Below are 72,089 nucleotides of genomic sequence, written 5' to 3'. Positions count from 1 at the left end.
TGGGTTTGTTTTCCTTGGAGCAGAGGAGGCTGAGGGGGGACATGATTGAGGTGTACAAAATTATGAGGGGCACAGATAGGATGGATACTAAGGAGCTTTTTCCCTTCGTTGAGGGTTCTATAACAAGGGGACATAGATTCAAGGTAAAAGGCGGGAGGTTTAGAGGGGATTTGAGAAAGAACTTTTTCACCCAGAGGGTGGTTGGAGTCTGGAACTCACTGCCTGAAAGGGTTGTGGAGGCAGGAACCCTCACAACATTCAAGAAGCATTTGGATGAGCACTTGAAATGCCATAGCATACAAGGCTACGGACCAAATGCTGGAATATGGGATTAGAGTAGACAGGGCTGATGGCCGGCGCGGACACGATGGGCCGAAGGGCCTCTATCCGTGCTGTATGACTGTATGACTCTGTATGTATGTATGACTCTGTATGTATGAGATTAAGATGCCAATAATAAAAACCAAAAAAAGTTAGAAATACAAAGCAGGCCAGATAACATCTGAAAAGGTGGGTTAACATTTGAGTGGGAACCTTCAATGAAACTGTCATGGTTAGGGAGAAAATCCCTTTATAGGACATGATAGTTCTGATGCTGAGTCTCAATTCAAATGTTCACTTGTTTTTCCCTTTCAAACACTGACTGTCCTGCTGTATGTCCAGCATTTTCAATTTTATTTCAGATTTCCAGCATTTATGGGTTTTCCTTTAGCACTACTATGCTAATGACGATCTCAAGGTGCTTTAACATTTACAAGCTGCATTCGATGCCAAATGCGTGATTCTCTCGCAGGGCTGCTGCCATTATTAATACAGACTTGCTGACTCCTCTTGTTCTGGCGATAACGGAAGCTCTTTCTCTCCTGGGTTTCAGGAACTGCCAATGGATATGCCAGCTGTTTCTGCTTGGTGCGTAATGGAGAACAACATTGGTGGAAATGTAAAGAAGAAGTTGAAAGAAGTTGCATTTATATAGTGCCTTTCAGGACGTCCCAAAGTGCTTTGCAGCCAATGAAGCATTTTTGATGTGCAGTCACTGTTGTAATGTAGAAAACGTGGCAGCCAATTTGCACACAGCAAGGTCCCACAAACAGCAATGTGATAATTACCAGATCATTTGTTTTAGTGACGTTGGCCAAGACACCAGAGAGAACTCACCTGCTCTTCTTCGTACAGTGCCATGGCATCTCTTATGTCCACCTGAGAGGGCAGACAGGGCCTCAGATAAACATCACATCTGAAAGATGGCACCTCCAAGTGTCTGCCCAGATTTTGTGCTCACGTCTCTGGAATGAGACTTGAAACCACAACCTCCTGACTCAGAAACGAGGGAGAGTGCTACCACTGAGCTATGGCTGACTAGGGAATAATGGCACCAGGAGACTGCTATATTACCCCTCTCCTAAAACTGTATTCTCATCCTATTCTATATTTATACTACTTAGGAGAAACAACAATTAATGGTGTAGCAATATTTATAGCTTGAGCAAGGTATAGAATAGACTTCTTTGTTCATTATGAGAAAATGACTTAATGTGCGTTTGTTTCTGGATAATATTGTTCAATTAGTTTCATTGACTATAAATTTCCAGTGAAAATAAAAGTACTTTTCTTCACACAATGAGAATATTTTGTAAAGTAATTTCCTTCTATACCAAAGTATAACTAAAATATTAAAGTGTAACATATTAGCGCCTTTATAAAACTCATAGCAAGTTCCTTGTTAAGTCTGCCTCCAGAAAAGAACTGATATTGTTTTGGTTGGGACCCTTCCTCAGAACTTTGTGATGAAGGCTTCTACCTGAAATAATAACCAATTTTTTTTTCTTTCTGATGCATTCTGACCTGCTGTGCATTTCTAGCCTTTTCTGTTTTTATATCAGTACTTGACTTGGAGGTCAGCAGGGTGTCTTCGTCTATTTGTACGAAAATGGAAAGATTCTGAAGGTGCCTGAGGGGCTTGGAAAAACTAACTGACCTGGTTAATTGCTGCCTGCAAAACATATGATGAAAAAATATCCCTGGCAGAAAGACCGCAAAAATTATTTAAAATCTGATGGCATTACAAGTGTCATTGGGCGACAGAGAAATAAGTTTTTGAAGGTTGTAGTTATGTATAGAGCTGGCGAAGTAAGAAAGCAATATGAAGCAATAATGAGTATAAAATACTTAATTCATGCATTCCACACAATTGATGCTGCTGAAGCTACAATAAAAAGTTAAACTTTACTGAGACCACCATTTAAGAATTGTAAGGAATCTTACAACACCAGGTTATAGTCCAACAGTTGGACTATAACCTGGTGTTGTAAGATTCCTTACATTTGTTAACCCCAGTCCATCACCGGCATCTCCACATCATGACCATTTAAGAAGGTATTGGGATAATAGCACTCCCACGAGGCACATTTCACACTGAATCTCACATTCAATGTCTCACACTCAATCATACCTTCCATTCCACATCTCACACTGAATTCTATCACAGACTAGATCTTATCTAGCTTTTCTCATTTTGCCACAGATCCTGCCTATATTTTCTGTCTTATGCCAAATCCTCATCTACACCTCATATCTTCTACATAACTCACAAATTCATTCCAACTCTCTTACACCCCACAAAGATCTGGGTCCTTGAAAGGTCAGCATTGGACATTTAACCTGATTAAGCTGACGATATTTAGACATCTTTCACATTTAATCATTTTGATTTATGATATTGCATAGGTATTGCTTCCATTTGTGGTAAACTTTTCACATCCTGTATGTGCCGCAGATGATGCTGTACTTAACACTGGAAGATAAAAGAAAGGAAAGGTAACAGGAGGCTCCAATTTTATGTCGCTGGTGGATGTAAAATTAAGAAAATTGAAACAGGACAGCTTGGACTCTTTATTGAAAACAGAAAAATGGCTAAATTAACCATGCAATGATGTGCCCATGCAGGAAGTTGGCAGTGTGACAAGCGACCACCCACTGAGGATTTTTTAACCTTCTCTGCAAATAGTGAAATGACTTACAGTGACACAAGCAGTACAGCTGTCGACAGAGATTCCTGCTGCTTCAGACATCACAAAGTGCATCGTCTGGTAGGATTAGGAAAGTTTCTCTAAGGAGTAAAGTCTGCAACAGGCAATGTTAGACTGGGTTCAGGAAGGATGTGCATGGTGACACTAGCCTGTTTTATTCAACCCAGATGGAGGGAGGGCAAATGTTTGTTTAAACCATACTTTCACTAAAAGATTAGGTTTCATAATAAATTAATTCATTACAAATTGTTTTTACCTCTGTTGTTTTGATTAGATTATAACAGGAATCCAATCCATCTAACTCATTATGCATGATATATTTGCAGATTGTCATTTTTTATATTGTAAGGGGTTTTTACTGTTTCTCGGGCTTATTATAGGTCAGCCAGTTATGTTTTTCCTGAGCTGCCCTGCCCGCTGTGCAGTTGCGAATCGCTTTCCCCTTCCTGATTCTGAGCTGAGGACTTATCAGGCGGTAACAAGGACAGACGAACAGACCAGTGGATTGGTACAAGGAAAACCAATGTTTATTAATAAGAAAACTAAAACTACAAGGTAAACAGTATTATACAGAAGATAAAAGAAATTGCTATGGATGCAACACAGTCTTACACTTAACGGGGTGGAAGAAACGGACACATCGAGGGAAAATTCTAAAATCACAATTTTAGCAATACCCCTTTAACTCCCACCCTTACACCTAGCTAGGTTGTCTTGTGGTGGCCAGAAAATTAATGCTCACCGGTGAAACAGATGAAAAGGCCTGGCCCCTGTGCCCTGCTGCTGCCGTCGACATGTGGTTGCGAGGTTTACTAGATGGCCTTCCTTCTTAGTTGCTAGCAGGCAGACAGGACACCGGGCCAAGAGGTGAAGAGAAGAGAGAGAGAGATTCTGGGAAGCCCCAGTTATATCAGGTTTTTTTTCGTGCCTCATCAGCTTGCTCCATTGTTCGATTTGAGCACGAAAACGTAAGACAAAGGACCCCAATCTCTGGCCCATTTACATAATGGCTGGTATCTGTAATGATGAGTTCCATAACTGCTTTCCATTGTCCCTGAATGTTCCTTGATAGTTCACCTTAGATGGGATTACTTCTGATGGCTTGCCTCAGGGCATGAATGCAACTGCTTGTCTCCCTGCATTGTTCAAAAAAAATCCCTGTCTGCCCTTGTGGAAAGGTGTCCAGTTTCAAATGCTGCAGGCCTTTGGCCATGTGTCTGACTGCAGCCATTTTGAGAGGCCCTGGCTTGTTTAGAACACAGTCACACCAGGGTTATTTTTTTAATAACTCCAATAAATCTTCGGGGGTGGGGGGGGGAACATGTGAAATTTTGCGAATCCCTTCAATATATTATGAGAATTTGTTACACCATAGAAATGTTCTAAAGAGGAAGGCAGGTCTAGAGAACTATTTCCTGGACCAGTTAGTTTTGTAAGCTTTCAACTCATGCATTGTTACACTGAAACAAACAAAAGTATTTCAGCGATAGCACTAGTGAAATGCAAAAAATTATTTTATTACTATTGAACCTAAACTACAAAATAAACACATAATAATTCTAATGAAGAAATTTTAATTGACCTTGGGGTCAATGTTTACTGTTCCTCCGAGTCAGTCTCCTGTTCTACACCCCATCCGATGGAAGGGAAGATTAGGCAGGGTGTTTAACAGGCCCACCTGCTGCTGCCCGTTTCCCACCCAACAGGAACAGCTAAAATAGAGCCTTTTAATTCTGTTTGCTCAGTCATTCCTTCTCCCCTTCTTCTTTCCAATTCCCTGATTCTTCTGCTTTTCTGCTTTCACTTCTTTAACTTGAACTAGTTGATACCCTTTGGTGTTGCTCACAGATTCTAAATGAAAGTAACATGTGCATGTTTATTCCCCCATCTCTGTTTCTTTACTTTCCACCACATCTGACCCTTCATAGTCTGACGCAGTTTTTCCTTTCACCATTGATGACTTCTTTGTCTTTATCAAAGGTGAATTTTATTCCTTTTAAAAATTAAATGCTTCTGACAGTTTTGTCAATTTCCTTTTTTCTCAATAAATCACTTCATTATTTTATATCTCCCCACTATATTTTCTCGGTTCATCAATTACTAACGTTAATGAAAAAGTAGACATGAATATAAAGCAGCAGCATTGCTTCATACTCATGGCTACATTTTCATTAACATTAGTGAACAGAGTATACATCATTTGCCCTTTAAGCAAATAAAAAAGAAAAACCTGCTAATACTGGAAATCTGAAATAAAAATAGAAAATGCTGGAAATAGATCAGCCAGGATCTGTACTCAGAAAAAAACAGGTCATAACTTTTCATGTGTAACCTTCATCTCTTTATAGATGCTGATTGACCTGCAGTGTATTTCCAGCATTTTCTGTTTTTATACCCTTTAGCCATTTAGGACAATCCTTGACTAATTTGTGGTTGTCAGACATAAACTGTTTCTGTAAGTACTGTACTATAAGTATGTTCTATTCAAACAGGATGTAACACAAGGCTGTAATACAATTAAGGGGTCATCAGCACTCCTTGATTCTATGACAGCCATATAGCACATTCCAGTAGAGCTGTTATTCAATATTTTCTTCACAGTCATTCCTTCAGGTCAATAGTGCAGCTTGTCAGCGAGTCCTTCAGAATAAGTTTCATAGCTTCATAGAATGATACAGCACAGAAGGAGGCCATTCAGACCATTATGCATGTGCCGGCTTTTTGAAAGAGCTATCCAGTTAGTCCCATTCCCCTTCTCTTTCCCCACAGCCATGTATTTTTTTTTCCTTCAAATATTTATCCGATTCCCTTTTGAAAATTATTAAATCTGCTTCCACCATCCTTTCTCAAACAGACCATCGTTCGCAGCAAGTTACCCAGTTTTCAGGAGAACAGCGTCCACGACACCACACAACCCTGCCACGGCAACCTCTGCAAGACATGCCAGATCATCGACACGGATACCACCATCACACGAGAGGACACCACCCACCAGGTACATGGTTCATACTCCTGTGACTCGGCCAACGTTGTTTACCTCATACGTTGCAGGAAAGGATGCCCCGGAGCATGGTACATTGGCGAGACCATGCAGACGCTGCGACAACGGATGAACGGACACCGCGCAACAATCGCCAGACAGGAGGGTTCCCTCCCAGTCGGGGAACACTTTAGCAGTCAAGGACATTCAGCCACCGATCTTCGGGTAAGCGTTCTCCAAGGCGGCCTTCGAGACACACGACAACGCAAAATCGTCGAGCAGAAGTTGATAGCCAAGTTCCGCACCCATGAGGACGGCCTCAACCGGGATCTTGGGTTCATGTCACGCTACACGTAACCCCACCAGCAAAAAGGGGGAAAAAAATTATATGTTTTTTAAAATTCTCTCTCTCTCTCTCTGCCATTTTGAGTTTCTTTCTGCCTGCCTGTGTAATAGACACAATGTATATCTAGTGTACTGGGACGTGCTGTTCTCCGTGACTGGCCTGTTTGAATAACAACGACACCTTTTGATTGGTGTGATGCTGTCCCAACATAGTATAAGATATGCGATTTGAGAACCTTTTCATTCATTCATCTGACGAAGGAGATAATCTCCGAAAGCTTGTGATTTTAAAATAAATTTGTTGGACTATAACCTGGTGTTGTAAGATTCCTTACATTCATCCTTTCAGGCAGTGCATTCCAGATCATCATAACTTGCTGCGTAAAAAAATGTTTCCTCATGTCACCTCTGGTTCTTTTGCCAATCACTTTAAATCTGTGTCCTCTGGTTCCCGACCCTTCTGCCACTGAACACAGTTACTCCTTATTTACTCTATCAAAACTGTTTATGTTTTTGAACACCTCTATCAAATCTCCTCTTAACCTTTTCTGCTCTAAGGAGAACAACCCCAGCTTCTCCAGTCGCTCCAGATAACTGAAGTCTCTCACCCCTGGTCCCATTCTAGTAAATCTCTTCTGCACCCTCTCTAAGGCCTTGAAATCCTACCTAATGTATGTGGTGCCCAGAATTGAACACAATACTCCAGCTGGGGCCTAACCAATATTTTATAAAGGTTTAGCATAACTTCCTTGTATTTGTACTCTAAGCATCTATTAATAAAGCCCAGAATCCCATATGCTTTTATAACAGCCTTCTCAACTTGTCCTGCCACAAGTACACATACACCTCCAGGTCTCTCTGTTCCTGCACCCCCTTCAAAATTGTACCATTTAGTTTCCTCTCCTCATTCTTCCTACCAAAATATATCACTTCATAGTTCTCTGCATTAAATTTCATTTGCTATGTGTCTGCCTATTTCACCAGTCTGTCTAAGTCCTCCTGAAGTTTGTTACTATCCTCATCATTGTTTATTACATTTGAGTTTTGTGTCATTAACAACAAACTTTGAAATTATACCATGTATACCCAAGTCCAGGTCATGTTGTTCATGCTGGTTCACGTGACCTTCTACACTGGAAAGTTTTGCAGCAGAAGTTCTAAAACCATATCGACTCGTAATTAAACACCTCCCTCATAGTTCCACGCTCAATCTCTGAAAGTTACATGGAATTGCAATGGACCACCTCCCTCGGAGTTCCAGAGTTCCATTTCTGAAAGCCACTTGGAGAATAGTTTTTCCTTATAGAGATTACAGTTCAATTAACCTTTTCTTATTTTGCCCAGCTCATCCATGTTTAAAATATACACCTGTTTCTTCAGTCTTTAAAATATATGTTGGTGCCTGAGATGGTCAAAGATTCTGCAGGATACAATACTTCCTGTGCTACTGGGACTTGGTGGGGCAGCAACTTTAAACATGAGAATAGATCAATATTCCAGAAATTTGCTTGATCGCCTTTGGATTTAGGCAGCATTAATGCAAAACTTTTATCAGGAGATTAAAAGGGTGCAGGAAAATCCACGATTGAGTGAATCGCACATGGTCTCTGGAAGAAGTGGGTTTGACGGGCATTTCTTGTTCCAACCTTTCAGGTGTATATATATTAAAAATCTTGCATAAGGAATGGATTTACTGGCCACAAATTCTACTTCAATTTTCGGTCCTCCTTTTGTGTCAACATTTACCACTGTAAATTGCTATGTCAACATTTCCTATTCAATTTTGCTATGTCAATTGTCACACTGTAGTTGTAGATTCTGGCCACTAGGTTGCCCTACGGAGTAAGTATCTGAAGTTTCTCTCCCAACTCCATCTCCAGTAACTGAGCATAATCAATAACAGTTTAATAGGATATTTAAAGAATAATATTTATGGCTGTACAAAAAAGAAAAACTTTCATAAACAAATTTATATAGGTAAAATTTAGAATGATCATCGTAGCAGATTGATTAAATTAATTTATGGCAAGTGCTTCTTTTCATTTTTTTTTAATACAAAGTACAGCATAAAAGATTACTCAGTCCATCAGTCTGACCCCAAAGACGAATACCTCTCAATTGCCCACTCTTTCTTATGGCCCAAAATTTGCTGGAGTGGGGTATCTCGTGGCATGTCTGGTTATTTAGACTTTTTTCTGCACCCTTCAGTTCAAATTTTTTTTGCCTTGTAAGTTGCTGGAAGTGCGAGCTAGTAACAGGGACAACGGGGCATCTGCGACCTTGGTGAACGACGGGACCAACAGTCTATCTCCCTAATTAATGAGATTAAAGGATTGAGAAATAAACAGAGGAAGGACGGAGAAAGAGGGTGAATTAGAGTGGGTGAATTCAATGTCAAATCAGGTACAGAAAGAGAAATAAAGAGACGAAGAGAAAGATGGGATTAAGTGAGAGAGACAGAAAAAGAGACAGAAAGGAAAAGTAAGAAAAAAAATTAAATTTAAAATGACATTTTAAAATTTTTTCCAACAATTCACTTCCTGAAGGAATGAGACTCCAGATTTTTATTTCTTCACTTTCTGAGCTAGTGAGATTGATCGGCAGTCATTAACAATTATCACATTGTTAAAAGGGTACTTGCACTATTAATAACTCGACTCAACTTTGGTGATTTTAATGGGCAATTAATGTGCAAATGCGGCAACTTCATGAAATCACAGGGAGGTTAAGGGCTAGATGCCATTTTTGCAAAGTTAAACCAGACTTCAATGAGTCAGTCGGTGTGTATCACTGAGAAATTGTGTGTTAGCCTATTTTTTTCCTTTAGACCGTTTTCATCCACACTATTGTACCAAATAAATGGTTATTCAAAGGAATGAACCTATCATGTTCTTAGTATGCCGACTTAGGAGCTGTTGTGTAATTTAAACATGTAGTCACTGGCATGGGGCCTATCATTTTTTTTTAATATGTAATTTATTAAAAAGGTACTGATTTCAATACAAGCCTCTGTAATTTGAGATTTGTATCTCATTGTTAAATTACACCTTTGATCTATTAGGAGTAACCTGATTTATAATCTCTTATGATCCTAGGTATAATTTTGTCTGAGTCATCATAACAACATTGCATGTCTTTTGGTCTATTGCCAGGACTTTCTTCCTTGAGTGATAAATATTGGCCAGTACACAAAAGGGAGCTCCCCAGGTCTTCTTCAAAATAGTGCTGTGGGATCTTTTACGTCCACCTGAGGGGGCAGACGGGGCATCGGTTTAACGTCTCATCCAAAAGACGCCACCTCCGACAGTTCAGCACTCCCTTACTGCACTAAAATATTAGCCCAGATTATATGCTCAAGTCCCTGGAGTGGGATTTAAACCCACAATTTTCTGACTCAGAGGCAAGACTGGTACCCCTGAGTCACGGCTGACACCCAATAATTGCTCATGAAATATTTGCTGCAGCTGACCACACCATCTGACCCTGTATAACCTGACTTTAGCAGCAGACCAGACTTACTAAGTGATTCTGGATGCTTAATGCTGCACTTTATAACCTACATTTTTCCAAGACATCGTGGTTGAGTCATAAAGTTTTCCTCAGCTATTTTCTTGGACATCAATCTTACTGGTGGATTCAGGAATCCTCCCTACACCATAATGCTTTCTCTAGTATAAATATCTCAGTGTTCATAGAAGATACACAGAGATTGATACCATAGCAAAAATAAAATGGTAATGGCAACATGTCACATACAACACAAAAATGAACCGATTATAATCAATCATGACAATTGCCCTTTATTCTACAAAAACCATCGATCTCCTTCTTCCTTGTGTATTCTATTTATAAAATATAGATGGTTAAAAAATATATTTTTATTTTTCACCACTAACTACCAGTGCAGCCCGAGTGAGAGGCTGTAAAGTGACGCAGTGGAGATACAAACCACAGACATTACACATTGTTCAGTTACTTATAACTCTACCACTATGCTCAGCTGTCAGTTGCTGGCAGCTTAAGATACATCAAGTTGACGTAGAACTAAAAAGTTAGGCGCTCCAAACAAAACCAAATTTTATAGGGGTGAAATTCAACATGTCTGGGAGAATGAACAGAGGCTATGCAGAGCAAGACAAGCTGCTAGAAGAGGGAGGAGGAGGAGCAGGGCACTCAGCAGGAGGCCATATCCAAGGAGGGTCTTCAGTGAGCAATTCTCTAACCTCAACTTCAGCGATGACCAGTGCATGAGACATCTTCGGTTCACAAAAGAGGTCATGACTGAAATCTGTCAACTGCTGCAGCCACAAAGCAGGGCAAGGATTGCATTGCCTGTGGCTGTCAAGGTGACCGTGGCTCTTACTTTTATGCCTCAGATTCCTTTACAGGCTGCTGCTGGAGATATAAGCAACATCTTACTGTTTGCAGTGCACTGCTGTAAAAGGGAGGTCACTGAGGCTCTCTATACAATGAGAAACACATATATCTCATTCTTCTTACCAGAGACAAGCAGCAGGAGGCTTTGCACAGATTGCAGGCTTCGCCATGATGCAGGGTGCCATTGATGCACGCAATTGCCTTGCGTGCTCCTCATCTGAACTCGGGCATATACATCAACAGAAAGGGATTCCATTCCCTTCACTCTGCAGCTGGTGAGTGATCACAGGCAGCGCATCATGCAGGTGAATGTCCACTATCCTGGCAGAAATCATGATTCTTTCATTCTGCGGCAGTCCTCTGTTCCACCTGTATTTGAACCAACGCAGTAAGTCAAAGGCTGGCTACTGGGCGACAAGCGTTAAAACCTCCTGACATGGCTCATGATTCCGGTCAGGAACCGTGCACACCTGCACAGCAAGCCAACAATGTTACATTGAGTTACATCTAAACTATTGAACAGAAGCAGGCGATTCAGCCCAACTAGTCTATGCCGGCATTTATGCTGCACACGAGCCTCCTCCCTCCTTACTTCATCTAACCCTATCAGGGTACCCTTCTATTCCTTTCTCCCTCATGTACTTATCTAGCTTCCCCTTAAATGCATCTATGTTATTTGCCTCAACTACTCCTGGTCATAGTATGTTCCACATTCTTACCACTCTTTGGGTAAAGAAGTTTCTCCTGAATTCTCTATTGAATTTATCAGCAACTATTTTATATTTATGATCTCTACTTTTGGATTCTCCCACAGTAGAAACATTTTCTCTACGTCTACCCTATCATACCTTAAAGACCTCTATCAGGTCACCCCTCAGCCTTCTCTTTTGGCCTGCTTAGCCTTTCCTAATCAGGATATCCTCTCAGTTCTGATACCATCCTTGTGAATCTTTTTTGCACCCTCTCCTATACCTCTATATCCTTTCTATAATATGGAGACCAGAACTGTGCACAATACTCCATGTGTGGCCTAACCAAGGTTCTATACAAGTTTAACATAACTTCTTTGCTTTTCAATTCTATCCCTCTAGAAATGAACCCCTGTGCTTGATTTGCCTTTGTTATGGCCTTGTTAACCTGCGTTGCTACTTTTAGTGATTTGTGTATCTGTACCCCTAGATCCCTTTGCTCCTCTATCCCATTTAGATTCTTATTATCCAAGCAGTATGTGGCCTCCTTGTTCTTCCTACCAAAATGCACCACCTCACACTTATCTATATTGACATTCATTTGACAATTATCATAGAATGGCCTCCTTCTGTGCTGTAACCATTCGACCATCAAGCGCGTGCCGGCTCTTTGTAAGAGCAATCCAGTTAGTCCCATTCCCCTGCTCTTTCCTCATAGCTCCACTTGACCCACTTCATTCCCCAGTGTTAGATCCAGCAATGCCTCGTTCCTCGTTGGGCCGGAAACATACTGATCAAGAAAGTTCGCCTGAACGTACTTCAGAAATTCCTCCCACTCTTTGCTCTTCACACTGTTATTATCCTAGTCTATATTAGGATAGTTGAAGTCCCCCATTATCAACACTGTATAGTTCTTGCACCTCTCTGTAATTTCCCTGCAAATTTGCTCCTCTATATCCTTCGCACTAGTTGGTGGCCTATAGAATATATCCAGTAGTGTAATGGTGCACCTATTGTTTCTTAACTCTAACCAAATAGACTCTGGCCTTGACCCTTCAAGGACAGCCTCTCTCTCCAGCACTGTAATATTCTCCTTAATCAATGCTGCCACTCCCCTTTCAGAAGGGAAAGTCATGATTGACCAACTTTATTGAATTCTTTGAAGAAGTAACAGAGATAATGCAATAGATGTAATATATTTGATTTTCAAAAGGCCTTCGATAAGGTACCGCATTGTAGACTCACGGCCAAGGTCAGAGCATGTGGAGTCAGGGGACAGGGAGAATGGATAGCAAGCTGGCTACAAAACAGAAAACAAACAGAGAGTCGAGGTTAAAGGTAGCTACTCAGACTGGCAGAAGATGGGAAGTGGTGTTCCACAGGGATTGGTGCCGGGCTGTGGGGGGGGGGGGGTGACCTGAAACATTAACTCTGTTTCTTTCTCCACAGATGCTGCCTGACTTGCGTGGTAATTCCAGCATTTTCTGTTTTTATTTCAGGTTTCCAGCATCCACAGTATTTTGCTTTTGATATGGTTGAACATAATAGGAGCAGGAATAAGCCATATGGCTCCTCTAGCCTGCTCCACCATTCAATAAGATCATAGATGATCTTTGACCTCAACTTCACTTTCCTGCCAGATCCCCATATCCCATGATCCCCTTAGAGTCCAAAAATCTATTGATCTCAGCCTTGAATATACTCAAGGGCGCAGCATCCACAGCCCTTTGGGGTAGAGAATTCCAAAGGGTCACAACCCTCTTAGTGAAGAAATTTCTCCTCATCTCAGTCTTAAATGGCTGACCCCTTATCCTGAGATTGTGGCCCCTAGTTCTAGACTCTCCAGCCATGGAAAACAGCCTCTCAGCATCTACCCTGTCAAGCCCTCTCAGAGTCTTATGTTTCAATGAGATCACCTCTCATTCTTCTAAACTACAGAGAGTATAGGCCCATTATACTCAATCTCTCCTCATAGGACAACCCTCTCATCCCAGGAATCAATCTAGTGAACTTTTGTTGTACATCTCCAACGTAAGTATATCATTCCTTAGATAAGGAGACCAAAACTGCATACAGTACTCCAGGTGTGGTCTCACTAAAGCCCTGTACAATTACAGCAAGACTTCCTCATTCTTGTACTCCAACCCCCTTGCAATAAAGGCCAACATACCATTTGCTTTCCTTATTGCTTGCTATACCTGCTTGTTAACTTTGTTTTCAGTGTGCCAGGACACCCAAATCCCTCTGAACACCAGCATTCAATAGCTTTTCACCATTTAAAAAATATTCTATTTTTCTATTCTTCCTACCATAACCTCACATTTTCCCTACATTATACTGTCACCTTCTTGCCCACACACTTAAACCTTCTATATCCCTTTGCAGACTCTGTGTCCTCCTCACAGCTTACTTTTCCACCTAGCTTTGCATAGTCAGCAAACTTGGATACATTACACTTGGTCCCTTCATCTAAGTCATTAATATAGATTGTAAATAGCTAAGGCCCAAGCACTGATCCTTGTATTCTAGGAAACTGTCTTGAATGCATTCCATGAACTCGTCCTCCAAACTACCTTTGCTAATTTGATTTGCCCAGTTTATATGAAGATTAAAGTTGCCCACGATTATTGCATTACCTTTGTTACAAGCTCCTCTTATTTCTTGATTAATACTCTGTCCAACAATGCAACTACTGTTAGGGGGCCTATAAACTACTCCCAGCAGTGGGGAAAGTATCTGGACACTTTAATCGAGGAGGCAATCACACCCCTTTTTAGAAAAAGTGGAACAAAACTATGTGAACTAAAAATTTACCAATAATAAATACAGGTTACAAAAACTATATTGAAAGTTAGAACATGTGCCCTTCTGTCAAAAACCCTGGTTTCTGAGATGTATGTCCTACCACTCTGTGATGCAACATGCTGGAATGCAAAGTTGTGGATAATACTTTAGTAGGATAATTTCCTGTGACAAGTAAAACTCCAACAATCTTTGGCAAAAATTGATGAATAGGGCAATTACGAAGTCCATTCATGTGCCAAACAAGATAAAGAGGGTGCTGAGACAAGTGAAGCATCTATCTAGAATGAAAGGTCTTAAACTTGAAGAGCCTACAGCTTCACAAGCTTCTTAGATTGCTCAAACCCATGTAGGAACACAGCCTAATGAACATACCCACCTAGGCTTGTACTTCCACTTCAAAATTGGAGAACTTCACAGGAGCATCCTTTGATCCAATGTTAGCCAGTTTTGCTACCAATACAAACTGCTGGTATCTTTGTGTGCTTGTCATTAGTGGCAGCTTTTCTAGGTTAGCAGCTAATCATGTTATTTCCTCATGTCAGGGATGACTCAAGAAATGAGGCAGAGAAAATAATGGCTATTCTCAAAGCACATCAAAAATTTGATACACGCAACCCACAATTTTCTATCCACTGCAAAGCAGTCAAATTTCCTTACATTCATTTTAATGGGTGGAAAGTTGCTGGCAGCATACATCCAGTTTTCTGATCACGAAGCTCTGCACTTGAAATGCAGAAACAAAAATTTATCCCATTATCTGTGCCACCCAGCAATGTGACAGAAATCAGGCTCTGTTGGTGCTTTTTAAAACTATTCACTGTTATTGCCATCTCATTCTCAAAAGGGCAGCCTGCCAACTTTTCCTGCAAGTATGACAAGAAGCCCACGATTCTTAGCCATGTGGAGTGGTTCAGTACAATGCTCTGGCTAGCTATCCTGGCTCCTGTGTCCAAAAAAAAATCCATGATTAATTGTTTTAACAGCTTAGCAGTCTGGCCAATATTATTCATATTAGCATGCATTCAATGCCTGACTATAGCAGGAATTTGAGTAATAGTCAAGTGAACCTAGGTAGGCTATTTGTGCACAAACCTCATCCAGTGTTCCTGTTAAAAGGCTATATATATTTAGAGCATTTCCTACATATAAATCCTGTTTCTTTGTGTGTGTTTCCTAGGACTCCTATTTAGGAGGAATTGGGGCCTTTGTCTGAGCTTCACTATATTTCATCCCTATTTTTAAAAAAAAACAAAGGCAGATCAGCAGGTGGTTGCATGAATAGAAATACTTTGGAAGCCTAGGAGTCACAATGAAGCCTGAATACAGCCATCACTTCTTGGAACAAAGATTCCCTCAGTTTTCCCGCAACCCACGAGAAGGATGTAAAAATATGAATTGCAAGGACAGCGAAAATGTGATTGCGGCAGCCTTGTCACAGGACATGAATAAGGCTAGACAACCTACTGAGAAGGAATCCTTGCATTATATTAAACTAGCAAATTACCCATGGTGTTATTTGTGGTGAATCAGAGCATTGCTTTATAGGCCTACAAATCCTTGCCAAAAACCACACTTCTTTCCCCCAGGCCCAACAGGCTCTCTCTTGTATTGTCTTCCTTCATTCCATTCTCTTTGCTCAGCAGAGGACAATAGTGTAGTAGCAATTTTAGAATTAGGCATACTGTAAATCTGGGGACCATGCACCCTCAAAATTTTCATTTGACACTTAATTTAATACACTTAAATCAAATATTAAATTCTTTACCAGCACTTGTAGAAGTGGGTATAGTACAAAATGCATCAAATACTGCACTGCCTACCTGCCAGAGAGAAAACTTGCTTGTAACTAAGTGAACTGAGCACAAAGTCATTAAAGCACCACCAAATGAATGGGCCAAAGGCTGCCACATACTGGCACCAGGAGGAACAAGCCCTCCTTCCTTGCTCTTCCCAATTATGAACTTGGCAAGCCCAAGAAGCATACATGCCAACCTAGAAAACTAGTAAAAGTTGACATAGCCCTTAAAATGCTGACAAGTCGAGAACAACCCTGATTATAAGCCTCTGGCATGTGAAAACAAATAGCGGCATAGGTTTTGTAACTTAAGCTGTTGGTATACTCGGTATTCCTTCACTTGCATGGCAGGAAAAAAAAAAATACATGAAAGCTTGGAGGTGGAAATGCAAATCGTGAAGGTACAATCTTAGTGCTGCATGCTCAAATTTTGAAAATGAAAAATGTTGCACTTAGATTTTTAAATCTAAAAAAAGGAAAAACAGTGACATTTGGATTTTCAATAGATCAACCAGCACATCACTTTTCCAAAAGTTACCTCAACAGTCATTTGCTGAAATCCAACCACCTGCTCAGTTCACAAAGACACTGTATCCCATCCAATTTCCCATCCTTCCCCAGATACACACACTCCTCCAACCCTCCCAGTTCACACTGGTCCTCTACCTCCTCAATTCAACCTGGCACTCTTTACCCTTCCAATCTAGTACTTTTCCTGTTATGAGGACTGTAACCAAGCCGAACTAACAGCCAAATCACATGGTGCTTGTAGAATGCCAAAGCTTCTTCTATAAACCAGTGATTGGCACATCTTACAGGGATGATCTTTTAAACTCTCTACTGCACTTGATTCCAGAAATGTGGGGACTGAGGGACCATTTTAAATCAAATTTCCCCTCCTTCATTGCAAGTAGCAACCTAGTTGACTTTTTACTTACATCAGTCATTTTGGCTACCCAATAGAAAATCCATATGGATATAGGAAATCCCCATTCCTACATGAAGAGCTTTATACTATCTACTGTGAAACAAGTGTGTTTTAAAAGTATTAGCTTGTATATAGCACTCAAATTTGGGTCTGCTGTGGATACCTTTGCAGGTTCAGTGGTCTGACCAACTTACCTTTATGGGAGTTGACACACTGCCCTATATCTCTTTGTACAATGGTGGGACTTGCAGGGGGGGGGGGGGTTGTAAAAAAATGGAACCCCTTTGTGACCTAAGCTAGGGATGTGTGTCTTTTGCATGTGTATTTTTTCAATGTCTCCACAGCTGAGTTGTCACAAGGTGAAGTGCTTTATTCCATGGTCAATAAAACATACAGGCCAATAGTTATGATCAGATTCACTTGATTCAATTGACTTGTAATAATGAACACCTGGTACTAACCCAGGTCAGTAGGTCATCTTACCTCACTTAAACAGACCAACTCCTCTGTATTCTGACCTACAATCCAGGCCATAACCTCCTCTCCCTACAGACGCCCATCTTTTGCAGCCTGACCGATTGGAAATGGGATGCTGCACAAAAGCCGGATTGCCTTTTTGTTATGTGTCTCTCTCCTTCACCTCTACTGCTCAAACAGACTGACAGCAAAGGGATTACCAACACAATGGGAGAGGGGTAACTTTTTCCCAAATCCCCTCAGTGGAAAAAATGGTCAAAAAAAAATCCTGACCCATTAAAGTACCTTATCACATTTTCAGGATGGACTTCACCTTTACCAAATTACTGTTGAACTTCAGTCACTGTTATACAGATAAATGTGGCAGCCAATTGTATGCAGCATTGTCCTATAAACAGGAACCGAGATAACTGACTATTCAATCTATTTTGGTGGTGTTGGTTAAACAAAAACAGATAGGAAAAGACAAGCCTGCCACAACGTGGTGCAACCTACATGCACCATAAATCTCATGGCATTTCCCCCCATCTCCCACAGTCAAGCTTTTGTCTGGGAGAAGTCGGGGGGGAGGGAATGAAAAAAAACTTTAGGCCAATTTGGGAAGAAACCCTAGGAGATTCCTCTTCGACCCCAAAAAGCTGTCAGTCAAGTTCCAGGAGTCCATGCTGAATGGTATAACTGGTCCCAGTTAACCCACCAACCTTATAAAATTTGAATTGTCTTCCACGCACAGGAACTTGTCCAGGTCCATTTTGAATACCTGCAGCAAATCTGAATGCACCACAGAGATCACCAACTCTATGAAAAGAAGTACTTCCCAGCATCTAACCTAGCTCTATGCTTTTGTAACTTGTACTGGTACCTCCTCAAGTAACTATCCCAAATAAACTATCCAACTAGACAGAATCTAAGCCCTTCATTATTTTAAAAGATCTCAAATCACATTTCCTCTAAGTCTACTCTTCTCCAAAGTAAAAGGTCCTAGCTCTCTAAGCCTGTTCTGATAACTAAAGGCCCCTAATCAATCGAGTGGCCTTCCTCTGAATTTTTTCCAGGGCTTTGACATCCATGTGAGGGGACAAAAACAGAACACAATATTCCAGATACAACCAGGCCAAAGCCTTGTATAATGAAAGGATTGTACTTCTAATTTTATATTTAGTTATCCTAGCTATACATCCAAACACCTAATTCACTTTCACCATAACAATTCATGAACTAAGCCCCCTAGGTCCTTCTCCCCTTGGCCATCTTGAGCTCGCAACGCTGTATAGAATATGTATGCTTTTAATTGCCCCTTCCCAAAAGCATCACACTGCACTTGTCTATATTGAAAGACATTACCAGACACTGGCTCATTCACCCATTGTGTCTAGATCCGCCAGCAAAATATTTTTTTTCACCCAAGGTCCCAATTCCCATATATTTGTCATCAACAGAAGTGTAGATCATCCCATCGATGCCTTTATCCACACCATTAATATAAACGGAGAGCAACGGTCCTAACACCGATGCCTACGGGACTCAACTAGCGACTAACCCACACATGCAGCCATGACTATTAATAATTATTCTCAGTGTACATGAATGCACCCAATGATCTGCCCACCAATCCCAGAAGAGACAACCTTACTTAGTGCAGAACTTTTTCCAAAATCTAGGTACACGACTCATGGGCTTCCATCATCTACCAACTTGGTAACCTCCACAAAATATCTAATCAAGTTGGTGAGACAGCACCTGCTGTGATTCTCTAATTTCTCCATCTCTTTCAAGATCATACAAAACACCTTGATTTTCAAATTCTCATCCAAGTTTTCAAACCCTCCATGGCCCTGTCCCTCCCTATCTCTAACCCTTTCCAGCCCAACAACCCTCAGATCGCTGCGCTTCTCCAATTCCGGCCTCTTGGGCATCCCGGATCTTCATCGCTCCACCATTGACAGCCGGGCCTTCAGCCGTCTACGCCTTGGAATTCCCTCCCTAAACCTCTCCGCCTCTCTTTCCTTTAAGATGCTCCTTAAAACCTCTGTCCTAATGTCTCCTTTGGCTTGGTGTCAATTTTGTCTGAATACGCTATGAAGAACCTCGAGATGTTTTCCTACATTAAAAGGCACTATAAATGCAAGTTGAAGTTCCTGCCTCTGCGTATTGGCGCATGTGTGAACAATGAAGGATTACTAGTCGGACTTTCACACAGAATTGTGTTGAGAATCCAAGTGTGAAGGTGGTGTACGTGGAATTTGTCTGGAAGCAAAATTGGTTTGAAACTACTTTCAATTATTTAAGTATGATCACTTTGAGACAGTTTATTAGATCTATGCAGTGGAAACCAGTGTTCAGCAGAGCTTGCATGATGTTGTAGTTCCTGGAAACTATGAGCATCCAGGATAATCAAAGGATAAAAAAGTGTCTCGAGGCAAAATCCCTCAATCAAAAGAAACTCAGCTTGAGAAGCAACTGGAGACATTTCACACTATACGGAAGTGTTCCTAGAATGCACATCACGGAGGAATAAAGGCAGAGAAAGAACTTGCATTTACATATTACTTCACAGCCAATGAAGTACTTTTGAAGTATAGGCACTGATGTAATGGAGGGAAATACTGCAGCAAATTTACACCCACCTGAGGAAGCAGGCATGTCCTTGGTTTAACATCTTATCTAAAAGGCAGTACCTCTGATGGTGCTGCACTCCCTCAGTACTACATTGAAGTGTCAGCCTTGCTATGCACTCATCCCTGGCTTACAGCTTGAACCTATAACCTGACGCAGAGTAAGTGGTTACCATCCCCTAAGGAAGGGACACACAACTATATGGATAGCCACAGTAAAGAACACTCAGTGCAGGAACATAGTGGGAGAATTGACAGTCAAAGTAGTAAGACAGTTTCTTCTGTAACCATAGTTTGTCTCCTCCAACATGCCATGGTAAGGAACAGAGCAGGTGCAAAAGCTCACATCCAGTTGTTTGCCTTACAGCAGGTGAAACAAAAGGTTTACTAGATTGATTCCTGGGATCAGAGGGTTGTCCTATAAGGAGAGATCAAGTAGAATGGGTCTATATTCTTGAGTTTAGAAGAACAAGGGGTGATCTTATTGAAACACAAAATTCTTATACAGCTTGACAGGATAGATGCTGTTTCCACTGGTTGGAGGGTCTAGAACTTGGGGTCATGATCTCATGAGGTCAGCCATTTAGGACCGAGCTGAAGAAACATTTTTTTCACTCAAAGGGTTATAACTATTGGAATGTTCTCTCCCATAAAGTTGTGGATGCTCAGTTGTTGAGTATATTCAAGACAGAGATAGATTTTTGGGAATCAAGGGAAATAGGGTAGGAAAATAAGAGTTTAGGTAGATCAGCCATGATCTTGTTGAATGGTGGAGCAGGCTCAAGAGTGTATATGGCCTACTCCTGCTCCTATTTTTTTTTTAAATGTTCCTTCTGCTTCACTCCTACAAGCACCCTTTCCTCTTCCACCTAATGTGGAGCGTCTCCAAATGTTCAAGTTCAGCACAGTGGGATGAGTAAAAGTTATGGTTCAGGTCAGAACAAAGAAAAAAAATGATTCAGGTCCTGCAAATTAGAGGTTCAAAAAGTTAGGTATCAGTGCAACATAGTTAGAGACATGGTGTAGGAAGAAAGTGTAGTTTCCTGAAGCATTGTGATCAGTGAGGTAGAAATGAGTTTTACTGTTAAGACTGTCATTACGTGAACAGAGCCAAATCCAACTTCCTGACAGGGGAGGTTAACTAGAGCTGTCAGGGAGGGTTTAAATGAATAAAGCAGGGGGAAAGGAAAAAGCAACAGCTTGGAATGGATAGTATAGGTAATTAGGGAGCAAAAACGGATTGTCAAGACAGTAAAATATCACAATATGGGAAGTTAAAACAAAAAGGGAATTAAAAATAGAAAACTAGAGTCATTGATTAAAATAGGAAACCATGATTAGTGATAATTGAAAGTGGCTACAACGAGGTCAGGATTCATAATAGACCTGTGCCTAAATGAGGGAAAAGGGGCATTAATTGGAAACATGGCAGTATAGTACAAAAATTTGAATAAAGTGGTCCTTTGGATTGAGCTGTGGAATAGCAAGGGATTGAGCACACATCTTGGAGTACATTACACACTAAACAGTGGAATGGCAATACAGGAAGAAATTTATTAGACAAATTGAGGTACAAATCAGTCAATCATTTAAGTATGACATACTCAGATGTTGCATCCTCGATGCACAAGGCTGTAAAAATCCTGGTGTGGAGACACCAAAAAAGGAGTATCTAGTACTGACAACTTTTCCCCTTAAAACTGAAGGAGAAACTTCCAACACCATTCCCATATGCACTACACATCTTTTAATTTGATAGTAGCTAATTAATCCCCTGGGCACACTGCCTGAATAGCATGACCATGTTCAATTTCTCCTATTTTAGAAATTGGGGTATAATTTAGAGTCCCCCTGACTTTGGGAACTACAGAATAGCTGGAGTAGAAACCTTTAAGGGCCACAGCAAAACTTCGACCACATTTTCTAGATTCTCATCACCTCATGCTGACTGGTGTTGACATGGAGACTGCCAGAAAACATGAAAAAGAAAACAGAATAAACCAAACAGCACAGAACAAACTGCTTGATAATCTGTCTGACCTAGCCTGTGAATGTAGAAGACAACTTTGTTCCAAACATTTTGCAATGAAACATCCAACACGAGGAGCGGAATCTTTACCTCAAAAAAACAGCATGAGGTCTGAGGCTTTAATAGGACAAGAGTAGATGACAAAGCATTGCCTATTTGCATCATAATGACGTAAGCACATGTGTGCGCACACTCAACTGATCAAGCTAGGCTATAGATGTACCATGTGCAAAGAATGCAAAAATTAGAAATTCTCTGCTCAGGTTAAGCAATTACAAGACATTGAATCACATGGTTTGCTAACTATATTTGGTTAAAAACTTTCAGCTTGCATATAAACAAAAATCAGTAACTGGATTTGCAACTTTTCACTTTCGAGAATACAGCAGAAACACTAGTTTTTATATAATACAATGATCAGAAGAAAAGCACAAGTACAAAGAAATTTAGTGTGTGTAGTCTTTATTCCATATTAAGACAATAAAGCCAGAGTGAGGACACCAAGGAAGCCTGCAGGGTGGGAAGGGGAGGACAGTTTCAATGTTATAGCAAAGTGAAAAGAGCTGATACTACAAATAAATAGTATTGTACAACATGTCAGAATGAGCACTAAGCTGCAGCTAGCAGAATCATAGGGAGATTATTTTTATATGCAACGTAAACAATACCCTAAAAACAGGCTTTTACTTGATGAGTATAACAGAATACATATTACAATAAATGCATTTATTGGCCATATAGGTAAAAGCTGGATCTCAGAAAAATAAATGTAGCCAGGTTTTAAAAATTCAGAAGCAACATCTGGTTATAAACAAAGCATTCATTACTTTACATACCTATAGCAATAAGCTTATATCAAAGCATTTGATGAGAAAATAGGCACGCGCACACTTCTCCCACAAAAAAAAAAGTAGATTTTTACAAAAATCTCAAAGTGCACAAATTTGTTTTTGAGGGGTTGAAGAACATATGCAAATAATTACTTTCAGCTGAGCTGCAAAAATACTGTTTAACAGCACATTCAAATAACTTTAATGCAATATAAAGCACACTCAGAAATAAGTGACTAGGTTTACTACCATACAATATGGGTTCTGATGTCACAAGTCATAGCACCCACAAAAAACTGTACATCTTAACTTTAAAAAACATAGCTAACATTTGGGGAAAAAAAAAGTGTACCCAACAATCATAACAAAGAGGCCAAAACCATGAATATACTACATAGGTTAAGTGGCAGTTGCTATAAAGAATGGACCTTTTTCACCATCCTGCTCAAAAACGGTCTTCCAAAAATAAAAGCACATAAACATTAGAAAGATGATCCAGCTTTCAATTTCTTAAACTAACTAAATATATGAACAGTTTTCACTACAAGCTTAAACACCATGGGACGAGGCATGTACTTGCTGCTCAAACGTGTGGTGCAATTTTACTTTTTTTTCCAGACAAGTCTTATTTTTTTATTTTGTAGATTAGAAGCTTCTCCACTAAGCTTTGGTTCCTCCTCTTAAAAACAATGAAATAAATGTTCTAGCTTGCATCTTCAGAATCTCTACAGTGTGTTCATCAGGTTGTCCAGATGAAAAATAAACCATTTGTATAGGCTTAGAAATCTTGCAAAGTGCTTTAGAATCCACCAAGGAAACTAAACAGCACGCAAAAAGGATGAAAGCCGTAAGACAACATTTTCTCCCCACCTACTGGCACTGAAAGACAGCATTCATTTTGATATTCTATATACAGCAGACTTTAAAACAAACAATTCAGGAGAAATGGCACAAAAGACTAAGTTGTGCCATTTTTCTTTCACAAGCATAAAAGAATCAAGGCATTAGGACCAAAAAGGTACTTGAGAGTTAAGATATCATGAAAATTACAAAAATTGAAAGCACCACTGGTGTAATAGTTTGCTGGGGTTTAAATTCCAATAACTGTGACAATTCCAATTCCCACAAGAGCTATCCTTGCGGCCAGAGTATGTGCCAGTTCAGGGGCAGTTTTGTGCTGTAGACCCATGTTCATTGGGAACTGGGTTGAGACTGCCCAATTCTAAGTTTACAAAAACCATTAAAAACAGGAGCTATATCTTCATTCAAATCATTCTGGCTTGATTCAGAGGCAAAAGATTAGTGTGTTAGCTCAATGTTGAATCCAGATTCCCCCACCAAGGCAATATTAAAAACCATAGAATTACACTAACTCAAACTTTCATTAATATTTTATAATCTTTTGTAAAATTTGAGGTACTGAGAATTTTGTAATTTATTCAAATAGGAAAGCAATTTTTCATGGAAATTAGCCAACCCTCCTTGTGGATGCATATAACTATTAAATAAGTTTTTGAATTAGGTGATTCAGGAAATGCATTTATAAAACCTAGATGAACAAAATAGAACACAATCTTTTTAATAGCTAGTAAAATGGTCTAATGTAAAACACACTATAAAGTGCAATACATAGACTGGAACAACTTTGTTTGGGTTCACTAGAATTGTTTACCTTTAGGTCACAGAGCTATTAATTAATACAAGGTGCAGTTTTGACCAAAATCTCAACTTCAATTTATTGAAATAATACATTACTGTAGAAAGTTAGGCTTGCTTGCAGTCTTAGTTAAGCATAACCTTGCCTAATTGTAGTGGGAGTCAAGGAAGTGTTCAAATGCAATTCAGTTTCCACGTGCATCTAGGTCACTTATTCCACCAGGAGAATCAACTGGTACAATACAAGAAATTTGTGCCCTAGATGGTCATGCAACCTCCACCCCACTATGATGAACTTGTTCTGAGCCAAGCAGCTTGGAGACCTTAAAGTAACAGGAGTATGAAACATAAAATAGTGACAGCATCTCACACCTTGTATAAAAAAAGACGAGGGCTAGGTTGTGAGGGACCTCAGTATATGCAGTTTGAATATATGGAAACACCCCTTAAATTATGAGAAAAAATAATTTGTTGACCTCTCATTTGTTCAACCTCCACTAGAGTTTCAAACTCTGAATAATTGTGCAATAATGAAGGCACAGAAGACAGATGCCAAAAGTCAAGTAGAAAAGATCCATTTTCATCTACCTAATTTTTAAAGTCAGGAACTCGCACCAGTTGGAAGCCACAGTGGGATTTGACTGGTGCAGGTCCCAATGGACCACTACTCAAGATAGCATTGGTGAAAATAGTATGCGAACACTGCAGATGAAAAGTACAGACTTGTATTATTAATGCCCTTCATGTCAAAATGTTTCAAAGCACTTATACAATGAATTGCTTCTTGAAGTGTAGTGACATATAGGCAAACATGGCAGCTATTCAGCATCAGCAACATTTCACAAGCACCCAGGAGATCAATGACTGGTTAATCTGGTTCAGATGGTATTGAATGAGGAAAAAATGGTAAGGACACCAGCAGAATTCCCAATTCTTTAAATAATGCCACAGAATCTGTAATATCCATCTGAACAGGCACACATTTTGGTTTAACTTATCTGAAGTACAACATCTTCTGGAGATTATTCTCTAATCACAAAGGGCAAAATTCTCTTAATGGCACAATGTCCTACACTGATTTTCCTCTTTGGATGAAAATACCTTATTTGTATATGAAGGTTTAAATAAGAACCAAAATGTTTTTTTAAATTTATATTTCAGCTGTATTAATGTTTTAATTGATGAAAGGTCTGTACAAAAATTTCCCTCCAGATTTATCTTTTGTCTTAAAAGTCAAAATTCTGACCATATTTAAACAGTTCAGGAGAAAAATTGTTAATTTTAGATAAAGATTCTGGACCCTGCTTTTATCCCCATGCCTCTCCCAATAACCTGAGTAAAAAGGTAATCCAGAAATTGAGAATCCATCAAATAAGATTCCTTTTAGCTGGAAAAATAGTACATAGCATATAATGCTTCAAGTTTTAGGATCATTACAGAACATCTGACAGGTATGTTCTTTAAATTAATTATTGCTTTCAAAAGCACCTTTACGTTGTAACTCAGGTGTAACGAGTAGCGTTGATCAGAGACCTACATCAATTAACATTTACAGACACTCTGAAAAGAACTCATCATTTACACAGTTGAACCAATTCTATAATTTGGAACATGCATGGTCAGGGCACATCATAAAGATGGTTGTTTTGCAGACAAACTTAAAATTAGTCTAATAATCTTATACAGGCCCAGAAAATAAAAACCAGATGCAGTTGGGATATATATATTTTTGGGAGGCCTACTATGCTGGTGATACAAATAGTTACAGTTTAAATGTACAGCTTCTACACATTTTAGTAAGACATTAAACCAAACTACATGACCTGTTAATATGTATGGCAAGAATCAGACCTTAACATTAACGATTAAAACAGACTATTACAACAAATGTGAAACAGGAGTTTTTACAAGTTTACTGACTAGCTCAGTTAGAAGTTGAAAGAAACTAATTTGAAAGTATTTTGATACAATACAGCTGTAATTCAGCTTTCACAGCACCTATTGACAATATCACAAAAATAAGCATACAACTTTAAGAGGATATACTTGCACAGCACACTGTAAAAATAAATACTAATGTACTATTAAAGCAAGCCTTGCCAAAGGAGGAGATTAATTTTGAAAACTAAAATATTGTTTAAGAAATTTGGAATAAAACAATTGCTGATGTTTAGTTTATAAAACTGATTTACATAACAGTATTTGCTTGACCTGGAAACCCTGAATCTGAAGTTTCCAGTGTATATTGAATTGCTTAAGTTGACACGATTCAATAACTCAAGCAGTCCTTGAAACAGTTTAAAAATTAAAATCCTGGCTGCACGTCTAAAATTTTGACTCAAAGAACATGAAACAAACAATCCGGTTCAACAAAATAACTGTTCGTGACAGTGTATTTTTTTTTTTTACTACTATACAAAGCAGCTCCGCTCAATGCTGCTTTTTCCTTTGTCACAGAAGGAAGATGCACAGCATGGTATGTTAGTTATACAAGCTGCAGTACACACTCAGGACCAAATGAGCTAATCTTGGATAGGAATGGGCTGCTCACAGCCAAAATTGCAATAGTTGCCTCGCATGGCTATGTTAGCAAAAAGCAGGTGAGAATCACACAGCATTTTTAGAGCAACTATTGAGCTTCTGGTCAGTGTTGCAGCTATTTCAATTGTATTATAAGAACAAGGCTGCATTTAAGAAATACCAGCTAATCTTTTTTGGAACCAATACATAGACTTTTTTAAAATCCTTCTGAGTACTGGCTATTTTAAGAAAAGTTTAGAACATTGAAGTATAAAACACTCTTCAGGGTGATGCTACAGACATATGGGGTTTCATTTGAAATAAAAGTGAAACTGGCCCTGTTGTGACAATGTAGGCTAATCAAATCAAAGGCCAACAAATGTGGTGAGCATTTAGTTTTCACCTTTATAGTGCAAAATTAAAATGACAGAACAATCTCTTCGATGGTTTTAAACACTAAAATGCTTCGTCCATGTTTGAAATTCCAATTATGGCTAGTCTTGGGTCCCAAATAATCCAACGGTCACTAAAAATGCAAACATGTCAAATTCACTGCCAAACATGTGGTACTGTCTTCATTAGCCACCTAAAATTCACATTAATACATGGCATAAAGCCATGCAATTGTAGTTAATAAAAATGAAACATTCTTGACCGTACTCCCTGACCAACATATATTTGTAAGTGGCCCCATGTTTATCAAAACAATTATACCAAATGCCTATATTTGAGGGGAAATTCACTTGCACAAAAAAGATTATTCTTCATTATCCTGTGCTCTGTGATGCCTCCGTTAAAATATCGCTGATTGTGGCCTTTTGAGATTTAGGGATCATAACACTAAAATTACTGCTAGAATAGGGCAATAGTAGCTACAGAAAAATTACCAGAACATCCAATGTCCAACTTCTAAACAAAACACGAAGTCAAGTCTGCCCATCGAAGCTATCCCTCCGCTACCTTAACTGATAGAGCACCCTAATGCAGTTTTGCGAGACTTAGTGTTCCAGTTCCTATTCGCCGATCTAGAATTCTCCTATTCTAAACATTCATAACCCTTGGGCATTGAAGCTCTTCCTAAACAGTTTTAAAATGTACTTTTCACTAATTTAAATTTACGTTCTCTGGTCCTATCCCACCCTTAATTGCCAAAATAAACAGTTGCTTCTCCAACAGCACAATTGCTAGCCTGGATTCCTGCTCACAGACAGTTAAAAACAAACCACTTTTATGCTTTATCTGGATTTCTAAAAACTCAATTTACAGAATCCTCCGCTGCAATCTCAGATACAGTTACAAGGGGATTATTAGATTTCCTATAGTGTTCATACAGATTTTACATTAGACAACCAAAATGGCAATCAGAAAATAACATTCATTGACTGATGATCTATAGGTGGTCATGAATATTGTCACAATTAACTTCTCATTGGCGGTTGTTGTGCAAAAACAGCACGGAGCATCTTAGCCAAGATTTGTCATGACACTTGCCACTAAGGAAAGAACAAAATGGAAGCTTCCCAACCCCTTCAAAAGCTAATGCTTGAAAATGGTTTCAAGGCAGTAATCTCAAGCGTCAGATGATGGTCATAAAGCATTCAAGTTTCACCCATATAACCATCTAGCACCCGACCATTATCTTGAAATCACTCCAGCGTATCCATTATTTTAAAAAATCCTTCCAGTTTGGCAAGTCATCCAGGTTGAATGCCAGAATGATCATCCAACATAAAAGTGGTGTTTATAGTCTCCTAAACGGTGGTCTCATTAAAATTTGATTCGAATTCCACCATGATTTCCAAGATTCTACAGTAAATGTGCACACTATGTATAGCTTCTGCATCAAGCCTAAACCGAGCTCCATAGTTGCCCTAAATCAATGATTCCTTTTTGACCATACCCTGCACAAAGACAACTACAAAAGCTAGTAAATCCCTAAAGGTCAGCAGAATAAATACATGCACATTAATCTGTGGATGGACCTGCAGTATCCACTGAAAATCACAAAAGACACCACAAAGTGCTCAAGTACCTGAAAAGGCAGCTGCAAAAAAGAGAAACCACACATTGTAAGTCAATTCAAGCCTTGAATAATTTTGAAAGAAGGAACACTCTGAATAATTTTGCAACTATAATAAAGTCCCATGTGCCTGGGGAGTCAGCAATTTTTAAAAAAAGAACCAAGGACTGTTGGTGCAATCCTCATTTGACCTTTGATGGTTCCCGTTCTAACCATCGCACCCTTACTTTCTGTTTGTAGTGGTACTCTTTCAGATACTCTTGTAGAGCTGAGGGAAGGGGCAGTGCATCTATTCCATCATATGTTGTACAGCTGCAGATGGCTGCACGGCAGATGTACTGCAGGCTGAAAGGAAGAGCCCTGGTCAGTGGAACAGTTAGCAAAGGTTCAAAAAACATGCACGAGCTGGGATCCTTATAATGTTCCAGGAGACCAGTTACTGTGGAGGAGTGAAAAACACAGGGGTCATGGGCATCAAAACTAAAATTGTGATTCCACTGCTCTATCCTGGCATGCAAGGAGCGGTTATAACGGCGGAAGCTCACAGAGAAGAGGTAGTCCTCCTGTGCAGAGTCCCTGAGTAAAAAAGTGCCTTCAGGCTTGCCATCAAGGAGCGCCTCAGCTTCGTAACGGTCCATCACTCCCCAGTAACAAGGGTTACTTGTAATCTGAAGCAAGTCTGGCACCAGGCAATGAATGTAATCAATTTGCGTGTGCACTTTCCAGGGCCCAGGTCTGGCAGAGTGACCAAGGATTTCTCCTGGCACCTGTCGCTGTTTTGGTTTGCGTGCCTGGAGACAGAGAGTTGTTGTGTCCTCTTCGGAGTCCCAGTCTCCATGTGTCATTGCACGATTGTCACCTGAGAGCTCACTCATCCCAGGTGCTAACTTTGGTCCCAGCTTGTATGTTTGATTAATTTGTGCAGTGGCTTCAAAAGTGTGTATAAGAGCATTGGGAGGAGGATCAACCCCTTCTTCAATGCTGAGCCTTCGTCTTTCCCGAAGCCGATCTTCCTCGTCTTCCGTAGAAACAAAAGTAGGATCAAATGTCTCAAGCCAGCAGGCAGACTGCGAGCTCACAGGAGCAGTGTGTTGCTTAATAAGATGCCATTTCTGGGCTAGGTCTGACCCAGCTGGAAAAGGACATTTTTCAAGCATCAGTTCAGACAGCAGAATTTTTCTCCTGCTCGAGAATAAGCTCTTTGACTGTTTATTAAGTGTTCGTAATGGAAAACATAGTCCTACAGTTTCTTGGAAACGCTGGCGTATAGATGGTCGTGTCATAGTCCTATTAGAAGAGTTATCCATATCGTGTATGGAGCTTACACCATATCGTCTTTCCCGCCTCTGTAACCCAGACCTTGTCCTACTAAAGCGTTTATCTGTTTCAAATGACGTTTGTGTTTTTGTGGAGCAAGGGTGTTTCTTTTTCCCACCCAATGGAGCATGGCGGGAGTAAGAGTCTCTTCGAACAAGACGAGACTCTGGTGCAGCAGCCAAATCTTCATTCTCCTTATCTAAATCAGCTTCAACAATCTCTGGGATGTCAGAAACACAGTTTCCATTTCTTCTGTCTGCATTTAGACACGTATCTGTAACCAATGGTATAGTTCCATGTCTATTTAATGGACTTCTTAAACCTTGCTGAGGCAGATTACCAACATGCACACTTCCATTTTTGCCAACAGAACAGCTCGGACAGTTTAAGTCATTTTCATTTCGGCCTCCACCTTCATTAACAAAAAGGTTCTGACATCTGTATTTTAAATTGCTCCACATCTTTCCAACTTTATCCATTGGTTAAAAACGTATCTAAGGGTATAAACAAAATTATTAAAAGACAAACTGAACAACAGTTCAGAAATAAGACTAGTTAATCCTGCATCACAGTTTAAATCAAACAGAAATTAAGACAGCCTGTTTAGATTACATCATAAAATTTCAATTTTCCAACTATTAAATGTTTTAGACAAATAGTAATTTCATGTATTTATATTATGCAAGTGAATTCTAATTCTCCATACCTTTTCACTAATAAAAGCACACAGACATGAGAAGATTAGTTTCAAGACAAACAATGCCAACTCCCAGTAAATTCTCCCAATACTCCCACATTGGCCGTGCAACCAATATTAAAGTCACCAGTAGGAAAAACTTGCATTCATATACAGTGCTACATCAAATTGTATTAACACCCCAAATTGCTCCACAATCAATGAATTACTTTTGAAATGCAGTCACTTACATAAGCAAACATGGCCACCAACTTGCAAACAAGATCCGAAACACTGAATGGCCAGTTAATCTTGTTGAGAAAGGGACATTGGCCAGGACACCAGTAGAGTTCCCTGCTCTTCTTCAAATAGTACAATGAGATCTTCTACACCTGCCTGAACTACTGGAACAGGTAGATATAGACTGGATGTTTTGGAGTGCTCATTTGCATTTTACAAAACCAACTCACTGGCAATGTGACTGGCCTGTGAAAGTGGTTTAAAAAAGCTACATAGCCTTCAGGTCAATTTCAATGTCTTCATAAGCTAACAAATCTCAAACTAAATCACAACTCCATATCATTGCTCACCTTTTATCATATCAAATTTTTTTTCAAAATAAAATTGGTATTTTGAAGTGTATGAAACACAATGAGTGCACACAGCTTAACTTAGGTAAAATCTTCAAAATGGAAAACAAAACATCCTGTAACTCCAATCACTGCATTTTTTCAAAAAAAGTTTTCCTTCAGCTAAATTCAGCCTCCTTTTGAAGCAATGCTTCTATACATGTAAAACAGTTCCAATTATTCAGCTGGAGGACTGACTGCCTTGCTATTGACCCAACCCATTCAGTCACATGGCATGCTGATTAACAGAAGGATATCTTCCAAAGACAAGTTCCAACAAGGAAGTTAGAACTAATATGGCAATTTAGCTCAGTGACTGGATATCCACCTACAGCGATAAAGATTGTCCTTACTGAACTGCATGTGTACAAAAAGAAAATGCATAGTTGTTCCCGATAAGCATACCCTGCAATACCATAACAAAGAAATACAAGCAGGAGTAGGCCATATAGCCTCTCAAGCCTGCTGCACCATTCAATAAGATCATGGCTGATCTTCGAACTCCACTTTCCCACCCGATCACCATATCCCTTGATTCCAAAAATCTATCCGTCTCAATCTTGAATATACTCAACGACTGAGCATCCACAGCCCTCTGGGGTACAGAATTCCAAAGATTCACATCCCCAAGTGAAGAAATTCCTCATTGCAGTCCTAAATTGCCCACCCTTTATCCTGAGACTATGCCCCTAGTTCTAAACTCTCCAGCCAGGGGAAAACAGCTGCTCCACATCTGCCCTGTCAAGCCCTCTCAGAATCTTATACGATTCAATGAGATCACCTCTCATTCTTCTAAACTCCACAGAATATAAGCCCATTCTACTCAATCTCTCCTCATAGGTCATCCCTCTCATCCCAGGAATCAATCTAGTGAACCTTCGTTGTACTGTCTTTAAGCCAAGTATATCCTTCTTTAGGTGAGATCAAAACTGTACACAGTATTCCAGGTGTGGTCTCACCAAAGCCCTGTGTAATTGTAGCAAGACTTACTCTTGTATTCCAACCCCCTTGCAATAAAGGCCAACATACCATTTGCCTTCCTAATTGCTTGCTGTACCCACATTAACTTTGTGTTTCGTGTATAAGGACACCCAAATCCCTCTGAACACTAACATTTAATAGTTTCTCACCATTTAAAAAATATTCTGTTTTCTATTCTTCCTACAAAAATGAATAACCTCATTTCCCCACATTATAATCCATCTGCCACCTTCTTGCCCACTCACCTAACCTGTCCAAATCCATTTGCAGACAACATCCTCCTCACAGCTTACTTTCCCACCTAGCTTTGTATTGTCAGCAAACTTGGATACATTACATTTGGTCCTTTCATCTCAGTCATTAATATGGATTGTAAATAGCTGAGGCCCAAGCACTGATCCTTGTGGCACCCCATTAGTTACAGCCTGCCAACCTGAAAATGATCTGTTCATTCCTACTGTTTTCTGTTAGCCAATTATCTATCCATGCTATTACCCCCAATCCCATGAGCCCTTACTTTGTGTAACAACCTTATTGAATGCCTTTTGAAAATCCAAATATACTACATCCATTGGTTCCCCTTCATCTACCCTGCTAGTTACATCCTCAAACTCCAGTAGATTGGTCAAGCACGATTTCCCTTTCATAAAACCATGTTGACTCTGCCTAATATGATTTTCTAAGTGCCCTGTTACCACTTCCTTAATAATGGATTCCAGCATTTTCCCAGCAGCTGTCAGGCTAATTGGCCTGTAGTTTCCTTTTTTCTCTCCCTCCTTTCTTGAATAGCAGGTTACATTTGCTACTTTCCAACCCACTGGGACCATTCTAGAATCTAGGGAATTTTGGAAGATCACAACCAATTCATCAACTATCTCTGCAGCCACCTCTGGCTACATCCAGGAGTTCTAATCAGGTCCTGAGGATTTGTCAGCTTTTAGTCTGCTTAATTTCTCCAGTACTTTTTCTTTACTGATATTACTTTAAGTTCCTCTCTCTCATTAGACCCTTGGTACCCCACTATTTCTGGTATGCTGTGTGTCTTCTACTGTGAAGACAGATACAAAATATTTGTTTAATGCATCTGCCATTTCCTGATTCCCCATTATAATTTCTCCTGTCTCAGCCTCTAAGGGACTGACATTTACTTTTGCTACTCTCTTCCTTTACATACTTGTAGAAGCCCTTACAATCTGTTCTTATATTTCTTGCTAGTTTACTCTCATTCTATTTTCTCCCTCTATCAATTTTTGGTCCTAATCCCTCCCAATCCTCAGGTTTACTACTCTTTGCAACATTACAAGCTTCTTTTAATCTAATACTATCCTTAACTTCTTTAGTTAGCCATGGATGGATCACTTTTCCCCTGGAGTTTTTATTTCTCAATGGAATGTGTATGCGTTGAAAATTATGAAACATTTCTTTAAATGTTCACCATTGCTTATCTCCTATCATACCTTTTAATCTAAATTTCCCAATCTACCAGAGCCAACGCACCACTCATATCTATGTAATGGCTTGAAGTCTCTAGTTTCTGATTTTAATAAGTCACTCTCAACCTCAATGTGAAATTCTATCATATTATGATCACTCTTCCCCAGAGGATCCCTTACTACTTAACCCTGTCATTACTAAAGACAAGATCTAAAATAGCCTGTTCCCTGGTTGGTTTCAAGATGTATTGTTCTAGGAAACTGTCTCGAATGCATTCCATGAACTCGTCCTCCAAACTACCTTTGCTAGTTTGATTTGCCTAGTCTATATGAAGATTAAAGTCCTCCACGATTATTGCATTACTTTTGTTACAAGCTCTTATTTCTTTAATACTCTGTCCGACAATATAACTATTGTTAGGGGGCCTATAGACTACTCCCACCGTGTTTTCTGCCCCTTATCGCCACCCATACTGATTCTACTTCCTGATCTTCCCAGCCAAGATTCTTCCTCATTACTGTCCTTATATCATCCATTATCAGGGCTACACCCCTCCTTTTCCATTTTGTCTGTCTTTTCAAATGTCAAGTACCCTGAAATATTTAGTTCCCAACCTTGGTCACCTTGCAACAACGCCTCAGTGATGGCTATTAGATCAAACCCATTTATCTCTGCCATTAATTCGTCTATCTCGTTACGAATGCTTCGTGCATTCAGATAAAGCGCCTTTAATTTTAACTTTTTAAAACCAGTTTTCCCTGAATTTCTCTTATTGGCTGATGCATTATCAGTAAACTCTATCCCTTCCTGTCACACACGGCTTATCTGTACCCAAATCATTACACCATTCTAATGCTTTGACTTATCTCTTTAGATTTCTAAAATTCCCCTCACCTGAACCCTGCAACCCCACCCCCCCACAAATCTTTTTTAGTTTAAAGCCCTATCTACAGCCTTAGTCATTCGATTGGCCAAGACACTGGTCCCAACCTTGTTTAAGTGAAGCCCGTCTCAATGGAACAACTCCTTCCTCTAGTACTGGTGTCAATGCCCCATGAATCGAAACCCGTCTCCCACACCACTCTGAGCCACGCATTTAACTCTGATCTGTTTGACCCTATGCCAATTTACACGTGGCTCAGGTAGTAATCCAGAGATTACTATCTTTGAGGATCTGCTTATTAATTTAGACCCTAGCTTCTCAAAGTCCCTCAGCGGAACCTCATTCTTAGTTCTACCTATGTCATTGGTTCCTACGTGGACCACGACAACTGGATCCTCCCCCCCGCCATATGCTCCAATTTTGTTTCCAGCAGTGAGGAGACATCCTTAACCCTGGCACTGGGCAGGCAACACAGCCTTCAGGACTCCTGGTCACAGCTGCAGAGAACAGTATCTATCCCCCTGACTACACTATCCCTACCACATTCCTTTTTACTCCACCCCACTTGAATGGCCTCCTGTACCACGGTGCTGTGGTCAGTTTGCCCATCCACCCTACAGCCCTTGTTCTCATCCATACAAGTAGCAAGTGCCTTGTACCTGTTGGACAAGGTCAAAGGCTGAGGCTCCTCCATCACCACATAGTGGGTTCCCCATACCTGCCTGACTCGCAGTCACATCCTCCTGTCCCCGACCATCTCTAAACTACCTAACCTAGCTTCCTGGATCAAAGGGTTCAGATAACTCTTCCCCCTCCCTGATGCATCGCAATGTCTGCAGCTCAGACTCCAGCTCAACAACTGAGCCGAAGTTCCTCGAGCTGCAGACACTTACGACAAATGTGGTTGTCTGGGATCTCGCTGGTCTCCACCGACTCCCACATGCTGCACATCATATAGAATGGCTCATTAAACAAAAAATAATTAATATCTTCCCTATAATGCACCCTTCATTTATAGCTCTCAAAGACAGCCCTGTAGAAATATGTGCCTGCAATAGTCATCCATTCACAATATACCAAATATTGGAATTAACTTTTAAAACATGGGCTTTCAAAACGTTTTAATCCTAAATTGTACTTTGCTTGAAAGCTGCAGCACCTTTATTTCACAAGTACATTTTTCTTTTTGCTAGCTTCTTCATTTTTGGCATCTCAAATTATAGACAAAAACAATAACCAGCTTAAAACAGGATGCGAGATACTTTTATATGGGAACACCTAGAGTTTAAACGTCAGTGTAATCATACATCACTCACCCAAGTTTCAAATGACTGCTAAACTATCTTGAATTGTCACTCATTAAATGGAATTCCAAAAACAGAATAGAAGGGCAAATAAATACAGATGAAAATACTCAATTTACCCTAGGCTTTCTTCAACTGTCTTGTACAATTTCAAGGACATGGAAAGTTCATCGAGTTCACTGCAACACTTATAGCTGAAATAACAGGAGCAGGAGACTTAAAACAAAAACCACATTGGAGGTCATACATTATTCTTGATAATGTAATAACTTCCCAGTGATGTGTTAGCTGGAACCAAAATTTAGATACAATGCTCCACTAAAGCCTTTAGTTTGTTCAGCTATGGATACCATATAGACTCGTTATTTTTCCAGCATACTGACCACATTCTTTGTTCTGCAATGCCTTAGAGTAATTTCAACATGCCAAACAGAATTGCTCCAAGAAAACATGCAGCTGTTATTGAAAGATGGTCAACTATGGAAATCTATTTTTACTTGAGATCATTTCTTTTAAGTTCACACTGCCATTATTGTTTCTCAAGGAGACAGAATTTTTGGTTAAGAATTATAATGTAAAAAGAGTCCTTTTGGGAAACATTTTAAACACAAACAGGCTTCGTTCAAAAATTCCCAATGTCATGTGAAGAACAGGTAAGTGGCACTGTAAATCAAAATGATCAGTTTTCAAAAGTCAGAACAACTTTTGCATTTCAGCAGTGGTTGCTTGCTGTGCACTATTTTTAATTGTGAATTTCACACCATGAAAAATACTTTATGCATTTTTTTAAAGAGTAGATAAACATTTGCAGCAGATGAGAGGGGTAGGCGGAGAGCATGATAATTGGATAGGTTTTGGGTTGCTTCGGAAATGAGTCAGCACTGACATCATAGGTTGAATGGCCCCTTTCTGTGCTATGAACTTCTAATGGCTCTATTACAGTAATGCCACTACAGACAAACTGCAAGCATCATTTGTGGCATTAGCTTGGTTAGTTCAATCAAATGTCAGTAGTTAGGTATCTGGTGCAAATAATAGGAAACTAATTTTGTGCTGTGTGCGTCAATAATGTTTGAAGTATACAATCTAGAATTTCTTGTGGTCTTGGTTGGTGAGGACTCCATTTTATAGCCCAAAAGCAGAAATAATCTGTTTTTCTGCAGATGTTATGAAATATTCCACTGTTACTTTTTTCCCCCTAATAGTATATTTTAATTAAAACAGTGGGAAGCCTACAGTTAAGGCTTTCAAGTCTAAAATTACATAAAAACTAGCATCCCAAGTTCTTGTTCTAGGCTGACTCAAAAGAACAAATTTGAATTTATATAGTGCCTTTCATGACCTTAGGACATCCAAAAGCACTTTATAACCAATGAAGTACTTTTGAAGTGTAGTCATTATTATAATGTAGGAAACATGGCAGCCAATTTGCACATAGCAATGTGATAATGACCAGGTAATCTGTTTTAGTGATGTTGGTTGAGAGGTAAATATTGACTAGGGCAAGGGGAAAACTCACCTGCTCCTCTTCAAAATAGTGCCGTAGGATCTTTTACGTCCACTTTAGAGGGATGTCAGGGCCTCGATTTAACATCTCTTCTGAAAGACAGCACCTCCCAAAGTGGAGTGTCAACCTAGATTTTGTGCTCAAGTCTCCAGATGTGACTTGGAACCCAGAACCTTAGTACACTCGTCTGAGTCACTGAGCCACAGCTAACACTTAATTGTGAATTTAAGCTGCTTTTTCCAAAAGACTTTCAAACAAAGCAAAGAAGTGCTCAACCTCACATAGGGGATATCAATTCAGACACAAATTCAATGCTGGAAAATTCTACAAGCTGCAAATGCTTGGAATGCACATATATGTAACTTTTTAAAATTAGAAGTCCAAGTGCACACCAGAATGTGTCTCTTTGGGATGTGTTTGAGCTACAGAGGGTTGCACTAAGTAGTATGGTCTCAATATTTTTAAATTTAAAAAGTTAAAGTATATTCAGCACAATATTTTTCCAGCTAGTTAGGCACCCAAACATGTGCAAACTAAGCCAGGCACACCATTTCATTTATATACATTAACTTATCAATGTTAAAATAGTAATTTTTAAAAATAAATTGTAAGATAATCTCAGGAATACATTCTTGTTCAGGACAGGATTTCAAGTCAGCCTAAGAACCCCACCATCTTTTTTTTAAAAAAAAAGACTGGTTGCACCCTAGCAACTCCATACTTCCGCAGTTTGTTTCTCTAGCTACTTGTTACACATTGGCATTAAAAACTTTTTCCATGGAAAGGATTTGCATATGATTAATGTTAAAAAGTGTTGATTTGAAATTAAAAAGGGAATTCATGAAAATTAGAAATCTTCCTCAGCCACATATTGGAACCATTGGGACAAAGGTAGATTGATGTGTTAATGAGTCAGGCATTGAAACTAACTACAAATGGGAACAGTAAAGGAGTGGATTTTGTTTCAAAGGCTCCCAAATATTCACACCGTAGGGTAACCCAGGAAGTCAATGTTGAGAACCTTGCTTTTAAAATATGCAATTGTTAATTACCTGCCATAATGGCAGGGACAATCTGGCAGATAATCAAAAGTCCCAAAACTACACTGGTTCTCCACCAATCTGTACATTGTTGCAGCATTCACTTCCATTGTTCCTACCAGCAGGATAAACTTGGCACTGCACTAAGCCATTAGGGCTGGTCTTGAGGATCTCGATCTCTATCCTTGAGTACTGTAAATCTAAGTTTACAGATAATACCAGGCAGGGAAAAGAATGAGGAGCAACACAACCACACAGAAGGATTTTACGTAACTTCGTCAATAGCTGGCAAATGTGGATAGACAAAAAATTAATTAGTATGAGAATAAGGAATAAAAAAGGCAAGTTATATGTTAGATGGGACGGTGGTACACAGTGTGATCAGGGAATGATCTAGGGCACATAATGGATAAATCTGCTAGTATCAAATTAGGGAATGGACAGAACATTTTGATTTTGGTGCATAACTTCCAAAATAAAAGTAACAGGTGGCATTACCCCTTCCAAGGTAATATATAGCATATGAATAGATCAAATGGCAAGAGCTGACAATACACCCAATTTAGATTTTCTGCATTCCCATTGTCTTTACTAATTTTTATTATACAAAAAAACTCATTTGAAAAAGAAAAATGTTAAATCCAGTCATATCAAGATACTATTGAGTACTAAAGCAGATGATAACTTTTGATTTAAACACAGACCTTTATTTGCATTACTGCAATTGTATCAGCAGAAATGACTTCTGCTCATTAATAAAAAGATAGGCAAAACAAAAAAAAGTGTACTTTAGTATAAAATGGAACACTATACGGACAGCACTGGATAGCATTTTTAACTGCACTCAACACCACTTCAGTCATGTAATCAGCCACTGGCCAACTCAACAAGCTGAATTGTGTATATGCAAGCTAACATATGGAAGTGCAACTTTAACATTTGTATAAATACAGCTTTAATGTCTTTACAGTTAAATGATAAGCCCTTGCCTTAAGAAAGCAAATGTCCCAATATAGAACTAGTTAGCATTCCCAGATATCATTAACATAACCAATAGATCATAAAGACATGACTTGTGTCTCAGGGTATCTCAAAACAGATCAATGAGAAATCTGTTTTCTACTGCAGAATGTGTTGGTGTTTTTTTAAAAACTGTACAATAAAAAGATTCTTTCCAAACAATGAGAGAGAGACCTGCTTAAAATCATGCTGCCATCCAGCTAAGCTTTTCCAGGAGCAACAGAATTCTTGAAAACAGAAAGCAGGTCAAGTACCATTATCCATTAAAGGTTTATACATTTCACGGTTGCATTTTATTATAAACAGATTCCACCATAATACTGTTTTGCAGTATAGCACAATATTCCATGAATGAAAGCCACAGTGCTTTTAAATCATACAAACTTTTTGTACTGTAGCAGCTCAGTGATGGGGGTAAACACAGCAAAATGGCATCTCTTTCCACACAGAGATTTGTGTCACGAATGCACCAAAAACTACCAAAGTCATGGCACTGAACAGTGATTTATTTCTTTTTAAAAAAAAACACTGCATTCCATCTTGAGTGTTAAAGTACAATGCATTTAATCCAGCAAATATATAAGTCAGTAGGGTACAGTAGCAAAGTGGTTATGTTACTGGACTAGTAATCCAGAGGCCTGGACTAATAATCTGGAGTCATGACTTCAACTGGGGAATTTAAATTCAATTAATTAAATAAATAAATACTAGCAACAGTGACCGTGAAACTACTGGATTGTCATAAAAACCCATCTGGTTCACTAATGTTCTTTAGAGAAGGAAACCTGCTGTCATTGCCCAGTCTGGCCGATGTGAATCCAGACCCACAGCAATGTGGTTGATTCTTAATCGCCCTCTGAAATGGCCTAGCAAGCCACTCAGTTGTACAATCTCGCTACAGAAAGTCACAAGAAGAATAAAACCAGATGGACCACCTGGCATCAGACCACGAAGCACCAGACACTATAAAGGCAAACCAAGCCCAGTCGACCCTGCAAAATCCTCCTCACTAACATCTGGGGACTTGTGCCAACATTGGGAAAGCTGTCCCACAGACTAGTCAAGCAGCAGCCTGACATAGCCACACTCAATCATACCTTTCAGCCAACATTCCAGACTCTTCCACCACCATCCCTGGGTATGTCCTGTCCCGTCCCACTGGCAGTACAGTGGTATACAGTCAGGAGGGAGTAGCCCCAGGTCCTCAAAATGACTCTGGACCCCATGAAATCTCATGGCATCAGATCAAACATGGGCAAGGAAACCTCCTGCTGATTAGCACCTACTGCCCTCCCTCAGCTGATGAATCAGTCCTCCTCCATGTTGAGGATCACTTGGAGGAAGCATGGGCACAGAATGTACTCTGGGTGGGGGACTTCAATGTCCATCACCATGAGTGGCTCGGTAGCATTACTACTGACTGAGCTGGCAGAGTCCTGAAGGACATAGCTGTCAGACTGGGCCTGTGGCAGGTGGTGAGTGAACCAACGAGGGAAAAACCTACTTGACCTCGTCTTCACCAATCTACCTGTCACAGATGCATCTGTCCATGACAGTATTGGTAGGAGTGACCACCGCACAGTCCACATGGAGACAAAGTCCTGTCTTCACACTGAGGACACCATCCAACATGTGTGGCACTACCACCGTGCTAAATGGAGTAGATTCAGAACAGATCTAGCAGCTCAAAACTGGGCATCCTTGAAGCACTGTGGGCCATCAGCAGCAACAGAATTGTACTCCAGCACAATCTGTAACCTCATCGCCCAGCATATTCCTCAATCTATCAGTACTGACAAGACAAGGGATCAAACCTGGTTCAATGAGGAGTGTAGAAGAGCACTCTACAAAAGCAGCACCAGGTGTATCTAAAAATGAGGTGCCAACCTGGTGAAGCTACAACACAGGACTACATGCATGCTAAACAGCAGAAGCAACATGCTATAGACACCACAACCAACAGATCAAATCAAAGTCTGCAGTCCTGCCACATCCAGTCATGAATGGTGGTGGACAATTAAACAACTAATGGGGATGGTCATGGAGCCTCATCCTCAATGATGGCAGAGTCCAGCATGTGAGCGCAAAAGACAAGGCTGAAGCGTTTGCAACCATCTTCAGTCAGAAGTGCAGAGTGGATGATCCATCTTGGCCTCCACCCAAGATCCCCATCATCACAGAAGCCAGTCTTCAGCCAATTCGATTCACTCCACGTTATATCAAGAAGTGGCTGAGTGCACTGGATACAACAAAGGCTACGGGCCCAGACAACATCCCGGCTGTAGCGCTGAAAGCTTGTGCTCCAGAACAAGCCGTACCTCTAGCCAAGCTGTACCAGTACAGCTACAACACTGGCATCTACCTGTAAGTGGAAAATGGCCGAGGTGTGCCCTGTCCACAAAAAGCAGGACAAATCCAATCCGGCCAATTACTACCCCATCAGTCTACCCTCAATCATTAGCAAAGTGATAGCACTGTCGACGATACCTTCTATCAAGCAGCACTTACTCACCAATAACCGGATCACTGATGCCCTGTTTGGGTTCCACCAGGACCACGCGGCTCCAGATCTCATTACAGTCTTGGCCCAAACATGGACAAGAGCTGAATTCCAGAGGTGAGGAGAGAGTGACTGCCCTGGACATCAAGGCAGTATTTGACCAATGTAGCATCAAGGAGCCCTAATAAAATTGAAGTCAATGGGAATCAGGGGAAAAAACTCCAGTGGCTGGAGTCATACCTAGCACAAAGGAAGATGGTAGCAGTTGTTGGAGGCCAATCATCTCAGCCCCAGGACACTGCCGCAGGAGTTCCTCAGGGCAGTGTCCTAGGCCCAACTATCTTCAGCTGCTTCATCAATGACCTTCCCACCATCATAAGGTCAAAAGCAGAGATGTTTGCTGATGATTGCACAGTGCTCAATTCCATTTGCAACCCCTCAGATAATGAAGCAGTCCGTGCCCGCATGCAGCAAGACCTGGACAACATCCAGGCTTGGGCTGATAAGTGGCAAGTAACATTCGCATCAGACAGTGCCAGGTAATGATTGTCTCCAAGAGACAGTCTAACCACCTCCCCATGACATTTATAGGCATTACCATCGCCGAATCCCCCACAATCAACATCCTGGGGGTTACCATTGACCAGAAACTTAACTGGACCAACCATATAAGTACTGTGGCTACAAGAGCAGGTCAGAGGCTGGGTATTCTGTGGCAAGTGACTCACCTCCTGACTCCCTAAAGTTTTTCCACTATCTACAAGGCACAAGTCAGGAGTGTGATGGAATACTCTCCACTTGCCTGGATGAGTGCAGCTCCAACAACACTCAAGAAGCTCGACACCATCCAGGACACAGCAGCCCACTTGATTGGCACCCCAGCCACCACCCTAAACATTCACTCCCTTCAACGGCACACCATGGCTACAGTGTGAACCATCCACAGGATGCAATGCAGCAACTCGCCAAGGCTTCTTCGACAGCACCTCCCAAACTTGTGACCTCCACCAACTAGAAGGACAAGGGCAGCAGGCACATGGGAACACCACCACCTGCACGTTCCCCTCCAAGTCACACACCATCCCGACTTGGAAATATATCGCCGTTCCTTCATTGTCGCTGGGTCAAAATCCTGGAACTCCCTTCCTAACAGCATTGTGAGGGAACCTTCATCACGGAATGCAGCGGTTCAAGAAGGTGGCTCACCACCATCTTCTGAGGGGCAATTAGGGATGGGCAATAAATGCTGGCCTTGCCAGTGACACCCACATCCCATGAACAAATAAAAAAAGTTAGTCACAAGGTCATTGTGTAGTTTTACAATTTTGCAACAGACAAATGTATTGCTTTAGGGACTGATTAGGAACAGTCAGCATGGTTTTGGGAGTGGAAAATCATGTCTCACGAATTTGATTGAGTTTTTTGAAGGGGTAACCAAGAAGATAGATGCAGGCTGTGCAGTAGACGTGGTCTACATGGACTTTAGCAAAGCCTTTGACAAGGTACCGCATGGTAGGTTGTTACATAAGGTTAAATCTCACGGGATCCAAGGTGAGGTAGCCAATTGGATACAAAATTGGATTGACGACAGAAGACAGAGGGTGGTTGTAGAGGGTTGTTTTTCAAACTGGAGGCCTGTGACCAGCGGTGTGCCTCAGGGATCGGTGCTGGGTCCGCTGTTATTTGTATTAATGATTTGGATGAGAATTTAGGAGGCATGATTAGTAAGTTTGCAGATGACACCAAGATTGGTGGCATTGTGGACAGTGAAGGTTATCTAGGATTGCAACGGGATCTTGATAAATTGGGCCAGTGGGCCGATGAATGGCAGATGGAGTTTAATTTAGATAAATGTGAGGTGATGCATTTAGGTAGATCGAATCGGGCCAGGACCTACTCCGTTAATGGTAGGGCGTTGGGGAGAGTTATAGAACAAAGATCTAGGAGTACAGGTTCATAGTTCCTTGAAAGTGGAGTCACAGGTGGATAGGGTGGTGAAGAAGGCATTCAGCATGCTTGGTTTCATTGGTCAGAACATTGAATACAGGAGTTGGGATGTCTTGTTGAAGTTGTACAAGACATTAGTTAGGCCACACTTGGAATACTGTGTACAGTTCTGGTCACCCTATTATAGAAAGGATATTATTAAACTAGAAAGAGTGCAGAAAAGATTTACAAGGATGCTACCGGGACTTGATGATTTGACTTATAGGGAGAGGTTGGATAGACTGAGACTTTTTTCCCTGGAGAGTAGGAGGTTAAGGGGTGATCTTATAGAAGTCTATAAAATAATGAGGGGCATAGATAAGTTAGATAGTCAAAATCTTTTCCCAAAGGTAGGGGAGTCTATAACGAAGGGGCATAGATTTAAGGTGAGAGGGGAGAGATACAAAAGGGTCCAGAAGGGCAATTTTTTCACTCAAAGGGTGGTGAGTGTCTGGAACGAGCTGCCAGAGGCAGTAGTAGAGGCGGGTACAATTTTGTCTTTTAAAAAGCATTTGGACAGTTACATGGGTAAGATGGGTATAGAGGGATATGGGCCAAGTGCAGGCAATTGGGACTAGCTTAGTGGTATAAACTGGGCGACATGGACATGTTGGGCCGAACGGCCTGTTTCCATGTTGTAAACTTCTATGGTTAGAATCGTAGAATCAATCTGCCAAACCATCTGTCTGGTGGATAACACAAATATTTCAATCTGAATACTGTACACTTATGCAGATAAGTGCATACTTAATCAAGGTTTGAATTCCAATGAAAGCTATTGTCTAGATAAACAAACAAAATAGAATTGTGTTTTCTGTGCTGATTTTTATAAAATAATCTAATTTAAATAAATTTCAGTGATGGCTAACAGAGTTTCTAAACTGTTATAAATCACCATAAAGAACCAGTAATAGCTATAAACACGGCTGATTCAAGCAGAATTTTTAATACTTTTCCCCCAAAAACCAATATTTCACTATCACCCAACATTGCATTTAAAAAGTGGCTAAAAGGGAATAAAAGTATAGAATTGTAAGGGTTAATGTAGAGGAATTCATAAGGAAATGTATAACCTACCCAAAAACTATTTACTGTCAACATCAGATTTTTGTGGCATCAAGGAGGCTTGGGAGAGGAACTTGGAACAAGTTTACGACACACTCCATTCATCTTGAAGTTTAAAAAAAAAATCACAGCAGCTAAAATGGCTTCAGGTTACTGCTATATTCAGTTTACCTCTTAAAAGAAAATAAATCTAAAGTCCTGTGATGTGGCGCCAATTTTCACCACAGTAAGTCACTTCAATTCCGATCAAGTAGTTTAACCCAGTTTTTAAAATCAATGTGATATCACAGCTGTGAATTGATGACAGGGCCTGCGGGAATAAAAAAAACAGCTTTTACAGTTAGGTCACTAAAATAGTCTGCAATCCAAGTATCATTATAGTTCTAATTAAGATTTGGCATACAATGCATAAAGTCACTGCCTTCTTCCAATACAGACATTTTAAAATAATTTTACAACAGCATGCAAGTGACTCAATTTTTTTTTTTAAATACACCATTTATAAAGCCAAACAGGTCGATACAACTTATAAACCTGGTACGTTTTCTAAAAATTATACCCCTGTATACAGATTAATTTTCTGTCATCCACATGTGATATCACACAATATCCTTCTTTATCAATCTGTTGCAATCAAGTCACAATGATTTTAACATACTATTTTTCAAGAATTGAACCTAGTGAAAAGCTACTGATCTAACAGAAGATCAAGATACCTGACATTTAGTCCCTACTTAGATTTGGCCAACATGTACAATTACTGTCCAGGAAAATAAGTGTAATCTAGCCAATTCTAAAGTTTTAAAAAACCTACAGAATTAAATCCAATACATTTGAACTTGATCATTAATCTATTCTTTACTAACGGCATTTTTCAAAACTAACGGTAGTCAGGGGTAATGCAGTAGATGTAACATATTTGGGTTTTCAAAAGGCCTTCGATAAGGTACCACATTGTAGACTCATGGCTAAGGTCAGAGCATGTGGAGTCAGAGGACGGGTAGCAGAATAGATAGCAGGCTGGCAACAAATCAGAAAATGGAGAGTAGGGGTTAAGGGTAGCTACTCAGACTGGCAAAAGGTGGGAAATGGTGTTCCACAGGGATCGGTGCTGGGACCACAGTTGTTCACAATTTACATTAACGATTTGGATTTGAGAATCCGAAGTACAATTTCAAAATTTGCAGACACCAAATTTTAATACAAAGGAAGAATGTGTCAAAATGCAAGAGGACATTAATGAAATTGCAGAATGGGTGTGTAATCAGCAAATGAATTTCAATATAGATGTGAGGTGGGGCATTTTGGTAGGAAGAATAAGGAGGCCACATGCAGCTTGGATAATAAGTCTAAACAGGATAGAGGAACAAAGAGATCTAGGGGTACAGATACACAAATCATGAAGTAGCAACACAGGTTAATAAGGCCATTAAAAAAAGACAAATCAAGCACTTGGGTTCATTTCTAGAGGGACAGAATTGAAAAGCCAAGAAGTTATGTTAAACTTGTATAGAACCTTGGTTAGACCACACTTAAAGTACTGTGCAGTTCTGGTTTCCATATTATAGAAAGGATTGAAGAGGGTGCAAAAAAGATTCAAAGATAATACCAGAACTGAGAGGATATCCTTATTAGGAAAGGCTGAACAGGCCAGTGCTCTTTTCTCTAGAAAAAAAGGCTGAGAGGTGACCCAATAGAGGTCTTTAAGATGGTGAAAGGGTTTGATAGGGTAGACAGAGAAAAAATGTTTCCACTTGTGGGGGAGTCCAAAACTAGAGCTCAAATATAAAACAGTCACGAATAAATCCAGTAGGGAATTCAGGAGAAACTTCTTTACCTAAAACAAGTGGTAAGAACGTGAACATGCCACCACAAAAAGTAGTTGAGGCAAATAGCACAGATGCATTTAAGGGGGAGCTAAATAAGCACATGATGGAGAAAGGAATAGAAGGGTATACTGATAGTTAGATGATGTAGGGAGGGAGGAGGCTCGTGTGGGCCATGAACGCCGGCATAGACCAGTGGGGCCGAATGACCTGTTTGTGTTACATCAAAACTACAGCACAATGTAAAAATATTTAATTGCAATGCAAATAAAATCTATAGTTTATATAATGCACTCAATTGTTTTGAATATGGTCCTTAATTTTATTGGGCATCCTTTGGTCTGTAGTATGCATAATTTATATAAACATCAAGCCTGAATCCTAGTCCATGTTTTACAGCAACACTAGAATCAACGGGGAACCGGATGGCGGAGTGGATTGAAACTAGCCTCACACCTCTGCCACCTGGATTTAAATGAATCTACATTATAAAATTGGCCCTAATTCTGCACTAACTGCTAAAGTCACTTAGCAAGCCTAAAGAAAATGTGCAAGAGAGCAGAATAGAAGTTTACTCTGCATCTAGCTGTGCTATTCCTGATTGAGTGGGGGTGTGTGATGCTGATACTGGATGTTCCATTCCCCAGGACTATTTCCCATTACCTTCACAAAGACAAAAAAGTTTTTTTTTAAAAAACAAAAACCCCACCATTTAAAACAAAATCACTTAAGATTCTGTAAGAACCGAATCATGTGTCCAATCTTCGTACATGAAATTTCTAATGTTAAAGGCGATTAAGCAGAATTTTGCCCAGGCATTTAAGTTTGCACGTATAAAGCTCTTTCCTTCCCCGATTTGAGAACAGTGAGGGCAGCAAATGATACCTGCTGCAAAACTGCAGATTTATTCAGTTTCTTTTCAGCTGACAATCTCGACTGATTATTTTTTGGTGGTGCATCTTACAACTATCATGCCATAACTAAATTTCTCGTGTTACATTTTGTTTTTCAAATCTGCGCAAATTCATTTTCATAACAATCCTTCATTTCAACAAGCGAACTATTCTGATCTCTGCTAGATTGATGCTGGATGTATTACAGAATTTTACAGCACTGAATGAGCTCATTCTGCAAAACTCATGCACTGCCAAAAATCAACAGCCTTTATTATATTCTATCTGCACATTCAGTACAATGTGGGTGGGATAGAATTATGTTCTATTCTGAATTGCTAGTGAAATTGAACAGTTGGAAAAAGCAGGGAAATGGGCTTAGAATAGAAAGCTCCGATGTGGAGCCAGCACAGGCACAATGGATCAAATGGCCTGCTTCTATGATGAAATTTCTATTTCACGATTTCACAGAACAGCATTAGATTGTTTCTAGAAAATGTACTCCAAACTTTTGAAATATTCTTTAATTAACAAATCATAAAGCATCCACTTCATATACTGAACAGTACATGATTAATCCCCAATTCAGAATCAGACAAAAATACAGGTACACAAACTGCCCAATCCTATTAATCTTCAGGTGAATAATGCTTACCTACAACAGTAACAAGCATCCATGTGACATCTCAAATAGCCATCCTTAAAACAGCATATAACCCCTCAAAAAAAAGCTTGCAATAGTCAGAGGGACACGATATGCTAAACTTTCCTTCAACAGCAAATGCATTTCTAAAAGGTTTTGTTGACACCAAACTATTCCACTATTGATTTCCACAAGTGATCAATTCCTGACAATAAGCGCTAGGTGATTTTCTCCACTGCTGTTACCAGAGTAATGTGAGCTGCATTTTGCAAGCAAAAAAGGCCCTCAAGTCACACTGAACGTTTTTAGCTTTGGTCAGAAAATATATTGGCTAGTTTCTTTCTTCCCAGATCAATCACCCTCTTCCTATAAAAAGGAGCCGCAAGAGGTAGGACACAGGCCGAAACATCATAATCTCTCACTGCTGCACAAACTTCCCTCTTCCTCCTAAACCTGATTAACTGGTGCAACATATGTTGCCCCGCTCCACAGGCCCCTTCAATACATGGGTGGACTGACCAGGTCCATTTTATGGAGCCAAGCAAATCAGATATTACAGCACAGGAGACGACATTCATTTAATTATATCTAGGCCAGCATTACCTCTTCAACTGGAGCAATCTACTTAAATCCCATTTCCCTATCTTTTGACCCATATTATTCCTTTTCAAATATCAAAGAATCAAAGCATGATCAACATAGGTGGTCAATCAGCCCATTGTGCCTGTGCTAGCTCCTTGAAAGAGCAACCCAAATAATCCCAATCTCCTGCCCTTTCCCCATAGCCCTGCAAATTTTTCCCTTCATGTATTTATCCAATTCCCTTTTGAAATTATTGAATCTGCTTCCACCACCCTTTCAGAAGTGCATTCCAGATCATAACTCGCTGCGTAAAAAAACTCATCTCACTCGGTCTTTTGCCAATTACCTTAAATCTGTGTCCTCTGGTTACTGACCCTTCTGCCACTGAACAGTTTTTCCTTATTTACTCTATTAAAACCCTTCAATTTGGGGGATTTTTGAACACCTCTATTAAAATCTCCCCTTAACCTTCTCTGCTCCAAGGAGAACAAACCCAGCTTCTCTAATCTCCATGTAACTGAAGTCCCACATCCCTGGTACCATTCTAGTAAATCTCCTCCCCAAGGCCTTGACATCCTTCCTAAAGTGTGGTCCCCAAAATGGACCACTTCATCTGGGGCCTGAGTGATTTATAAGGTTTATCATAACTTTCTTGCTTTTCTACTTTATGCCTCTGTTTATGAAGCCAAGGATCCATATGCTTTAACAGCTTTCTCAACTTGTCCTGCCACCTTCAAAGATTTGCCCAAGTCTCTTGTTAATTGTATCATATGATTTATATCAATTAGTATTAATTGTATTAAGGTCTGCCTCTACTCTTTCTTCGAACAAAATGCATCACTTCACACTTCTCTGCATTCAATTTCATCTGCCATCTGTCTGCCCAAGTCCTCCTGAAAACTATTATCCTCATCACTTTTACATTGCCGAGTTGCGTATCAACCGCAAACTTTGAAATTATACCCTCCATATCCAAGTCCAGGTCATTAGTATATATCAAAACAGTGGTCCCAATGCCGACCCCTGGGTGACACCACTGTATACTTTCCTTCAGTCTGAAAAACAACCAATCATTCACCATTACTCTGCTTTCCGTCCCTTAGCCACTTTCATATCCACACAGCCCCTTTATCCCCATGGGCTTCAATTTTGCTAGTAAGTTTATTATGTGGAACTTTATCAAATGCCTTTTGAAAGTCCACATACTCAACTGCACTACCTTCATCAACCCTCTCAATTACTTCAAAGAACTCAATGAAGTTAGTCAAACACTATTTGCCTTTAACAAATCTGTGCTGGCTGTCATTTATTAACCCATATTTTTTCCACGGTACAATTAATTTGTCTCAGATTATTGTCTCCAAAAGCTTCCCTACCAACGTTAGGCTAACTAGCCTGTAGTTGCCAGATTTATCCATCGCCCCCTTTTTGAACAGGGGTATAACATTTGCAATCCTCCAGTTTTCTGGCATCGCTCCCATATCTAAGGAGGATTGGAAGATTGTGGCCAGAGCCTCTGCAATTTCCACCCTTACTTTCCTCAGCAAACTAGGATGCATCCCATCCAGACTGGGATAACAAATCTGTTTTGAGCCCTTTAAGTACCTCCTCTCTATTTTTATCATATCCAATTTCTCTACTACCTTCTCAGTGACATTGACAGCATCCTCTTTAATGAAGGCACATGCAATGGACTCACTTAATACCTCAGCCATGCCCTCTGCCTCCACTAGAAGATATCCTTTTGGCTCCCTAATATTGGCCCCACCCTTCTACTATTTATGTGTTATAAAAGGGAACCCAAAAGTCCTTTATAGTTACCTGCTAGTCTATTCTCATACACTTTGCCCCTCATTTCCTTTTGCCGTTTTCCTCTGTTCTTTCTATAATCAACTTGATTCTCTACTGTTTCACAAACCTGGCATTTATCATAAGCCCCCTTTTTCTGTTTCATTTTAATATCTATCTTTATTCATCCAAGGAGCTCTAGCTTTGGATGCCCTTCCTTTCCATCTCATGGGAACGTGTCTAGCCTGTACCCGAACTCTCATTTTTGAAGGCCTCCCGTTACTCATTTACCGTTTCACCTACCAATCTTTGATTCCGATCCACCTGGGCCAGATCTCCTTTCAACTCACTGAAATTAGCCCTCCTCCAGTTGAGTCTTTTCATGTTTGATTGTTCCACGTCCTTTTCCACAACTACTCTAAACCTAAATGGTATTACGATCACTGTTTCCCAAATGCTTCCCCCACAGTATTAATTTACACAATTAATCCCACAATTAAGAATCAGTGTAGCTATGAGGGTAGATAGGGACAGAGACAAATAAAATTAGATGTGGAAATAAGCAGACTTGGTGAGGTTTGAAACTTAAGACACCAAGGTTTCACAAGACCTAACTCAGCCTGAGCAAGTGGCTAGGGAAGGGTGGAGTGTGGAAAGACAGCAGAGTTTATAGTGTAGGTCAGAAATGATAGCTTCAGTCATCCTGATGTTCAATTGGAGAAATTTTGACTTAATATCAGTCAGACATCCCAACAGCAGATAGGTAGTTGTGGGGTCAAGGGAAGCGGTAAAGATATAGAGCTAGATGCAGTCAACATAAATGTGGAAACTGACCCCATGCCTGTCGATTATGTCAGAGGGAAAGCATGTAGATGAGGAAGAGAAAGGGGCCAAGGATAGATTTTTGGGTAACCCTGGAGGTGACTGTGCAGGGTCAAGAAAGAGAAGCCCCTCCTAAAGATGCACTGGGGCAGGTGGGAATGGAAGCACACAAGAGCAGTCCCACAAAATTGGATAACAGAGAGAAGACATGGAAGAGTCAATCATATCAAATGCCACAGAAAGGTCCAGAAGGATAAAGGCATTGCTGTCACAGAGGATGTCATCTGTGATTTGGCCAGTGCAGTCTCAGTGCTGTGAGCAGAGCATAAGCCAGACAAAGGATTCATACAGGAAAGTCTTGGAAGTAATGGGCACAGAGCTGGGAGGCAATTACATGATCAAGGACCTTATAAAGAAAGAAGTTAGAGATGGGATTGTAGTTGGGGAGGTGGAATGAGTAACAGGTGGGCATTTTGAGGAAGGTGGTGATGGCAGTTTTGAAAAGGAGCAGGGTGATGAGTGAGCAAAGGGAACTATTAACACAGATGATTCTCACATAAGTGACAAGGATGTCCAACTACAAATAATGAAAATGTAGAAATAGCACAGAGATGGACACTGAGCTTGGAGATGGAATCTAACCAATCTACCTGTCGCAGACGCATCTGTCCATGACAGCATCGGTAGGAGTGCCCACTGCACAGTCCTTGAGACGAAGTCCTATCTTCACACCGAGGACGCCATCCATTGTGTTGTGTGGCACTATCACCGTGCTAAATGGGATAGATTCAGAACAGATCTAGCAGCTCAAAACTGGGCATCCATGAAGTGCTGTGGACTATTAGCAGCAGAATTGTATTCCACTAAAATCTGTAACCTCATGGCCCAGTATATCCTTCACTCTACCATTACCAACAAGCCAGGGGATCAACCCTGATTCAATGAGTGTAGAAGAGCACGCCAGGAGCAGCACCAGGCATACCTAAAAATGAGGTGCCAACCTGGTGAAGCTACAACATAGGACTACATGCATGCTAAACAGCAGAAGCAACATGCTATAGACAGAGCTAAGCAATCCCACAACCAACCGATCAGATCAAAACTCTGCAGTCCTGCCACATCCAGTCGTGAATGGTGGTGGACAATTAAACAACTAACGGGAGGAGGAGGCTCTGAACATCCCCATCCTCAATAATGGCAGAGCCCAACAGGAGAGTGCAAAAGACAAGGCTGAATTGTTTGCAATCATCTTCAGCCAGAAGAGTCGAGTAGATGATGCATCTCTGCTACCTCCCGAGATCCCCATCACAGAAGCCTGTCTTCAGCCAATTCGATTCACACCACGTGATATCATGTCAGCCCCAAGACACTGCTGCAGGAGTTCTTCAGGGCAGTGTCCTAGGCCCAACCATCTTCCATGACCTTCCCTCCATCATGAGGGTCAGAAGTGGGGATGTTCGCTGATGATTACACAGTGTTGAGTTCCATTCGCAACTCCTTAGATAATGAAGCAGTCTGTGGCTGCATGCAGGAAGACCTGGACAACATCCAGGCTTGGGCTGATAAGTGGCAAGTAATTAATGCTGGCCTTGCCAGCAACACCCACATCCCATGAATAAAAAGAAATCCACTAGAATTTCTTAATGGGATAAATTACTTGCACACCACATCCCAATAGATTATAGGTGTGAGGCCCACAGCTTCAGACAAAATGTTTGAGAGCAGGCCTTCAAAGTAGACACATTCCTGGATAGAACAATGGCCAAACCCCTACACCGATCCTCTCCGCAGCCATTCCATCAGTTGGAAGCCTGAAGAGGAGTTACTCTGACCACTGTGACAGAGTAACATGCATTTTTTTTTTTGCATTATACACCATTTTCAGACCCAATTTTTGCAAAAATTAAAAACAGATGACTTAGGTAATCTGTGTTCTTCAAATAGTTCCTTTGTTTATGGAACAGGAAGAAAGACAATACAAGAATAGTATCTGGAGATAGCTATTAGTTTACAAGGGGAAGCGGCCTACTTTTGTTGGTCTGCTCAGATGCTGAATCGGATTAAGTTGCCTATGGTTTTTGAAATGATAATTACACATGTTTACAATGGTGAACACAGAAGTCAAAGGTTAATATTTTGAATACTGGGTTGCAGAGAAATAAATCTGGATATTCTTCGATGCCTGCCTCCACTTCAAATATGGTCTTGGCTTTCTTTGGACATGCTCAGTTCCATTTGACGTTCCCACATTATAGCAATGTAAGGGACTCCGTTGAGTTTAAGCACCCACATAACATTCCTTCAAGTAATCCCAAGTAAAACATATGAGCAGCTCTCTGTTGGACTGCAGGCAAAACAATTCATACTGTAATTCAATTATTGACATCACCCTCCATAACACTTCCTGGTAGAAAATGAGGACTTTCTAAACTACCCTGGATTGTGTGATGGCAATTCTTTTGTAGACAAGATGCTTTTATGTCCAAATTAAAGCAAAGAAACTGAAAACTCATTTGAAGATATCACATGTCACTTAGATGCCCAGAGCCAATTCTACCTGCAGATATGAATTGCTTTACCTCCACAACAAAGTGCTAGGTTTAACTCAGCACATAATGGGCTCATAACAGATGACCTTTTACAGCTGGATAAACTGGGGACAAATTTTACTTTTCTGATCCACTCACAGGGAAACAGAAGTTCCTTTTGTCAAGTAAGATTGTAAAGTTCTACATACTTTTGCTAGATAAAGTTACCTTAAAAGAATTTTCTTGACCACTCTCTTCGTATTCAGCATGGTTATCAACAGATATCAAAATCTGGCAAGCCTGATCCAATGTAAGTTTAGCCTTTTTGTGCAGATAAACTAATGTCCATTTCACCCATCTGATGACCCACCGAGGAAAGAAAAAGCAGCATGCCTGTATGGAGTGCAACTCTAGGGTCAAACACCAAGATGGCCAGCTTCAGACTTTTGTAGGCATACATGTTTAAAATTGAACCCATCTCTTTACAAATCTGTGGTATCTTCATGCAGCAATAGCACAAAATGTTGAAGTTGGCAAAAACTGCAACCTTTAATTCTCTAATGCCATCTTTTAGAAATTGGAAAATTTAGGATAGGAGCATGAGTCATGTCATTCCTGCTGCCTCAAAGGCTGCCATGTAATTCAAAATCCTTAAAATGTAGCAATCCTACACAACTTTTGTACTCTAATGTTGAAATCTAGGTTTTACCCAAAACAACTAGTTGCAAATCACAGCTGCTAACACTCGTGTTGTACCGCAAGTTGCCCTTCACTATAAAATGCACCCTAGCACTAGCAGAAAACTCAGCCTGATCAGCAGCATCCACATTTAATGAGGACTGCTTTTTCATAAAGGCAGTCCTGATGGGGCACTGTAACTGTCATTTCAGAACCATTTCCTGGATAAGCCAGAAGCTCTGCTGCTTTTAAAGCTAAGAGCTGTATTCGTCTGGTCACTGGATAACCTATCAAAAGAAAAAAAGGAGTTCTACAAGCCTTTTGGTTACCCTGAAATCCTCAGTCATGTAAAATGACTGTTTTAAGTAGTCATCCTGGTCCTTACATCAGAAACATCCACAACTACAGCTATAGCATCTTAGCCATGTGACCAATTACCTTAGCCACAATTGCTAGCTATGAGAAAAAATTATGCAGCAGCTGTGTCTATCATCGGTAAGTGCACACAAATTTCACCCAGCAATTAACCAGATAAGAAGTTATATGCATTCGAAGGTTCCCTCATGAATACATTCTGCCAACTCTTATTCTTGGAGGTATCAGGCCTTTTGCCACGATGAGACTTCATATTTTGTACTTTTGTGGGGGGCGGGGGAAGAAAAACAGGCTAACACAGGTAGCTGTGTAAATCAGTGTCCTATGAGGAATGGAGACCTCACAGAACCTATTTGATCTCCCACGTAGTTCTTGTGGAAACTCACATTGGAGGTGTTAATTGCAACCCGACAAATATTTGACTAAAATATCTAAACAGTACATTTACAGGCAGTAACAATGCAAAGTAAATTAGATAGTGTCATTGCCTCCCGAGTGCATCGGACCACTTTAAAATACAGAATTGCCAAATTTATTCAGAGTCAGTCGCCCCTAAGCAGTAACTGCCTTCCATTTTTCTATCTATGGGCAGGTTGAGTGCTTAGCCTGCCCACACAGGCCAATTGTACTACTACTTGCTTGCTGGTCTGTACAGAAATCAGAAAAGCTCCAAAGAGAGATGAAAGTGATAATTTGCAATTTTTAGAAAGCTGCATATGCACAATAAAAAAAAAATTGCCCTAGGTTTCACTAGTACATAAACTAGTTCCAGAGTTGAAACCCTGTGATGAGTGAGGGACAGCTGCCCTATGAACATGGTAGCCCATACAGTGGAATAAGTTTTCCGTGAAAGGTGAACACCAAGTCCTTCATTTTGAGGGACATAAGCAGGTAGACTTAACAACCAGGTCCACTTCCCGTCAAGATTCATGTCAATCTCAACGGATACAAGCGCCAGAGCCCTTCAGATAGTATCAAAAGCTGCATGGAGGGAGACGCTGAAATTAGTGAGTGTCAGCCCATGAATCAGGTGTTATGTTCACAAAATCAGAGCTGGTGTTGGGAAATACTGTCAGTAGTCAAATGCAACGGTTAAGACGACGTGCAATCAACACCGAAGGTGGCTATGTACAGAGACCCATACAGATCGTGATTTGATGAGCACATTTTTATGGAGGTCTTCTTGGGAACATTGCACAGGAAAAATTACTTTAAATACCTGAAATGGTTTCTTAAATTAGCTTTTCTATTTTTCTGCAGGATTACCATAACATGCCCATTTATACATGGGATGCAACAAGAATTCTAATTTTAAGAAATGGAAATAACTGCCACAAGCTCTAGAAGATATTTGTATTCAGTAAAATTCCAGCACCATGCACAATATCTTAGATTTGCACACATCTGAACAAATGAATCAGATCACCTGTCTTCCCTCCATTGAGTTTTTTCTCCCTTCAGTCTTCTAGGTCCTTCAGCATCAATTAACTATTCTCAGTTTAGAGCCAAAGCAGCTCAACTTCCAAGGCTCTGAAAATGTTGTTCTTGAAATGGCAGTTAGGGGGTGGATGCAGGTACTGCAATTAGCTAACTCCCCACTTCTAGAAAATGGGGAATTGACTCAATATGATGAGTTTAAACTACAGTAACTTTGGGGGGAGGGAGGGGGGAGGGAGAAGAGAATGTTTTCAACTTTTAAAAACTTCCAGAAATCTCAGCTTTTTATGTGCAAGTAGAAATGCTAATTACTTCAACTTAGCCTTACTGACAAATTTGGTTAATAAAGACTCATCTGTAATAAGGCTCATTTCATGCCTGTGGTGACTTATAGTCACTTAGTCAAGTAACAGCTAAGGTTGTTAATCCAGCTCTGGAGATGAGAGAGTGAGAAATTAAGACTAATCAACAGCTTGCATTTATATAGCGCCTTTAATGTAGTAAAACATCCCAAGGAGCTTCACAGGAGTGGTTATCAACCAAATTTGACACCGAGCCACATAGTGAGGCATTAGAACAGTTAACCAAAAGATTGGTCAAAAAAGGTAGGTTTTAAAGAGCGTCTTAAAACGGAGGAGAGGTAGAGAGGTGGAGAGGTTTAGGGAGGGAATTCCAGAGCTTCGGGCCTAGGCAGCTGAAGGCACTGTCACCAATGATGGAGTGATTAAAATCAGGGACGCGCAAGAGGTAAGAATTGGAGGTGCTCAGAGATCTCGGAGGGTTGTAGGGCTAGAGGAGGTTACAAAGATAGTAAGGGGTGAGGCCATGGAGGGTTTTGAAAACAAGGATGAGAATTTTAAAAATCAAGGCGTTCCCGGACTGGGAGCCAACGTAGGCCAGCGAGCACGGGGGCGATGGGAGAATGGGATTTGGTATGTGTTAGGATATTGGCAGAGTTTTGGATGAGCTCAAGTTTATGGAAGGTGGAAAATGGGAGGTCAGCCAGGAGAGCATTGGGATAGTCGAGACTGGAAGTAACAAAAGGCAGAGACGAGGGTTTCAGTAGTAGATGAGCGGAGGCAGCAGCAGAGACGGGTGATGTTACGGAGGTGTAAGAAGGCGGCCTTGGTGATGGAGCAGATAAGTGGTTGGGAGCTCATCTCAGGGTCAAATAGGACGCCAAGGTTGCAAACTGTCTGGTTCAGCCTCAGACAGTGACTAGGGAGAGGGATGGCTAGGAAACAGTTTGCAGTGGGGACCAAAGACAATGGCTTCGGTCGTCCCAATATTTAGTTGGAGGAAATTTTTACTCATCTAGAACTGGTCGGACAAACAAGAGATAGTAGAGGGGTCGAGAGAGGTGGTGGAGAGGTAGAGCTGGGTGTCGTCAACGTACACGTGGAATCCAAAGTTGTGTTTTCGGATTATGTCGCCAAGGGGCAGCATGTAGATGAGAAATAGGAGGGGCCAAGCGTAAATCCTTGGGGGACCCCAGAGGTAACAGTGCAGGAGCAGGAAAAGAAGCCATTGCGGGTGATTCTCTGGCTGCAACTGGATAGACAATAAAGCAAGACGAGCACATTCCCAACCCAGCTGAAAGACAGGAGGGGCATTAGAGGAGGATGGTGTGGTCAACTGCGTCAAAGGCTGCAGACAGGTCGAGAAGGGATAGTTTACCACGATCAGTCACGTAGGATGTCATTTGTGACTTTGATAAGGGCCGTTTCAATACTGCGGCAGGGGCGGAAACCTGATTGGAGGGATTCAAACATGGAGGGGTGGGAAAGATGGACATGGATTTGGGAGGAAAGGGAGGTTGGTTACAGGGCAGTAGTTTGCAAGGACATGGGTCATGGGTGGGGTTTTTTTGGGGGGGGGGGGGGGGGGCGGTGATGATGGCAGATTTGAAGGGGAGAGGGACAGTACCTGAGGAGAGGGAACCATTAACGATATCAGCTAACATGAGGGCCAGGAAGGCAAGTTGGGTGGTCAGCAATTTGGTGGGAATAGAGTAGAGAAAGCAGGAGGTGGGTCTCATGGTGAAGATGAGCTCGGAGAGGGCATGAGGAAAGATAGCAGAGAAACTAAAGATAAGAGTTCAGGCTAGGACAGGGAGGAACTGGAGGGGAAGTTTGGCTTGGTGGGCTCAGGGAAGGGAGGGTAGCAGCAGAGGCAGTTTTGAATGGAAGGTCTCAATCTTAATGAGAAAGTCGTCCATGAGCTCCTCATACTTTTTGTTGGAGGTGTGGGTGGAGAGGGCAGGGGAGAGGGATTTAAGATGTTCTTGCAGAGAAAGAATTTGCATTTATATAGCATCTTTCATTACCTCAGGACATCCCAAAATACTTTACCACCAATGGATTTCTTTTATAGTGCAGCACTGTTCCCTTACATAGACAAACATGGTGGCTAACTTGCACACAGCAAGGTCCCACAAGCAGCAAGTGAATAAATAGCCAGATAATCGTTTTTTGGTCGTGTTGGTTGAGGGAGGAATGTTAGCCAAGAAACCAGGAGAACTCAGTTCTTCAAAAGGGCCATTGGATGAGGCTTCCATTTAACATCTCATCCAAATTATGGCACCTCCAACAATGCAGCATTCCTCAATAAGACACTGGAAGTTCTGCCTAGATTACATGCTGAAGTCTGTGATGGGGCAATGTTCTTACTCAAGTGAGAGTGCTACCAACTGAGCATCGCAAACAAATTTGTGGATTTGTACATTCAGTTGCAGTGAAATGGCCATTTCTGTGACTGATTTATGGATCAGTTGCATTAGAACCCAAGTATATACTCCTGGGCATGTAATTAACCTCGTAGTTCTGAAATTAGAAACTAAAAGTACACTACAATTCAAGTTTTTAAAATACATTTCATTTTCTGTTTGTATACATTATATTTAAATTAATTTCAGTTAGTTCTGGTGTTCTTTGAGCCTGTAATGATTTATTCAAATACCCAACCAGTGAGATTTTCAAATGCCCATGAAGGAGAATGAAATATACAGCCGAGCAGTGCAAAGGGATTTTGAACAGTTTACTGCTGATCTGTTTAAAAAGTGCTATGAGTTATGGGTTGCTCGGCCAATTAAAATGTCAGCAAGTGCAACAGAGTAGACTTTTAAAGAGTAATGGTAGTTGGTGAGGTGGATACTTATCCTGTGCCCTGAGCAGCGCTCTCCCACTGAGAACACAAACCTGTTAATCCCAATTGCAGCAGCAAAAGTAGATACTGAATAGATACTATGTCAATGACTTTAGCTACTCAATCACTGAATTAACTCCTGATGAGCAGCTGAGCTAACTCCTACCCAAGAAATAGGAGGAATAGACCAAATAGCCCCACCGTTCAATAAGATCATGGCTGATCATCTACCTCAACTCCACTTTCCTGCCTGATTCCCATATCCCTTGATTTCCCTAGAGTCCAAACAAAAAAAAAAATCAATCTCAGCCTGGAATATACTCAGCATCCACAGCCCTTTGGGGTAGAGAATTCCAAAGATTCGCAACCCTCTGCGTGAAGAAATTCCTCCTCATCTCAGTCCTAAATGGCCAACCCTTTATCCTGCGATGCTCCCTAGTTCTAGACTCTTCAGCCAGGGGAAACAACCTCTCAGCATCTACCCCGTCAAGCCCATTCAGAATTTTATGTTCCAATGAGATTGTTTTTCATTCTTCTAAACTTGAGAGTATAGGCCTATTCTACTCAATCTCTCATCTCAGGATGAGCCCTACCTGGTCATTTAAAATCTCCCCCAGCAGAACAAAACCTTAACCAGCAGTAGGTGTTTTAAAACAAATCACCTTTGTCATGTTTCACCTTTTTAGGGGCAGAACACAAGGATGGGCACAAGAAATGGCAAAGAAGTGATGTTTTATAGTTTATCTCCTAGATTTGAAATCTAGCAGAAAACTGTCAACCATCAAGGTCATTAAAGTCAAAAAAACACCCCAAATTTGTAGCTTCAGATCAGCATCTTTTGAAAAATTTATTCTGCTGGAGGGGAGCAAAACAGACAATACTGCTGCAGCTCTCAGTGACAGGCTGGGACCTAACTCCCAAATCCATAGTGCTGCTCTTCCCCCTCCAGTCAGGATTGGTATTATGCATTCTTGAAAGGGCTCCTAGATCCATGTATGCTGGCAGAAGACTTCAAAAAACTCAGTCAACCCTCCCCTGGCCAACTCACCACAGTGCGTCACCTCTAGCATCCCTCCACAACAAACTGTGGACACAGTGGCCACCTAGGCTGCGGTCTAAGTCTTCAATGGTCTGAGTTCTGATGATGCTGCCTCTAGCCCACCTGAGCCCAGTTACCGCCACCTTTAAGTCACCTGCTGGCCCATGTCACGACACTGCCGCCTCTGCAGGCCCATGGTTGCAGCGACAAACAGGATAGAAAAGTAAAAACTCAGAGGCAGTGAAGACAGAGAGAGGCAACAGCGAAGGCAAATGCACAGTCCAATAACTTACAAGCACAAAATATGAGGATGTGACATTTAACCAGCCTGACCCGAAAGATCTTTAATTATCATCAATGGACTGCTAACTGGTTGTGACACAGATCCAGCCAACTGGCTCTCAAGGTTGGACACCCCATGTTAAAAGATCACATGTAGATTCTTCACAACTCAATTGAATATTTTTGCACAACAACTACTGTTGTTAAGAGGATTTAGAAGTTAGTGTTACTTCTTCCCAGGAATCTAATAATGCTCACCATTGCTGCAAAACACAAGAGCACCCAAAATAAATTAAGTTTAAGGAAAGGGAATCATAAATTTAGCAATCCTTATAATTTATGGTACAAAGCATATCAAAACATTGAGTCACCTTATTAGTAATAAACCAATGCAGTAAGTATAGGTGTTTGATCTGTTGAAAACTGCCAGAGTATCTTCATGAATAAACTGGTAAACTTTCTATCTTTGAACTGTGAAATTAATCAACATCTTGTTAGAGGCCAATCATTGCAGTCCCAGGACATCACTGCAGGAATTCCTGAGGACAAAGATCAATGCCCAATCATTTTTGGCTGCTTCATTAATGGCATTCCCACCATAAAGTTAAGAGTACGGCTGTTTGCCAAAAATTCTAGCATTCAGCTCCATTTACTACACCTCCAATAACCTACAACAGGGCCAGGTCAGCTCAAGCCTGGAGGATGTCAAGTGGCAGGTAACATTCATGCTACACAAGTGCTAGGCAACGACTATTTCCAACAAGAGAAAGCCTGACTTCCTCCCTTGACCTTCAATAACACCATCATGTGCTGGAATACACAGCCACAGCATCACCCAAGAAGCTTGGCACCACCCAGTATGGAGCAGTTTGGTTGATCACCACCCGTCACTGGACTCAATATTCAATCTCTCCACCATCAGTGTACTGTGGCTACAGTATATACGGGCTGTTGCGCAGAAACTTGCCTAGTTTATTTCGACATCACCCCCCGTCTCACAACCTCCACCCCAGAGATGGACACGAGCAGCAATGTCTGGAGAACCTACAAGTTCTCCTCCAAGTCAGGATGTGTGTGATTTAAACAAATATTGCCATTCCTCCACCATCGCTGGGCCAATACTTCACATCGTTGTGGGTGCACCATTACTAGGACAGCAGCGGTTTAAGAATCATAGAATCTTGCAGCACAAGAAGCCATTCAGCCCATTGTGCCTCTGCTGGCTCTGACAGATTCCCTGCTCTTTCTCAAAACCATGTAATTTTCTCCTTCAAGTATTTATCCAATTCCCTTTTGAAAGTTACTATTAAATCTGCTACAACCCTTTCAGGCAACGCATTCCATCTCATAACTCACCATGTAAAAAAATTGGAAAGTGGTGTTCCACAGGGATTGATGCTGGGAACACTTCACAATTTACATTAATGATTTGGATGCAGGAATCAAATACAATTTCAAAATTTGCAACCACTAAATTGGGGGGTGTAGTTAATACAAAAAAGGAAGAATGTGTCAAAACACAAGGAAATTAATAAACTTTCAGAATGGGCATGTAAATGGCAAATGAATTTCAGTATAGATAAACATGAGGTGGTGCATTTTGGTAGGAAGGATAAGGAAGCCATGTACTCCTGGGCAAATAAGAGTCTAAACAGCATAGAGGAGCAAAGGGATCTAGGGGTACAGAAAGACAAATCACAAAGTAGCAACGCAGGTAAGACCATAAAAAAGGCAAATCAAGTGCTCGGGTTCATTTCTAGGGAAGGACAGAATTGAAGAGCAGAAAAGTTAATGTTAAACTTGTATAGAATCTTGGTTAGTCCACACTTGCAGTATTGTGCACAGTTCTGGTCTCCATATTATAGAAAGGATATAGAGGCATTGGAGAGGGTGCAAAAAAGATTCACATGGATGATACCAGAACTGAAAGGATATCCTGATCAAGGAAGGCTGAACAGCCTGGTGCTCTTTTGTCTAGAAAAAAGGCTGAGGGGTGACCTGATAGGGTTTGAAAAGGTAGATGTAGAGAAAATGTTTCCACTTGGGGAGTCCAAAACTAGAGCTCAAATATAAAGTAGTCACTGATAAATCCTATAGGGAATTCAGGAGAAGCTTCTTTACCCAACAAAGTGGTAAGAATGTGGAATGCACGACCAGGAGTAGTTGAGGCAAATAGCATAGATGCATTTAAGGGGAAGCTAGATAAGCACGAGGGAGAAAAGGAACAGAAGGGTATCCTGATAGGGTTAGATGAAGTAGGGAGGGAGGAGGCACATGTGGAGCATAAATGCCAGCATAGACCAGTTGGGCCGAACGGTCTGTTTCTGTGCTGTAGTGTCGATATAAAAAAATCTCCATCTCACCTCTAGCTCTTTTGCCAATTAAATTTGTGTCCTCTGGTTATCAACACTTCTGCCAGTGCAAACAGTTTCTCCTTATTTACTCTATCAAAACCCTTTGAATGCTTCTATTAAATCTCCCCTTAACTTTCACTGCTCTAAGGAGAACAATCCCAGCTTCTCTAGTCTTGCTATGTAACTGAAATCCCTCATCCCTGGTACCATTCTAGTAAATCTCCTCTGCATCCTCTCCAAGACCTTGACATCCCTCCTAAAGTGTGTTGCCCAGAATTGGGCCTAACTAGTGCTTTATAAAGGTTTAGCATAACACTTTTTTTTGTTACTTGTCATCTACTTTCCAAAATCCACCTGCCACCAGGCCCTCTGTTTCTGACCGTTAAAAGGGAACAAATTATTTCTACTATATTCAAATATTAGAACAAATTAATTTGCCAGCAAGAGAGAATGGGGAGGTGGGAAAACAAGTAGCTGTGTCATAGACCAGGAATGTCCCAGATTCAATTCCTGGTCTGTGCTGAATTAGTTCATCTTAGTCAGGGCAATACAATAGCCTCAACACTCTTTGGCTAGCATTTCCACTCCTGCTCACAATCCAACTGCTCCTGCTGGTAATGTGTATATGTGCACACCAGGGTAGGAAGGAACAGACTTTGCTGTGAGTTGGGGCAATGACTGAATTTTTACTGATGTAAATCCAGTTTTTTCACCACTATGTAATTGCTTAAAATTATTGCACACAAACAGGCCATTCGGCCCAACTGGTTTGTGCTCCACATGGGCCTCCTCCCACCCCTTTTCATCTCACCCAATTCAGCATAACCTACATTTCCTTTCTCCCTCGTGTTTAGCTAGCTTCCCCTTAAATGCATCTATGCTATTCGCCTCAAGGCTCCTTTTGGAAGGGAGTTCCATATTCTAACCACTCTCTGGGTAAAGAAGTTTTTCCTGAATTCTCTATTGGATTTATTAGTGATTATCTTATATTTATGCCCTCTAGTTTGGTCTCCCCATTCATTTGTATCTGGAGGTTGAACAAATAAACGTGGTCAGTGTTTTCTGTGTAAATGTATAAACATTTGGGTGTCTGGATCAATGGCCATCCTATAAAACACACAAGTCGTGTGTAATTTATAGCACTGCACAATTTCTTTAATTTTTGTTCTTTTCAACCAAATGTCAACTTGCCACAAATACTTACACAATTAATTAGGGTTATTTTACACAAACTTGGTATAAAGAAGTTTAGTCCAGAATATTGAGAATTTAAGGGATGAGTTAGTTATGAAATGACAAATATGGTTAGGATTACTGTTCAACATTAGTGCATGTACACGATCAAGTTTTCTTAGAATTTGGAAATAGATTAGACGATTAAGACAAGGTCCAATTTTAAGCTGGGAGCATTTTTCAAAATTTGAAGAGAGCCAAGATACCGACTTAAACTAAACACACAGACTTCTCTCCTGTTACATGCCAGGAAAACAGAAGTCTTGGTCCTCAGAGGATCCAGTAATACAGCAACACTCTAAAGCACACGGTAATGTAATTGTTTATTATATTGCAAAATGGTTAAGACATTTTCAATTCAGATGAATAATTGCCAGAGAACAAAAATGTAGGAATGAGGCCATTCAGCCCATCCATCTCCCTTTTCATTCAGGTCCTGCTTCAGTGTCAGCCTTGGCTCAGCGGTACTACTCTTGCCTTTGAGTCATAAGGTCGTGGGTTCAAGTCCCATTCCAGAGACTTGAGCATATAATCCAGCTGATCCAGTACAGAGGGAGTACTGCACTGTCGGAGGGGCTCTTTTAGATGAGACGTGAAACTGTGAGGCCGTCTGCTCTCAGGTGGATGTAAAAGATCCTATGCCACTATTTGAAAAGAAGCAGAGGGTTGTGTGTGTTCTGGCCAGCATTTATCCCTCAACCAACATCACTAAAACAGACGATCTGGTCATTTATTTCATTGTTGTTTATGGGAGCTTGCTGTTTATGGGAGCTTGCTGTGTGCAAATTGGCTACCACGTTCCCTACATTTCAACAGTGACCACACGGTTAGGAACTGTGGAGGAGTAGAGAGATTATGGGGAATGTTGGACTTTATCTCAAGAAGGCTGGAATACAAAGGAGTGGAAGTTATGTTAGTGATATAAAGCTCTGCTTAGACTGCATTTAGAGTACTGCGTTCAGTTCTAGTTCTAGACACCACACCTCAGGAAAGAGATCAGCCTTGAAGGGGATGAAGTGCAGATTCATCAGAATGATACCTGGGCTAATAGCATTAAATTATGACAGCTTGCATTCCCTGGAGTATAGAAGATTAAGGAGTGATCTAATTGAGGCGTATATGATTAAAGGAATTGATAGCACAGATAGAAGTTATTTCCTCTGGAGTTGGGGGGGGGGGGGGCGCGGCAGGCAAAAACAATGGGGCACAACCTTAAAATTAGAGCTAGGCAGTTCAGGGTGATGCCAGGAAGCACAAAGGGTAGTGGAAATCTGAAACATCCCCCAAAAATCTGATGAGGTTAGGTCAATTGAAAATTTGAAAATATAGATTTTTGTTAGAATTTCTGGGATGTCCTGAGGTAATGAAAGGCACTATATAAAATGCAAGTGCTTGCTTTATTATATAACTACCTACAATAGAGGTGACTCCAACTCAGGAAATTTAGCACCTTCCTGGAGAAATAATATTCCTTTCCCAGCTGAATTTAAATACTTTTATTAACTGGGTAAGGTACTTGGGAATTATGGCAATAGTTTCCAGACACCCCCCACAATTTTGAAGTTATATATACTTTTGAGCATGTGATAATATATCACATAAGAGAAATAATAAGATTCAAAATTCATTTCTCATCAAGAGTCCAGAACCAGGGAGCATAGTTGCAGGATAAGGGGTCGGCCATTCAAGACTGAGATGAGGAGGAATTTCTTCAGAGGGTTGTGAATCTTTGGAATTCTCTACCGCAGAGGGCTGTGGATGCTGAGTCATGGAATATATTCGAGGCTGAGAGATAGATTTTTGGACTCTAGGGGAATCAAGGGATACGGGGATCGGGCGGGAAAGTGGAGTTGAGGTTGAAGGTCAGCCATGATCTTACTGAATGGCGAAGCAGGCTCGAGGGGCCGTATGGCCTGCTCCTATTTCTTATATTATGTATTTGCTATTTATCTACCCAATCTTGAGCTGATTAGCCTTTACTTGCAATGAGAAATGGCAAAGACAACTTAATTTTTTTTTAAATACAGTTTTGTTTAGTTTTCTGAAGCACCTCATGACACTGCACTGTTAAAGGGTTATACAAGTGATGACAACCATAATAACCAAGTTAGAAAGTACATGCAATACTTCAGTAATATTAATTACAAAGACACTGATTTTCACTTTAGTTTTCAAATGCACTGAATCTGAATATGCATTATTGGCCAAATTCTTAAAACCAAATTGGTCTGTAACTAGAAATCTTATATAAACCATAATTCTTAAAAACTCAGTCTGACAGATCACAAGACATAATTAAAAAGGCAGAACAGGCTTATTTATAATACAATCACAAGTGATTCAAGCACACACTATATTTTAGCCCACATATTCAAAAAGATTGAAATTACAGGAAATTGTAAAAATAGGAAATAGCAATTTAAAGACATTGTAAAACTTTGGACAGAGAAACAGAATCACATTTCCTATTGTTGGCTAGTCAGATATAAAATTCTTTTCTGATGGCCCTACTGAGAAAGCAAAAGGAAATGAATTTGACCTAGTTAAACTAGATTTATTCTCAGTCACATTCTACAGTCTGGGAAAAATAACTATAATAAAGTGAAAACCAGTGACTTCTCAACTTGCTAACCTTATATTTTTATTAAAAGTAATTATAGAAGTTTATTGTACAACCAAAAACCTAACAATGAGATAGTGTCAGTCATCTGCTTCATCACAAAAAAAAATCACAGTCAAAACAAAAAGGGATGGCAAGGAGAACTATGGCTATTTATTAACCCTTCGTCACTTGCCCATAAACCATCTGGCACACCTGTGCACACAATTTTAGAAAGGGGTGGGGGGGAATGACAGCTATAAAAAGGTATCTTTGGAGTTTACATCAATGAGTGGCACACCTTTACACTGGTGGGGGGGGGGGGGGAACACTTACAAAGCATGCTCAAGTAGATATAATATGCAATTTTAACGTTTAAATACACATATGCATTAATCTTCATGCAAAGTGTTGGCATAACCGTGCATGCAACAGAAGATAGCAAGTTTCCTTCTGGTACAATAAGAGCCTTCAAGGAGCAAGGGGGGGGGGGGGGGAAGGAAAGAGATGAGAGGGCAGGTCTGAGCTCACCAATGAAGATCTCACTCCTTCCTCTCCCCAAAAACATCGGCGGGGTCCACACAAGAGATTAAAGGGTGCAAGACATTCTCGGAATCGCCAATTCAGAGTTTTGAACACATTTTTTAATTAAATGATTATTTTATTAGATGCCCCGAGTCCCTCCCTAACGGCTCTCGCCTTTGTCGGGGACACCGACAAAACGCACGGATTGGCTTCACTTACCTCAACTCCCCCGCAAACCCCTCGCTTTCAGAAACATCTCAACCCGCAACGCAGCAAAAAATAAAGAGGAAAAAAAATAGAAACGGAAACTCGGCTCTTCACATTCAAACTGCGGCTAATGGTGGGAGATTTGGTGGTGGTGGTGGTGGGGGGGGGGTTGGTGGTGGAGGAGGGGGGGGAACAACGAGAACCCAACTCGGCCCACCGATCCTGCCAGTATCTTAACGGAGAAGGCCGAGTGGCGGAGGCGACAAACCAGCAGCTCCTGGGCCGCTGCTCTCACTCCGTTTCCCGGGCGGTTAATGGTAAGCGAACAGCATTTGAAAAAGGAGAGAATGAGAACACCGACACCCTAACCTGCTGGCCGAACCGCCATGACGACGAATGATTGACAGCACCATGCGACCACTTGTATGGTGCCCGTCCTGAGCCGCGTAGCAACCTGAGAGCCAATGGGAGGCAGGATAGTGGGCGGGACTTCTTTTAGTGAGTGTGGTTGGTGGTTGGTTGGGAGAAGGTGCCTGGTGAGTAATTGCACTCAGACACTTTCCTTCTGTCTCTTTTGATGTCTGCACGAAGGTCTGAGAAATTGTTGAGAGCCTGCAAAAATCCGGGAGCTGTAAAAAAAAAGGCAAACACACGTTACCAGCACACAGATAACGTTTTATTGTGAACTTTGCATAACGCAAAAGACAATCTGATCTAGAGATAGAGCCAGTGAATACCAGATCAATAGGGCAATAAAAGTCATAGAAATATTCACCATACTCAAAAGTCAAAGTTTGTAACAAGATTACATTTCCAGCATTTTCTGCTTTTATTTCAGATTTCCAGCAATTTCCTTTTTCCTATTCTGTAACGAAATTGTAATTCAAACCAAAAGCATCCTTAAAACAAGCTTTAATTTTAAATGTAGATTACCTGCCACCTGTAGTAATGCATTGCCTGATGTATTTGCATAAAATTGCTCTGGGAAATAATTTATTGCAATTGTAACCCATTTAAAGTAAATTTGGTTATTTGCATTGTTTTAATGAAAATTGTTAAAAAGTTAATGATACTTCAAAATGATTTACAAAAGAATTTTATGTGAATGAATTAATTAGTGTGCTATCTGAGAAATTTAAACTCCCAAGCGAGACATGGGATGATTTTAACCCTACCCGCCCTGCAGAAACCGGGCAGGTGGGCAGTTAAATTGCCCCAACTTACCTGCCGGAGAGCTGATTTTGACGGACTTTTCTGGACAAGCGGCCACCCACAGCCGGCGGAGTCTTAATTAACATATGCTAATTGTCGTCTGATGACATCATTGGGCCCCTACATCGATTTCATGTGGAGGCTTGTGTGAAGAGTGTTCCTCCGGGCCCCACAAAGAAAGTTTAGGCCTCCTCTGCCCCATACAACCATCCCCCATTCTTACTGCCATATCACAGTTTCCTCACATTTACCTGAGTGCCAATGGGAGGTTTTGTGGAGGTCGGCATGTCAACCCGCTGGGCAGGAAATGGACCGGCGGCATATTAGTGAAGCCCGGCTTTGAAAATCGACATGGCCTCATACTGTCGCAGGGACGGGAAACTCACTGAAACCAACAGTTTCCCGCCAGAAAACTCGCTGGTGGTTAAAATCCAACCTCCCCACCACTATATTCTTCAATCTTACAAAGTTTTCATTTCAAACATCAAAGATATGTTCAACATAGAGTGCTGACTGAAAATGCTCCACCAAAGGATCTCACATCTTGTCAAAAAGATCAACAACTTGCATTTATATAGCACCTTTAACATCAAAAAATGTCCCAAGGCACTTCATAGAGATGTAATCAAAAAAATAGACACCAAGCCAAAAGAAACCACCAACATGAACAGAGGTGTTTTAAGGAAAGTCTTAAAGGAGGAGAGGTGGAGAAGTTTAGGTAGAGATTTCCAGAGTGTGGGGCCTAGGCAACTGAAGGCAAGGCTTTCCATGGTGGAGTGAATGGAGGGAAGGATGACCAGTGGCCAGAGTCAGAGGAGCGAAGAGTTTGGGGGGAGGGTTGTAGGGCTGGAGGAGGTTACAAAGGTAGGGAAGAGCAAAGGGATTTAACCAGGAGGATGAAAATTTTAAATTAGAGGCGTTGGGATACAAGAAACCAATGTAGGTCAGAGAGGATAAGGGTGATGGGTAAGAGGGATCTGGTGACAGATAGGATACAGGCAGTAGAGTTTAGGATGAGCTGAAGTTTATGAAGTGTGGAGGATGGGAGGAGCCAGGAGAGCACTGGAATAGTCACATCTGGAGGTGAGAAAGGCATGGATGAACTTTTCAGTAGCAGATGGGCTGAGGTAGGGGGAGATGTGGGTGATGTTATGGAGGTGGAAGTAGGGAGTCTTTGTGATGGAAAACTTATGTTCTTGATAGCTCAGCTCAGGGTAGTATAGGACATCAAGATTGCGAACAGTTTGGTTCAGCCTGTGGGGCTGGGGATGGGGTGAAGTCATTTGCAAGTGTACAGCATTTGTGGAGAGGACTGATGATGATGGCTTTGGTATTCCCAATATTTCATTGGAGCAGATTGAAGCTCACCTAAGACTGGATGTCAGACAAAAAATCTGACAGCACAGAGGTAGTGGAGAGGTCAAGAGAGGGGTGATGGAAAGGTAGAGCTGGATGTCAACAACATACATATGAAAACTGACCCCGTGTCTGCAGACGATGTCACCAAGGGGCAGCATGTAGACGAGGAAGAGGAGGGGGCCAAGGATTGATCCTTGGGGGACTCCAGATATAATGGTGTGAAGGTTGGAAGAGAAGGCATTTCTGGAGATACTCTGGCTATGATCAGATAGGTAAGAGTGGAACCACGTGAGGGCAGTCCCATTAAGCTGGACAACAAAGCAGATACATTGGAGGATGATGTGTGGTTGATTGTGTCAAAGGCTGCAGAAAAGTCAAGGAGGGCAAAGCACCGTGGTCACAGGTACAGATAAAGTTTATGAATTTGGCTATGGCTGTTTCAGTACTGTAGGAGGTGCAGAAACCCAATTGCAGAGATTCAAACAGGGAGTTGCAGGAGAGATGTACATGGATTTGGAAGGCAACAACATGTTCAAGGGCTCTGGAGAGGAAAGGGAAGTTTTGTGCGAGACGATACTTTGCAAGGACAGAGGGGTCAAGTGTGTTTTTTTGAGGAGGGCAGTGATATGGCAGTTTTGAAAGGGAGGGGTACGGTCCTTGAGGAGACAGAACCAATTTACAATTTCAGCTGGCATGGAGGCCAGGAAGGGAAGCTGCGGATCATCAGTTTAGTGGGAATGGAGTTAAAGGAGCTGGAGGTGGGTCTCAAGGATGATATGACCCGTACATGAAACACAAAAAGTCAACATACAGGTGCAGCAGGTAATCCGGAAGGCAAACGGAATATTGGCCTTCATTTCTAGGGGGATGGAGTATAAAAGCAGGGAAGTCATGCTACAACTGTACAGGGTGCCGGTGAGACCACACCTGGAGTACTGCGAACAGTTCTGGTGCCCTTATTTAAGGAAGGACATACTTGCATTGGAGGCAATTCAGAGAAGGTTCACTAGGTTGATTCCAGGTATGGAAGGGTTGTCTTATGAGGAAAGATTGAACAGGTTGGGTATATACTCACAGGAGTTTAGAAGAATGAGAGGAGATCTTATTGAAACATACAAGATTCTGA

General features: G+C 40.8%; 1 protein-coding gene across 3 annotated transcripts; it reads right to left on the bottom strand.

The window, feature by feature from the left end:
* Positions 1–22,514: 22,514 nt before the first annotated feature.
* On the bottom strand, positions 22,515–68,772 carry socs5a (suppressor of cytokine signaling 5a). Of its 3 annotated transcripts, XM_067988795.1 has the most exons (3): positions 68,405–68,772; positions 45,450–45,747; positions 22,515–30,906 (listed from the first exon to the last, which is right to left on the bottom strand). In XM_067988795.1, exon 3 carries the CDS (start codon positions 30,889–30,891, stop codon positions 29,278–29,280), a length of 1,614 nt encoding a protein of 537 aa, XP_067844896.1. In that variant the 5' UTR covers positions 30,892–30,906; positions 45,450–45,747; positions 68,405–68,772; the 3' UTR covers positions 22,515–29,277. The 3 variants fall into 3 exon arrangements, 2 of the variants coding, with proteins under 2 accessions (XP_067844896.1, XP_067844897.1); XM_067988796.1 differs by lacking the exon at positions 45,450–45,747; XR_010963624.1 differs by lacking the exons at positions 22,515–30,906; positions 45,450–45,747 and adding an exon at positions 65,368–65,705.
* Between the last annotated feature and the right edge of the window lie 3,317 nt (positions 68,773–72,089).

This window comes from Heptranchias perlo, chromosome 8, assembly GCF_035084215.1.
Source record: "Heptranchias perlo isolate sHepPer1 chromosome 8, sHepPer1.hap1, whole genome shotgun sequence".
In the NCBI taxonomy this organism is placed as follows: Eukaryota; Metazoa; Chordata; class Chondrichthyes; order Hexanchiformes; family Hexanchidae; genus Heptranchias; species Heptranchias perlo.
The sequence above is the reverse complement of the archived record's forward strand: the minus strand, read 5'-3'. Positions and strand labels throughout refer to the sequence as shown.

Bases quoted from the DNA above. Each gene is read 5' to 3' on its own strand.
- socs5a (XM_067988795.1), bottom strand. From the start codon at position 30,891: ATGGATAAAGTTGGAAAGATGTGGAGCAATTTAAAATACAGATGTCAG.